Source organism: Sander vitreus, chromosome 13 (genome assembly GCF_031162955.1).
Source record: "Sander vitreus isolate 19-12246 chromosome 13, sanVit1, whole genome shotgun sequence".
NCBI classification, from domain to species: Eukaryota; Metazoa; Chordata; class Actinopteri; order Perciformes; family Percidae; genus Sander; species Sander vitreus.
In genome coordinates, this window is record NC_135867.1 from 15,926,040 (window position 1) to 15,998,128 (window position 72,089).

At 39.8% G+C, this 72,089-nt stretch overlaps 3 protein-coding genes and 2 long non-coding RNA genes across 5 annotated transcripts in view; 2 read left to right on the top strand and 3 right to left on the bottom strand.

Moving 5' to 3' along the window:
• The first annotated feature begins 581 nt into the window (after positions 1 to 581).
• On the top strand, positions 582 to 910 carry LOC144527307 (uncharacterized). Its single transcript, XR_013502811.1, has 3 exons — positions 582 to 598; positions 687 to 746; positions 832 to 910. It is a non-coding gene; the product is annotated as an uncharacterized LOC144527307 (long non-coding RNA).
• A 19,297-nt stretch (positions 911 to 20,207) lies between these two features.
• Positions 20,208 to 22,279, bottom strand: LOC144527320 (uncharacterized). The gene is made up of 2 exons (XR_013502812.1): positions 22,181 to 22,279; positions 20,208 to 20,310 (listed from the first exon to the last, which is right to left on the bottom strand). It is a non-coding gene; the product is annotated as an uncharacterized LOC144527320 (long non-coding RNA).
• Positions 22,280 to 25,287: 3,008 nt separating this feature from the next.
• On the bottom strand, positions 25,288 to 38,668 carry ltn1 (listerin E3 ubiquitin protein ligase 1). The gene is made up of 32 exons (XM_078265630.1): positions 38,532 to 38,668; positions 38,104 to 38,310; positions 37,804 to 37,902; positions 37,265 to 37,495; positions 37,120 to 37,172; positions 36,828 to 37,008; positions 36,143 to 36,316; positions 35,739 to 35,929; positions 35,274 to 35,421; positions 34,927 to 35,184; positions 34,470 to 34,766; positions 33,962 to 34,177; positions 33,330 to 33,371; positions 33,036 to 33,225; positions 32,328 to 32,567; positions 32,095 to 32,248; positions 31,846 to 31,996; positions 31,466 to 31,676; positions 31,169 to 31,313; positions 30,820 to 30,933; positions 30,589 to 30,716; positions 30,362 to 30,497; positions 30,089 to 30,233; positions 29,617 to 29,830; positions 29,179 to 29,416; positions 28,945 to 29,022; positions 28,618 to 28,804; positions 28,255 to 28,420; positions 27,949 to 28,169; positions 27,630 to 27,824; positions 27,228 to 27,395; positions 25,288 to 26,093 (listed from the first exon to the last, which is right to left on the bottom strand). Exons 1-32 carry the CDS (start codon positions 38,571 to 38,573, stop codon positions 26,031 to 26,033), a joined length of 5,283 nt encoding a protein of 1,760 aa, XP_078121756.1. The 5' UTR covers positions 38,574 to 38,668; the 3' UTR covers positions 25,288 to 26,030.
• A 5,544-nt stretch (positions 38,669 to 44,212) lies between these two features.
• tmem135 (transmembrane protein 135) lies at positions 44,213 to 50,211 on the bottom strand. Its single transcript, XM_078266080.1, has 15 exons — positions 50,042 to 50,211; positions 49,519 to 49,646; positions 48,916 to 49,008; positions 48,682 to 48,715; positions 48,514 to 48,579; positions 47,737 to 47,783; positions 47,571 to 47,612; positions 47,300 to 47,476; positions 47,132 to 47,201; positions 46,870 to 47,037; positions 46,503 to 46,566; positions 46,291 to 46,367; positions 45,680 to 45,778; positions 45,519 to 45,586; positions 44,213 to 45,360 (listed from the first exon to the last, which is right to left on the bottom strand). The coding sequence occupies exons 1-15, from the start codon at positions 50,177 to 50,179 to the stop codon at positions 45,225 to 45,227; spliced, it is 1,407 nt and encodes a 468-aa protein (XP_078122206.1). The 5' UTR covers positions 50,180 to 50,211; the 3' UTR covers positions 44,213 to 45,224.
• Positions 50,212 to 60,067: 9,856 nt separating this feature from the next.
• The window catches only part of hephl1b (hephaestin-like 1b), an 18,093-nt gene continuing 6,071 nt past the window's right edge, over positions 60,068 to 72,089 (top strand). The window contains 17 exon segments of the mRNA XM_078265823.1: positions 60,068 to 60,202; positions 60,204 to 60,334; positions 62,823 to 63,067; positions 64,467 to 64,679; positions 65,145 to 65,363; positions 65,637 to 65,891; positions 66,481 to 66,649; positions 68,269 to 68,408; positions 68,547 to 68,678; positions 69,412 to 69,617; positions 70,022 to 70,148; positions 70,321 to 70,439; positions 70,441 to 70,534; positions 71,100 to 71,319; positions 71,437 to 71,576; positions 71,658 to 71,783; positions 71,921 to 72,027. Coding sequence (XP_078121949.1) covers positions 60,158 to 60,202; positions 60,204 to 60,334; positions 62,823 to 63,067; positions 64,467 to 64,679; positions 65,145 to 65,363; positions 65,637 to 65,891; positions 66,481 to 66,649; positions 68,269 to 68,408; positions 68,547 to 68,678; positions 69,412 to 69,617; positions 70,022 to 70,148; positions 70,321 to 70,439; positions 70,441 to 70,534; positions 71,100 to 71,319; positions 71,437 to 71,576; positions 71,658 to 71,783; positions 71,921 to 72,027 — 2,688 coding nt within the window. The 5' untranslated portion in view covers positions 60,068 to 60,157.

Genomic DNA, 72,089 nt, shown 5'->3' on the forward strand with positions numbered 1-72,089 from the left:
CCTAGCTTGATGTCCATCAACAAATAGATTTTCTTTATTGTTTAGCTAGATTGAACAACATATGACGGACAGTATGTGTATATGTGATGACCCCACTTTGTATTTTTTCCTCGTTTGGTTAACCTTGTTCCTGGGGATTTGGCTAATTTCATGTTAGAGCCAATAGCAAAACCTAAACTGTAATATAACTGAAAGAACAAAAGAAACTGGATTGTTTGTGTCAGTTTCTGCATCACTGTTGTGTGTTGTTTATCAGAATTTAGTCTTCATTCCTTCATATAACATTAGTCTGAAAATGAGGAATTCATATCAGTCTGTTAAGTACAATTTAACCACTATAATAAAACAGATCTAGAAATGATATGCTTTATTTGCAACTTAAATATCGGTTATTTTTTTAATTAATACAAAGCAAACTGAGCAGAAAAGAACAAGTATTTTGTTTGTTTGTTTCTCTTCTTCCAGGTGTGACTGAAGTATTCCTGTTGAGCTGCATCACGGCTGCACTATGTGCATGGACCAGTGTTGTTCCAGTCAGTACATTACTCACCTGTGTGCAGAGGACCAAACCAAGAACGTTGGCAAGTCTGATAATAATGTAATTGTAAAAAAAGAAATAATAATAATGTAATAGTAAAATCATGTTACATACACTTATCATTTATGTTTCTTGCTTAAATTCACAGGGTGCACAACCAGGCCTGGGAGAGAAAATTACTGATGTCCACAAAACCAAATCAGAGAAGGTAAGGTAAGATAGTAATGATGTTAAAGAAAGCTATGTACACCTAATATATTATGTCTTGATGTCTATGAATTTGTCTTTAATAGGAGCACACTATACAAAGACAACAGTGGAGAGTTGCTGGATCTGTCTATCCTCAAGGTGCCAGAGATCTACAAGGACTTCACATGTTTCTACACCATCACCTGCATAATCCAAGTGATAAAAGAGAGAACTATTGTGTTCTCTGTTTACATGAATAGGTGCCTGTAATGTCTGCCAATATATTCAATCAATTCAATAAATGTTGATAAGTATCACTGATATGTCTTAAATCATTGTAGTTTTTGAGAGCAATAAGATACAGATTATTAAAAACATGTTCATATTTGCAACAAATTAAAACCCTGATCAAGGCAAATTGGTTTTTCATTTTCTATAACATTTATTAAAAAAAACCCAGTACAATTAAATTGACCAGAGCTGACACTTGGTAAATGGCTTTAATTTACCTTGTCAAAACAATGAGTAATTCATAACAAATTGCACAATATTTGACACAAAACCTTAAAAGTGTATGGTTCATGCTACGGTGAAGCAGTACAATTTGCCTGTAGGATTTACTGTAGCAGGAACATTGATATTGGCGAACAGATGACCCAGGTACAGGTGAGTTTGTGAGCAGGGTTGTGATATGAACTAAAATAAAGATAAGATAAGCCTAGTGTTCACAAGAGGGATGATTCAGGTATTGCAACACAAATTAAAAATAATTGAATTAAATAGGTTTATACAAGTAGTAGAAGATAAATTAACTATACAAGAGCAATTAAGGTAAAGTTATGAGGTAGTGGCAAGCTAAAGTGACGTATAATCAATAGCATGGAGTCATGCCAACAGTGTACACCAGAATAATATATACTGTGATTAAGTAATGATACTTACTGTTGTCTGTACTAATATAACAAAACAAAAAAATAATATAGTGTATGATGCAGTATGGAGAACAACCAAGTCCCATATGAACCCAAGAGACTTTAAGTGCAGCTGTTGATGATGTTCACTACAAACAAAACTTGCAGATGGTTGTAGTCTGTAGCCAGCCATACAGTAGGTAGATCTGGAGCAGCAGGGTGAATTCTAGCTATCATGGGTTGGTGATATGACACACACAGATCAACAGTGGTCGAGCCCCTCAGCCCCACCTGGATGAAAATAAAGTAAAACAGGTGCAGGTGAAAGTGCGTCGACCATTATGTGCACATTGTTGACATATACTTATAATAAAGCAATGGACAGCGCGGGGGTAAATAAACTTGGTTACAGAGCAGCCGCCCTCAACAGAAGTTCTAACGTAAAGTGAACGCACCCTCAACGGGGCAGGGATCATTTCATTGGTCAACACTACAGCTGGCATTCTATTGGTTGTTGAATTTTGATAGGGTTATAACACAAAAAAATCCAAGCGCGCAGGAGAAATCCGAGAGCAGAAAATTTTCAAGCGAGCAGAATCAGCCTGAGTGCGAGGAGAAGGTTCAAAGCTGAGAGCAGGAAATCTGTCCAAACAACAACATATCTGAGTCCAAGCACAAAGTTTGAAGCAGAGCAAATCCAAGCGCGAGCAGTGGCTATTTGAGTGTGAGAGCAAGAAATCTGAACGTAATATCACTGAGAAATGCTCTCAAATTGAAATAATGCGCTCTTGAATAAAGATAGTAATATAACTCCATAGAAATGGACTAGTCCGTAACGTTGCGGGGACGGGGCCCGGCGCGAAAGATAAACACACGGTGACAGGAGAACTGGGAAGCACACAGAGTCGGAGCAAGACTAAGTCTAAACCTTTCTTTTATGGCAATGGTCTAAATACGAAAATCAAACAAATGTACTCAAGCGGCTCAAATAAAAGAAAAAAGAAGACATGTTTTAGTAGCAGTAGCAGGGACCTTCATCAGTTTCCGTGGCTGATGCTAGTCGTGGTGGTGTCGGTGGCAGTGGCATGCACAGTGAGGAGGAGACAGGAGGAGAGAGACAGAGATGAGGGAGTGGTAAGCACAACTCCCCTTAAAACACTTAGCCCCTTGATAAAACTGAGCCCAAAACTGAGTGGTGGACAAACTGTTGATGATAACACTACAACAACAAAAGACGTAGGCATGCTTTACTGTATGATTGCATTAGTAGCCTATATAAACGTTGCACATCATGCAAACTTTCTTAACGAGAATTGTAGCTTTTCTATCTGCTTAGGCAGACAAAAACTCATGATAGACCTCTTCAAATTAAAGCACAGGGCCTCTTGAAATAATAATATATATATACAGTCATGTGTGAAAAAATTAGGACACCCATGCTAAAAGTTGACTAAAAAGAGGAATAAAAAAAATCATCTTTTGCAAATTGATCTTAATGCCTTAATTAAATAAATGAGGAAAAATCCAATCTTTAAGGACACCAATTTTGTTTGTGAATGAATAATGTATCATAAATAAATACATTTTCTTCCTTAAAATACAGGGGGCATAAGTATATACATATATATATATATATATATATATATATATATATATATATATATATATGTATATATATATGTATATATATATATATATATATATATATATATATATATATATATATAGAGAGAGAGAGAGAGAGAGAGAGAGAGAGAGCTTGTTGTATACCGTTTTATAAACTCCCAACCCAAGACTCCCCAACCAGTCTTCTAACAGACTGAGCTATAAAAGAGATCACAGTATTATTTGTCAATAGTATAGTTGGTATAGTATGTCAAGAAAGTCATAAAAAGTTCATTGTATAGTATGTCAAAAAGAGTCATAAAATGTAATAGTACTGTATGCTATAAAACAAGTCATAGTATTGTATGTTGAAAAACGTCGTAGTATAGCATGTCAAAAAAATTATAAAACGGTCATGGTATAGTATGTTGAAAAAGGTAATAGTATAGTATGTCGAAAAAGTTATGAAAAAGTCATAGTGCAGTATGTTGAAAAAAGTCATAGTATAGTACTGTATGTCAAAAATTTTAATAGTTTAGAATGTCGTAAAAAAGTCTGGTATTGTATTGTATGCCAGAGAAAGTCTGGAAGAACATGCAAACTCCACACCAAGAGGCCCAGCCTGGACTGGGAATCGTCCAGCCTACTTGCGAACATAATGAAATAATTTGTGTGGATAAAGTTGAGAAATGTGGGCTCTTAAGACATTTAAAAAAAATGGTACTCTGTCCTTTCGTTCAGAAATGTCAAGAATGTTTAATAAGGGAGGTCAACGAAGGAATGCTTGTGGCTCTTGTCATTTGGAGGCTCACTGAGTCAAATGTATAAGTCATATTGCTTAAATATGCACATTGCAGCACATTGGCTGAAAGTAGACAAGTATATCTATGTTTTGATGTATAAATGGTGTATGAGAATTAAGAATTGTGGCCGTGACAAATGGTGGTGAGAAGTTGAAAACCAGCACAAATGTCCTTAAAGAGCAAAACATTTTGATATTTGAATGTTTTTTGTAGCTGAAAGTATGCAGAAGTAGTAGGCGACCGAAAATCGTAAGGAATAATTGGATAACAATACTGCTGAAGCATTCACACAAATATGTGTTAATATTTTTTGACAGAAAAAGCTTCCCTTTTTTCAGTGTATAGTGTGTTTCTTTCGTGCACTGACACACACACACACACACACACACACACACACACACACACAGACACACAGTCACTATGATATGATTTAGCCCAGCAGTGTGCTGTTCATTGAACAATGGGCAAACTGCTGAGCTCAACACCTCCCCACTGTTTCTGAATAATAAGTATTAACACTGTACTATCTTCTCAATGAAAACTGCTCCAATTGAGCAGTGGTAGCTGCTTTTTGTGCGTGTGTGTGTGTGGGGGGGGCGTATAGTACATGTGTGACTTCTTGCAAACAAATGCAACTGAGTTATGACCTTATTTGGATTAACCGGAAGGCTTTGTTGTATAGATATTTATTAATTCATGAAACTATCATGCTGTCACTGTCCCTCCCGGAGGTGATTAATATGCTTTTGACATAACATAGAAGAGAAGTGAATTCCCTCAGGAAATATATGCACTATGAATCCTCTTTATCATTTATCTATGCTGTATATTTGTCTACCATGATAAATCAATTTCCATTATACTTCTAGTCACACCAAGCTCTACTTGTCATACTATGCATAGCTTTCAACATTAACACACAGGGGACACATACAGGTATACCAACACAGATAATCATTAAGGTTTTAAAACACACTTCCTTTACCAAAGATGTTTGCAAGTGAGACACAGCAGTTTCCTCTGTTAAGCAACATTTGGACACTATATGAAAGTAAAATATTTAGGGCCCGACCACCACCAACGTCAGCGAAGGCCCTATTAAAACTGTATGAATTATAAAATTAGCATTTTCCCCTCCAGTCAAAACAAAAACTTTCTTTGGAGAGTTGGCTGACATCCTTATGGCTCGTATGAGGAATGATGCTGATTTACAGATATGTAATCACAATTTGTTCAATTTCTTCTCATTTTTAGGAAAAGATGAAATGTCACAATTGCTGTCTTTTTTATTTAAATGTGTGCATCTCATCAGAAAGAGTTGAAGCATAACTGAATCTACAAAACTGATGTCACCTTTTGAAATATATGTGTACAGCATCTGTAAAAAAGAATATGATCTTTAAAGTAAGTCATTTGCAAATGAAATATTTTTCAGTTTTAGTTTTTTTTTCAATTGAACAAAATAACAAATCCATTCAATCGAAATGAAAGTGGCACATTTTTCCTCCTTTGAGTCTGTAAAAGAAAGTGTTAATGTCCTTTATGTTCTTCCCAGCGCTGATTTTACTTCATAGCACTAAGACATGCCACCAGACAGCACTTCAAAATAACCCTGTTGAAGAACTAAATAGATGCTCATGCAAAATACACAGAGCAAAGGCAAGATTGAATAAGTGAAGGAGAGATACAGATATGGAGATGAATGAACGAGGTGAAGGACTAAGAAATTTCTTTCCCTGATGGGTTGTCATAATCACTTTTCACTAATGTCCCTCTTAACCCTGAATATGTCACTGCTGACACACACACACACACACACACACACACACACACACACACACACACACACACACACACACACACACACCTATACACACACACTTCCACATACACGTATACAGGCACAGCCATTCGTTTTCTTGAGCCATCTGGTCGGAGCTTTTAAAGCCAGTTTAGTGGGACAGGAGCACAGACAGAAAGAGACAGATAGTGGGAGCAAGGTGAAAATGGGGACACTGCACTAACTCAATAGAGACAAAGAAGGACCATAGTGACTTTCTGGTCACCTTGTCATTAACATCAGCACACCTTATTAAAGGGATAGTTTGACATTTAGGGGAATACGCTTATTCACTTTCCTACCAAGAGTTAGATGAGAAAATCGATACCACTCTCATGTCAAAGAATGGTTTCAATCTTCTCACAATTCCTGGGGAAAAGGTAGTAAGTGTATTTCCCAAAATGTCAAACTGTTCCTTTAACATCACCTCACAGATGTTGGACTAAAGATCTTGTGCTCAATCTCAAGGTAAAAGTAGCCTAATATACCCAGAGGCTCCATAGGCCTGTAAGGGACTGCTGTTCATTTTATAAAGTGCAGCTATAATGGTCAGACTAATATCTATGTCAGCCTAACTACAGATTAGACAAAGAATGAAATGGTGCGTTTTGAATTGATGTCAAAGAATTATCGATTACTGCACTGTGTACCATTCAGGAACACACACACAAATGAGCAGCTTTATCATGAGGCCATTCAGGAGGTGTCCAATTTCCCTTCACTAGTCATTGATAAGCGCTCTCCTTGCCCGTCACTCAGGACTTAGACTGATTCCCTCTCAGCCCACGAGCCCAATTTAGTCTCCACATGAATCTATCACACAGCGATGTTATCTGCAAGTAACCCAATCTCCCTCATACCCCTCCATCTGTCTTTCCTTCAATGTCTCTCTCCCCTCCTCTCCACCTTTCTCTTTCTCTGTTTCTCCCTTCTCACCCGCTTTTATTCCACTAGTTCTTTTCACTGTTTTTCTAACCTCTTTCTTTCATCCATTGCTCTCCTTCCAATCAAGTGGGAAGAACCTGACTTTGCATATAGATCATATTCCCAAGGGATAGAGAAGAAAAATGTCTACATCGCTTACATATGAAGCCTTTCAGTAATGTGATGGATGAGTTGCATTTAGCTTTAGCAAACCTTTGAGACATTTCACTGATATGACTTGATTAATGGCCACACTGAGACGTCCACTACATGAGGGAACCTATTGGGGAGGGAAATTCTCCTCAGAAGATCTCAGATAAAACAATAAATGGCTGGTTCTGTCAATCAGTCCTCTCATACCCGCGTCAAAGACTACTAAGTAGATTTATGTGCAATCTTTTGAATGATGACACGACACGCAGTATATCTCTTAGCGGAAATTACACAATATGTTTTCAGGGATGAAAATCAAGATGCCATCAGCCAAAAGAGGGACAAAATGGGAAGTATCATAAATGGTGATTGGCTGGTGGCCCATAGGCTCAAACTGCTTTGGTAATAGGCTACAGAGATGAAATAATAGAGGAGATAAAAGACAACTCTAGAGGGAGAGCCTACAGACTGAACTTGAACAAGCATGCATCACCTATCAGCATGAAACTGTAGACAGGCTATTCAAATCCTCAATTGTGAAAATTAAGGGGTTTTTTTAAGCCAGGATGTTGTGAAGCAAAGACTTAATTAATCAATCTTGAATGGTCAAATGTCTTCATAGCATCTAGGGAGAGAATATACCTAACATCTTATAATATGAAGCAGATGTTAAACATAATCAGAGCTGCATCTTAATTTTAATGAATCCTGCAGGGTCATAATAAGTGCCATTAAACACCACACAACGCTACAAAGCCTAAAAAACCATGGCAGTAGCTGGTTGAGATTATGCCACAGTATGGAGCGCATAAACCAAATGAGCACCATGAGTGGGGTGTTATACTGCAGGAGACCAGACACTTTATTTCAAGTGACCAGCTGGCCAAAGTCTCTGTCTTACTGGCTCCATTTTGCCCAGTAATCCATACTGTTTCAAATCCAGAGTCCCTGTCCCCATCTCTTAATATGTATCACAACCATTACTAGAGGATTAAATGGACTCTCTCCTGAATACATAAACACACACAAATATACAGGAATACATCCAAGACGGGTTCTGTACACATATTCTGACAATGTACAACACCTGTTTAAGTCTACAATGTGTGAAAGACTATAACATAAAGAGTACAGTGAAATGTATTTCCCTTAAAATATATAAAATAAGCAGTGCCCTGAGTCGAGGCTGCTGATGGAAGACAGGCACACATGGGAAACTCTGAATCATGCACAACATTAAAGTTACACTCTGCCAAGCTCTGCACATTTAGTGTCTCATTAGGTGTGGTTTGACAATAGGTTTGGTGTGTTTCTGCAGTTGTGATTGTGTTTATGGAAAAGCTGCTGTATCAACAAAGTTTTTGTTTGTTTGTAGAAACCTGACACTGAAGTCCATACCAACGTAAGCAGACACTGCATCTGACGGCTACTTTTAAATTAAAGCCCAAACTATTCCTGAAAACTGAAAATTTTTAAAGAGTGTGGAGTTCCCAGTTTTTACCTCACCTCACTCTCTAGAAGTTGTATCGTCTCTCTCACACACACACACACACACACACACACACACACACACACACACACACACACACACACACACACACACACACAGGCAGCCGTTTTTGTCACTTAAGAGGATATTGCATTGACTTACCCCAATGTCCTGGAGACTTAACCATAACATGCTATAACTATTACCCTAAACGTCACCTAAAGCCTAAAGTCTTAACCCTAAAATGTCGGGGTTAACCTTGTGGGGACCAAATGTGAGTTGAGTCCGCATAATGTGGCCTTGAGAACTGACTTTTGTCCCCACAACATCACAGAGAAATAACACATGCAGGCATTACTATCACAGATAACAGATATAATTACTGATAATGCTTAGCCTGGTTGACATCAGACCCTTCTCAGTTGTAACTGAGAGTGGGTCTGGGAAAGGTTCATTGACAGTTCATTTCCAAAGGGGCGTCACCAACAGACGCCGCTCAAATGCCACTGGGCGCATTGGATAGTCCAACCAATCAGACCAATGATCCGGGTGACGCTGCGCTTCGGTAGCCGTCATGTTGAATGTAAACAAAAAGCTGCTTGCCGTCGCTGCGCTATCGTCGGCGCGTAAAGCCCGCCTCAACGGTTGTGATTGGTGCCTCGATTTTGGGGACATTGGAAATGGGTTTGAATGGGCTCTTCGCCAGACTGACTTGCAGAGCTAGATAATGGTGTTTCTTTTCAATCAATATGTAAAATCTATGAATGCAGAAATTATCCTCTCTTTTCGTTTTGTGTTTAATAGAAATAAAGGAAAATTACAAAAATACAGGGCATCTTCCTGAGCTTTAACAGCAGACTATTTGAGCTGAATCCAGCATCTTGGCCTTTCAAACCTGAAAAGTCACCCTTTCCAGTGATATACAAGTATATTACCGCCATGAAATTTAAAATGTTTGGTTGTCTGGTTGAAGATCTTTCAAGATGAATACAAGTGAGTATTTTATAAAAGGGTATTGTGTTCTGATGTCTGATGTAATTTCTTATCAACCGATTCAAAGTACCGTATGTACATATTTGTTTTTTTTTTATTTGACTTTTCAGTTTTGTATCAGAGCACAGAATAAAAAGAACAAGTACAATATGACAAAAATCAGTTACTTTTCAATATAAAATGTAATCTATGATGTTGATTCTAGGGTGATTCGATATTTTTGCTGTCTTTGATATTGAAATACATAAAAAAACGTAAAAATTGCAACTATCGATCTTACTTCTTAGATGTATGTATAAGGCTTTAAAACATTTGGCAGACAACATCCAAAGAGAAGAGCTGTTTAGAATAGTGATTGACCTCAAACCTCCATCCCTGTATGCAAATATAGTATTTCTCTTTGTCAGTTCAACATATTTCAATTCCTTTGAGATACATTTTTGTAGAGGCTGACTGCCCCCTAATGCTGGCCATGTTGTTTGATTCTAATTGTACTTTCAGATGTGAATTTGTCACACGCACAGATTTGTCATAGTTCTCTGCACCAATGATATTTTCATACTTTTGGTACAGGCAATATTATTAGCAGGCATGACGGAATTGTCTTCATGCATTGTTTATTCTTGCAAGATGATTACATATTGTTGCATGTTATATTTCCTAACACACTCTTCACTGCTAATCTTCTCTAGGCTCTTAAACAAAGCGTGCCAACAGAAGTGTATGGGATGCACAAGCTTTTTGCTTATATAACAAACATACCTGCATCCCTGGGCCTCGGGTTATGAACTACTAGTCCACTTGGTTAAGGCAAAACCAAGAGTGGATTAGTTATAAATTAGCTTCATACAACTAGGCTAAATCCATCATGATGGCAAAACTCCTGAACCTTGTCAACAACAATACATGAAGCCATTGTAGATCATAACAGTCACTTATTTAGTAGCATTTTCTACATCTACACTGAATATTATAAGTAGATACACATAAATACATATATATATATATATATATATATATATATATATAGATAGATAGATAGATAGAAGTCTTTATTACAAGTAAACACCCCACACATAAATACATATAGTAGTATATATACTGTATGTATGTATATATATATATATATATATATATATATATATATATATATATATAGATAGATAGAAGTCTTTATTACAAGCAAACACCCTTAGATATATTCTCCAACAATGCTCTACCATAAGAAACAGACCTTGTGGTGCTCTTAATGTTGTTGCATCATTGCTTACATAGACAGACATCTATCAAACATGTCCTTGACAAAGTCATCTGTTGGCCTGCCATCCCCAAACAAATGACTGCATTGCCTTCATTCTCTCACCTATCTGCTTTTTCTAACTTTACATAGATCTCTATCTCCATGGGAATAAAGCCATCTTAGCATGTCATGTTTTTTAATATGCCCCTGTGCCCTCTATAAATATTTATTAAAGATGGGCCATTAAGATGGGCCAAAAAGGACCCAGTGCTAGGCCGCAAGCAAACACCTTTTGTTTGACTTCTGTAATACACTTCTGATTTGGAAGCCAAACTGCAAACTGCTATAAGAGAGCAGACATGCTCTAGCATCGTAAGGCGTGAGGACATTTGTGCCCTTTTACAGCCATAAGCGTAGCCATGACTTTGATTTTAGCTATTTACGTAAACTCAAAGTCAGGTGAGAAGACAAAGTAATGTAAGGTTTAGAGGTAGGAAAAGAAAAACAAAAAGTATATGAATAGTTGGGGGATAGAGGTGCAAACATTTGAATATTAGATACTGAGTTTGGAAATGCAAACAGGATACCTAATATCTAGACAATTTACCTTGTTCTTAATTTTAATTTGTGAAGGGACACTGGTACTCAGAAGGGCACACATCACAGTCTTGGCAGAGATGAGTGACTCATGACTTACTGTAATGCTGAGGTGAAAGGTTTGTGGGAATCAGCTTAACTTTTAACCCTTGTGTTGTCTTCCCTTCAACCTTGAAAAAAACAAGTTTTTTTTCAACGTTTTTGACGCCTTTTTTTCACAGTTTGTTTTTGCTTTTTCCAACGTTTTACATTTTTAAATGTTTCATCTACACATTTTCAGCGCTTATTTCTACGTCCCATATTTTCTGATATAAAACAAAAATTTAAAACGGGTCAATGTGACCCGAAGTCAACACAAAAACAAAATTATCATTGACAATGAGAGTGTATCTAGGCATTTTACGGGAGAATACTGTAAATGCATTTATTTGAAAGGAGTGAGGTGAGAAAGAAAGTTTTAAAGTCAATGTGTTTTTAGGCTAAAGGGACTACATAAACTCTGTCCTCTTTCTCTCCCCTCTCACGTCTCTCTTTCCCATAACTTTTCACCTTATTCCTATTTCTTCCCTTTTCCCTCACACCAGCCCTCTGGCCCCTCCACCTCTTCATTTGGCTGCTGTACTTTCTGTCCTGCTTCATTCTCCCTCTAAGGCCCTGCCTGGCCCAGTTTAGATCAGCTGCCAAAGTGTGTGTGTGTGTGTGTGTGTGTGTGTGTGTGTGTGTGTGTGTGTGTGTGTGTGTGTGTGTGTGCACAGTGTGCTTATCAGTTTTGCTCTGATTAGCTCACATATAGACTATTGTAAAACTCATATTTATATTAGTAAATTAGACTTTCATGTCCATACTGAGGGAACGTGAGGTGGAGTACAAAAAGATACATTTACACCAGTGCAGTGACAGACATCAAGGTTTGCACTTTCAAAGTAAAGTTCAAAAGTGTAAATTGGATGTCAAAGTATCAGGTACATCGTTTTTATGTAATTCACACATAAATGCACATAATGCGCGCGGCAGGGGAGGTATCAAAATGCAAATGTGTCAGTGCAACCAGATTTAAAGTTAGATGTAAATCAGAAAGAATAGAGCATTATTTAAAATCAATCAAATCACAGGGGCAACGCATCAGACACATTTCAGTTCAAGTAAGCAAGTACTGTGTGTATTAAGAACTGCAACATGCCCCATCTTCTGTAAGACTTGAGCTTGTTTAACTGTGTAATTTTGATGCATGGGTTTTGAACTGCCATATGGTTCAATTAGCATGACTTTTGGCACTGTGTTCTTCTTCTGGAGAGCTGGCATTGCATCAACAATTGAGTGAAATGTATCAAAGTGAGCTACATTTTCTGCACAATCTAGTAATTACCTAATCAACACATTTGCTACTTTCATTCTGTCAATTTGGGGGATGGCCCATCATATCATATTTGATAATGCTAATGAATCTTAATATGTGTTGTTAAAACAATTCATAGCATAAAATAATGAAATGGGCACTGTGTCTATGAACAACAGGTTTCCTTGACAAATCTATAAGCCTGCAAGCATATAGACATTAAATGTGGCAACTGCAAGTACTTAACCCTCCTGTTAATGTTAAAGTCTATGGGTGCCTAGGACACAACATGAAAAGGCCCCATCTTCCCCATCTCCCAAGTAGCCACAAACAATTATTTGTTTGAATATCAGAAAAACTTATTTATTTTACATTAAATAGACAATATAGATAACATATAGATATAGGTAAACTATACAAAGGCTTCAGGGTGGCCTGCCACCAAAATAACCAACAAGCAAACAATCCTGTCTAAGATATAAAAAACTAACCTAAAAAACAAAATGGCAAAAAGAATGACAAAAGACTTACCTCCCTAACTAATTAAACAAGAGAAAACAAGATTTAACACACCTGGCAGTCCACCCTTACTATTCAACAGAAACAATGCCTAATCTAAAGCAAGGTTAAACAAAGCAACAATGTGGCCAGTTGGGAGCCGGGGAGGATGAGGAATGCCTGCTGCCCACAGACAGCCACCATCTTGGCTCCTTGTATATCAGGTGGTCCCCAGCTGCAGCCAATCATGAATTCGGGCATGAGAGCTTTCCACCAATGATCTCCTGGCTATGGCACACACTTATTTGCATGTAAAATTGAAAACAAGAAAAACCACAGGGCACACATGCATACTAAAGAAAACAATATGACCACAGTCATAACAGTTCATATTTCATATATGTTTAATATAGCTAAAACAGCATGGGGCAAAATTGACCCCAAAGAACACTGATGCGTACAAAATACGTAAGGGACATTGAAAATACATCATCTTAATGTTATGTTTTCCTGGTTGTCCCTATTAAATGAGTTAAAGTCATTCAATATGAAGCAAATAAAAATGATGACAAGCACTTATTTAGAGACTTTGATCAGGGTCAAATTGACCCCAGGTATAAGAGGAGGGTGCGTGCGTGCATGCGGGAAATGTCATATGCCTTTCCTCACAACAACCTTTAGGTAATATGTTACTTAGTACACAGTTCAACATTTAAGTCACCTCCATCAATCAACTCTCGAGGATGTAAAGCAACTGAATACAAAATGTAAGGTCTTATATTTCTATGAGTTGCTAGCACCCCATCTGGAAAAACACTGACCTTGCATTACATTTTATATTCCTAGTTATCCATACCGTTGAAAGCATTATACAACCAAATCTGAATTTAAATTTGATAGCCACAACGTTCTTTAGGGAACGACTAACTACACCAAAGGAAATTATTATATGTAGCAGAGTTTCTTAAAGGTGCAGTAGAACAAGTAAAAAACTGAAAAATCACTTCAAACATGTTTTAACTAGATTCATGGCAAATGTCATCTTGATATTATGAAACACTGGTAATAATAGCAATACCACTTTGAATATTGCCAAGCAACCTAAACATGGTCTCATGTAAGTAATTACATAAGAGATCAAATAAATAAATAAATGTGTTTATGATGTACTGGTGCAAAAACAAAATAATACTTATGTGAATTTGCTATCAATGTTCTACACTCTGAACAACTCTGAAAAGGGGGTTGTTTCTGTAATAATTCAGTTCCGTGGTCTTCAATATGTTATAGTTAAGATGTGCTGCATCTTTTCTCATAAGACAAAAAAATGCTGCTCTGAGAGGAGCTCACCTGTTCATGGTTACCACAGTGGATCATACTCCAGAACAGGTGTTACTAACTCTTGCCTCTGGGGCACTCTCTGTTATAATAAAAAAAAGTGTCTGAGAAGTAATTTAATTGTCCAGTCCAAACTTCTTCCAATCATTTAGCTAGATGAATATTAATGACAAGACTGCAGGGAAGATGTGTTTTTTTTTTTATCCCTCCTGATGCCTGTAAAAGAAGTTGAAGAGAAAAATGATCACCTCATCTATCCATCTGTCTGAGGGACATGCAAATTAGAGCAGGTCAAGGGAGGGTCACATGGAGGGGGTCAAAAATATTGTACAATAATGAGGTGAAGGAAATTGTGACCTCCTCATGTCTATAAAAACACCAGAAGCTAATTGTTTGAGTAAAGCTTGAAGTCTGGTGCAAGATCACAGCTAAAACAGAGATTCATCTTTAAGTATGTACATAAAGAGCAAACTGTGGGCTCTACAATGTATGTTAAGCATTATGAGTACAATCTACAGGAAATGGCAGTGGGGAAATTATGTTACACCAATGCTGATGTCAGTGGTCAGATATTTTAATAAAGAAACTGACTTTGACTGCTTCAGCAGCTTGGACATAGACACAAGCGAAGGGTTCTATATTTATCTGATCTTTACAATTGTGCTATCAAGTTACTCACACTAACAAGCTGCTGGGCTGCTCATTATTTTTCTTGAAACATATGTCATACCAACTTTTTAATTATAGAGAAAACAGTTACTAAAACCTAACCCTAATAGCACAAAGAAATGTACTATATGTGCACCGTAAACCATCAAGTGCACTGGACAAAAAGCATGAATTGGTACACTTCCCAATGCTGAGTACACACACTTGGAAATAAACTGCACTTGCAAACAGATTTCTTTGACTGTAAACTTCAAGATACTAGAAACACAGTCAGTGGAGTTCCTCTCTTTTTAAAACAGGACACAGTGGAAATAAACAGGTTAAAAGTTAAGAAAAGTAACACTAATGTATTTTGAAAAATGGAAAACTATAAACATATATTAAATAAAATATTAACACTGATTTTGAGGAATAGCACAGATTTAAAAAATAAATAAATCCAAGTGCAGTTCTTCAAAATAAACCACTTCTTCCTGGCAGTTAGTAGGCTCTTAATCTTAGGCGCGTAGTAGAAACATTTTTGACCACTAGCAACGTTTAGGAATACATTTTATAGTGGCACAATCAAGTGATAGACGGTTCAGTTTTTTTCCACTGTTTTTACAACATTAGCAGCACAAAACACACTTCCTTTGAAGGGGTACTTTCTGTAATAGACTTGTTATTGATCAATGGGATGTCTGAAAGCAGAATGGTCCAAATTAACATCTGATCCAGTTCAACTGTGCATTGATCCAGTAGTCCTGCCTTTCATTCAGTTACAATTTGCATCTGGACTATTAAGCTCAGACTAGATGATATCTTTGTATGTATTTATGTATATGTTGTTATTGACATATTTTGTATGTAAATTGTGTTTGGGCAAATATGCTAACTAATCCTTATATGTATTGTGCCATGCATTCAGTGCAACTGATGGTAACATTTACAATAGCCTGTCTTTTGTGAGGACTATCTATGAATGCAATACTGAATGTAGAGCAAAATCCATGTCCTGTTTTTTATTTATTTTTGGAGCTGTTAAAATCATACATTTGAAATTCATTCACAATCAGGCAACATTTTGAATTTCCTGTTGGCTTATTTTTCAGATATTTTGCAGCAGGCCTGGTGTCAAAAGTGTTCACTTACTGACTTAATAGGAAATACATATGTAGGTCAGGCTTGTGCAATGCACACTGAGCAAAGGTTCATGTCAGAAATGCTCTCAGTCATTCTTTGAGACGTAATGTGATTGACATTACTTCGCACACAAGGTCACAGTGGCCTTTTACAATGACATTGCAAACAAAAAAGTAGCTTATATGTCGTATACGGCCCAATGTGTAAAATATCACAAATAACATTTTAAAGGTTTAGTATGTAATCAACAGTATAATTGTATTATTCTAAAATCATAAAACAATGCTGTAAGGGTGTCCTTGACTACCTTTTACCCACACAGATTCACTTTTCCTCCATAAAAATATTTCTTGTAATAAATCAGATGAGAAGGGAGAAGACACAAGAGTATGTGCGAGTGAAAGAGAGAGATAAGGCTGAGCGAGGAGTATCTGATTATGGTTCTGCCGGTGTTCATGTATTCATGCCTGCGTGCAGAGTGTGTCTGTGCGTGCTAACATGTGAATTTGATTATGTACATCTTTGTGTCTTCTGCATGGAAATCAACAATAACTATAACCCAGGGGAGCCTATTAAAGAGTAGGTCTCTTCAGTGTTTCAGTGTGTGTGTGTGTGTGTGTGTGTGTGTGTGTGTGTGTGTGTGTGTGTGTGTGTGTGTGATATCCAGAAAAGGACTGAACAACGTACATACCTGGATATACTGTAAAATGTGTTGATCGTAAGAAAACCATGGTAGCTTTCATCAAAACAACCCTGTAAGTCTCTGTTGGTCAATTTAACTGTAGTTGTCGTCACTGTAGATATCTCTGTACTACGCAAACAGTGTGTTCCTATTCCTGTAAAATAATAGGTGGCTGAAAATAGGCAATCCCACAGTCTTATTTTGAAAATCTTAAAGAAACTTTTATAAAATGACTAAAAAGGAACAATGGTAGAATCCAAATATGACTGGATTCAGCTTACTTTACTAAACACCATCTTCTATGTCTCAGTGGCTGTACTAAGATCCTTTAGCAGAGCTACAGATCTGCTATCACAGTGGGACAGCTGTGCAGACATGTCGCTGAAGCATGCTACTATAATGACACTGTGCTAATTCGACTGTCAGCATGTTCATTATAATACAAGGGAAAATGGAACAGAGGGAAGGGACATATTCTGGTAAAATCAAACCAAGATGTCTGGTGTAGTAGCACGGTGCTCAAACACAGCACATTACAGTAATGACAGGGTCTCTTATCTTCAATAGTGCATGGAGAAACAGCAAAAGATTTCTGGCAGACAAATCTAAATGACTACACATCAATGTGGTGTGTGTGTGTGTGTGTGTGTGTGTGCGTTTTGAATCTCAAATTAAAACACTATGCTATAAGGAAAAATAAATGTCCACATTATACAGTATAAACCATAAAAATGCATGATAAATGTAAAATGTTGAATATGTGATGTCAGCACAAATAATGTGAACAATATGCTCTTCCATCAGAATTCGCAATTTTGTTTTCCTATTTTTTCCCAAAATCCATGTTGTGCTATAAACTTTATATGTGGCTTCATACTGATTTTTTCCACACTTGGTACTTATCCTTAAAAATATATAAATATAAATGGAATATGTGACAATGCCAAAAAAACTGTTAAAGTTGTAGTTAGGCAGTTTGGCAGACAAGGTAACCATGACAATTTCCCAGGATCAGGCTGCAAAAATGTGTACTTGGATGCTGTATCTGATGTGAAACTGGCCCTAAGTGGGGTTTTCTTCCTCTGTTGTTGCTGCATTGCACTGTTTTGAGTATAGATCTTTGACTATCTGAAAATATATTTTCTTACCTGTGAGTGTCAGTATGCTGGTGATATACATAAGGGAGTTCCCCATGTTATCACAGTGTGGCCACTGCCTTTTTAAGTCTGTCTAACAGTTCATACAGAAACTTACAAAATGGGAATGTTATCTGAAATGAACTACATCTCAACACTGACGTTTCTTCTTGCGTCTGTAGAATTTGGAAGGCCTGCTATGTTGTTTCCGTCTGCTGTTTTTCTGTGCACAGTAAGCAAAGTACATGTATATCTAATGTATTCGTCTGTTGGATGCCGGAGCAATTTTGCTTTACTTCCTATTCAGCAAACAAAAGCACACTACTGCAATGATATAATCTTTATTTTTATGAAGATTCTATCAAAAGAGATTTAAGTCTACACTACATTGGCATAAATAAAGTATCTCAATCCATCAGAACTTGTGTCCCTATAAACAACTTCCTGATTTATATTGCTGATGCAGTCGGATACCTTATGCTGTTCATTTTGAAGTACGGGCTTTCAGCAGCCAGTGGAACTCCACTTTGCAGCTCTTACACTTGGGCTTCAGATGGCATTACTAACTCTGTAATCTAATCACTGGCCAGTATAGTAATGCGGTCCACAGCACAAGCCCCAGGAAACTCCTGGGCATACAAGCAATTAATTAACTTAATTGCATGGTTAACTTAATTGATTACCTTGTTATTTTGCTAGCCTTGATATGGCTCCATTGCACAGTGAGATAATGTGAGTATTAGCCCACTGGCAGCATTGGTTTCAGATATCTCTCACCCCCCTCTCTCTACTCTTGACTCAGTAAAATAAATAAGTGTCCTAGTTGTGCAGTGAGTGAGTAATTGATGTTGAATTATCATTACATTATCACAAGCTTAATTAGTTTTATTTATTGGCCATTAGCTGAATACATCCAATCCGGCACAAAATGATAAGCAGGGCATATGAATGTACATGAGTGCTGCTGACTGGTGCGAGCATGGCTGAGTCACGCTAATGTAACAAAGATAAAGGCCGTGTAAGAAGACAGCATGGGAATGAATTATGTTTCAGATCGGCCAATAATGCCCTCCTTTTGTGGGGAATTTTGTGTTGTGAAAGAGTCGTTCTCTCAGATAGAGAAAAAGAGAGAGAAAGTAGTTGTGCATGCATCCCTCAGTGTGAAGGTTGGTAAAGCCAGAGGCATTTATCAGTGGAATGAGTTGGCCTCAGATTTGGCCTCAGACAACTGTCATATCAACACAGCTTTAGGGTAGGGCAGCCAGCTTCACTCTTTTCCTCTTTGCTCTTCATCCCCCACTCCCTGCTCCAGTTCTCCAATCTTGTTGCCTCCTCTCTCTGTCTTCCCCGTCTGACTTGTCCTAATCTCCCCTTCTCCCCTTCTGCTCACTCATATCCATTCTTTTCTTGATCTGACACTGTTTCTCCCTCCTCTCTCTTCTCCAGACCTCCATCTGCTGTGTGTATGAGAGATGACTCTTTCTCCCGGCCCGTGTATATTAGCTCCCCAGCCTCACTCTTTCCTGACAGCTCCGACCTTGTTAGAACTACTGGAGAGTGAGATGTCCACGTTTACAGCAGTAAAAAGCTGCAAGGGCAGCTTTACGCATTTTTTTTTACCTTTAAGTTTTACCCTAGAAGATGGATGTACATAAACACATCATCATCATCAGGGGATGATCATTAAGAGGAGAGCTGCCAGCCCCAAAACATCTCACTTCAAAACTCCATGTGTGTCTATTTTTAACCGAAGGACTACAGTTGGGGTTTCGAGACTCTTTCCTAAACTTCTTTTGTGGAAAATGTTCAAGTAATGTCTCATAATGGCTCGGCGCATACAGTAAGTAGCACCACCGGCCTCACAAGCACACCTCGATTCTTACACTTCTTATTACCATGCTCTATCATGCTCCATGGCACCATTAAATGAGCTCATTAAATACCTTTAGGATTACAAATCAAAGTAATTGGCAATTAGGATTTACCTAATTGTGTAAAAACTTCCAAGGATCTGATGCTTTCTCACTTAGTTTGTTGCATTGCACCAGGCCATATCACGCTGTATACTTGTTTATCAGCTGAGCCATTCTGATGATTGATGCAGACAAGCAGAACCAGCCTGTATCACATTTTGATATACTCACCACAGTAAATACTACAGCCGATGCAGTGAGAAACAGGTAGTCCGGTAACTAAAAAAGGTGTCGCTATCTCTCTGAATGATGTCGGCAAAGATATCAGGGCAACCTTGATGTCGAGGTGAGAAAATAACAAGTTTAACCAAGTTTGAGTCTCATGTCTTGTTCTCAGAGTGATAGTCTGCAGAAAATATTTTGAAAGAGACTACGAGTCTACAGCAGTGGTGGAACGTAACTAAGTACATTTACTCAAGTACTGTACTAAAGTACAGTTTTGAGGTACATGTAGTTTATTTGAGTATTTCCATTTTATACTGCTTTATACTTCTACTCCACTATAAATCAACTAATAAATTATGATAAATTATTATAAATTAAGCTACCCAGGTGTATTTAATTAAAATTACCTTTACCAGCTGCAAAATTGAAGTAATTTATATTTATTACATATTTGTATTATAAAAATATATATTTATTAATGCATCAATAATTATAATCCATAATATATGTAAAAAGTTATATTCAGGATTCAAAAATGGGCTATTCTGCATGCTATGTACTTTTACTTTGGATGTGTATATTTTTTGTATATTTTGATGATAATAGGCTACTTTTAAAATGCAGGACTTTTACTTTTACTAATAGTATTGCTACTTTTACTTAGTAAAAGATCTGAATAAATTTGGCATGCTAAACATGCTCAAAAAGCAGATGATGTCCACCATCTTAGCTTAGCATGCACTAGCATTTAGACTCTGGACCAGAGTGGTAGACTAACCGACATTGCCATTCTTAGAGCCACACTGCTAGCCTGGCTAAATATATAGCTGTAAAAAGTTTGAATTTCTTTCTGAAAAAATTAAATGTGAAAAGTTTTCATGATGGATAAAATGATTAAAACAACAAAATATTGGATATAAATGCAGAGTATGTTTTTGGCAATCTAATTTCAGTGTTTTCCTCTATTCTGTGTGCCTCCTATGTTAATAAATGTCTGTTACTTTACGGGCATGATGTATTTAAACACCCTAAGGCTCAGCTATGGAAACACCAACCTCTCTGAAACTGTGTGGCCATTTAAATAGAACAGTGAATCAGATTTTGCCACAGGGAATAGGAGTCCATTTTCTTAGCCTCTATCACAATATATAGAGCATTTGTACAATATATGGGCATGCCTGTGGGTTTCTCTAAATTTAGGGAATGGGCGTAATAGAACTCTTGGTACCTAATTGCTACCTCTGCACTGGGTTATAAATAGTGCCCCGTAGATCTGCTACTTTATATGACATTGCAGAATGAGCTGTTGCCAGTAGTATGAACTTTCCCTATTCTCTGCCTCTATTTAGCTCATGTGCAAGAGTTAACACTCACACAACCTAAAATATTCAGGAAGTACCACTTATGTGTTTGTCCAAGTTGTCTAAAAGGATTTGGCCATGCTTGAATTACTTTTACAATTCTCATATGCTGTTATTTCCTTGTAGATAGGGCCCCTACTTTGGGGTCGGTTGACTAAAGCTACATGCAGAGAGTTTTCTGGTAGGACAAAAAGTACACAGCCAGTGTTATTTGAAGGCAGACCTATGCTGCTGGTTCTTGACTGTGAACTTGCGAGTGCTTCAGAATACATAAATAGTCCTTCGCTGTGCATTGCCCCTCCGGCTGGTAAGTTTCATCATGGGAAAGAGTTCAATTAGGCCTAAAATGCTCTTTTAAAACTTTGATTCAGATATAGTTTCGTTGCAGATGTTCTGATAGAATGTTCTATAATAAAATTATCAAATGTATATTTTAATTGTCATGCAAATAGAATATGCCTATGGACATCATTTCAAATCAAAATTAGACAAGGCGTTACAACTCTTGTTTTACCCGTTAACACACATTCTGTAACAAAATGATTTTGCATGTTCATTCTTTACTGACTTGCTCTTTTTAACTTTAAAATATAGAATGTTCTCTTTAAATCTACTCACTGTGGTTCTGAATCATAGCCAGTCTTTTGAAAACAGCACAGTCAGCCATCTGGTCTTTGGTGTCCTCCATTGCTGCTATAACATGGCAGCGGTAATAGAAAATCATAAAAGGCCTGAATGTGATGACAGAGTAATAACAGTAGATTTAAACTGTGGCAGATCAGGCGGCCTTTTCCAGCCTAAATGACTAACACAAATGCATGTCTAGGAGCCAATAGATTGAGGTCAATAATCATTGTTTATTACCGTCATTATATGAAAACGGCAAATGTTAATAAAATTGATCATTTTGCTTTTGAGTGCAGTAGAGAGAATAGCCCCGATAGAATTGTAAAGTTCCCTGCTTTGGTTTAAGGATTCCATTCAACAAATTCAGATATTGATTGTATGCTGTGTGGAATTTCCTAGTGTGCTATATGAATAGGGAACATGGGAGAGAGGCAAAGAGAGAGAGAGGTGCAGGAGGTGAGGGAGAATGGATACACACAGAGGTAAATAAAATAACTGTGGGATTAATTTCAATAGAACTAATATCAGCAGAGTCGTACTGATAACACACACACACACACACACACACACACACACACACAAATTCAAAGCCATTTCCAGAGCTGAGCAGTTGCCTGCAATGTTGAGAAGTGGCTCGACTGGGATGGGTTCAGCCTACTACAAACAGCTGGAATGCTAATATGCTTACAAAAGGGTCAGGGGGAGATAAATGAGAGCTAACTAGGCCTGCTAATTATGAAGTAACCAAGCCTCCACCAATCGGGTTCAAAGGCCAGAAGGGCCGGTGAACTGACTGTTTGTAGACAGGTTGGCTGCTAATTAGCTTGTACTAGTACAGCAGTTTGATGCAAGTGGGTCAGTGTAGGAGGATAGCTGATGGATGGCATCTCAAACACTTTCAATGTTAAGGAAGGAGACACGAGTAGAATCTGATCTGCGCTCTATGTCTTTTGATCAACACCAGTTTTGCAAAACACATAAATCCCTTTTGTATGTTTGAGTGTATAAAATGACATGTCAATATTAATGATCTGTTTTCAGCTACTTTCAGTATAATTGAATTCAGCACCCATCTCTGTGTATTAGCAACATTTAACCTGGGTCTCCAACTGTTAGAACTGATAGGCTCCAGTATTGTGACTGAATGTATTCATCAAATTCATTGGGTAATTAAAGATGGCACATTAATAATCCCTGTGGGACCCCTTAGTAATTCTTAAAACTCCCCATTAATTATTTGGATGAACTGAAAAATAATGTGTCTGAAAAGCAACAAGACAGAAAATCTAACAATAAAAATGTGATCTTCGTAGGTAATTTAATCTCCTTCGATAGTCCAGAACAATAATCGCTTTTCTTTCAGGTTAATATGTACACATCTCCTTAAATAGTAGTTTTATTCATCGCAGGCCGTGTCTTGTGCTTATGCTGCCATCTTCTGGAAAGGATTGACCTATATTGTAAAAAGAATAGGCCTCACACAGGAATGTATTGCAGTTCATAACATTTGCACCACGGCTTAATCAAGCAGATAATGAGCAATGAGATTTGAGGGAGTCTCTGTGAGTGTGTCAAAACTCGTGAGAGACGGGGATTTCAGTATAAATATTTATGCCCGGCAAACAGATCAATGGCCATTAAAAAGGTCAAGGGCAGATGATGATGGATGCTGGCTGTATTTATTGATATATTTTGACTGCAATGATGAATTACAAATGCACCACACACTTTTGCACACACACACACACACACACACACACACAGATAGACGGCAGACCAAATGATAGGGATTAATTCATTGATCATGCTTAATCTGTCATAATTAATTCCATAGGAACAACTGTGATGAGAGCAAGCCTCCATTAAACAGATAAATTATTCAACATGAGGAGGAGGTGCACCCAAGATAAATGAGCGTAGCAGACTGGTGCCAGAAGTCACAGGCTGAGGCTAATTACAGTCTTTTCTTGGAAACTAGCACAGGTTAATTTACAGTTATGGTTATATGGAAATGCCATATAACTGTAATTGGAGGCTCAGGTTAACATAACAGTTTATGGAAGCACTTGGGGTTCATTACAGTTGACTTTGAATAAAGTTATGTAAGATAAAGTGAAAGCATATCACATATAACATATATAAATGTCACATTTCTTGACCTATATACCTTTATATAGCCACGTCATTTTTAGCAGAGAGGGAGAGCTGGTCCCAGTTGGAATCAAATCTCTAACCCAGTCCCAAAAGGTTTATCCTTTAAACTGTGTATTTCTTGTTTCTTTATGATCATTACATCTTTAAGACTTAAACTTAAACCCTGGAAACTGCAACATCCTAGATAATGATCACTAACATCATTAACTTATAAAAGAGGCTAGCTTTGGCAAAGGGATTTAATGGATCATGAACATAACAATACACCTGGGGCCAGATATATAAAACATTGTGGATTCAAGAGTAAAAGTCTGTGTATGCACAATGTAAAAATATGCATGAGCAGTCTTTGTGCCAGATTTATATATCCCTCCCTGCATATGCATTGTTCTCGATTATAAAACCCTGAAAATGTACGCATTGTACTTCGTTCTGTTCTCGGTCTACTGTCTGTAACATCCTGTAAGGTTGCCAGATCAGCCTTTAGCGCTGTTATACAAATCTATTACAAAACTAGTATGTATGTAATGAGTCATAAGAGACTATTGATGGTAATGAACACATCTATACAGCTTTGACATTACTCGCTGTAGTCCATCACAATCAGTTCAGAACTGACTGTAACATCCTGTAAGGTTGCCAGATCAGCCTTTAGCGCCGTTATAAAAATCTATTACAAAACTAGTATGTATGTAATGAGTCATAAGAGACTATTGATGGTAATGAACACATCTATACAGCTTTGACATTACTCGCTGTAGTCCATCACAATCAGTTCAGAACTCAAATATGTGTATGCGGTGTAAACCATGCATGGAGGTTCAAGTACACATTCCAATGACTTCACTTTCAGTATATGTGTGTTATGTGGCTTACACTTCTTCTGTGTGCATGTTTTGTTTGACCCTCTAAGTGCTGAATCAAAGACAAATTTCATCCGTTAATAATATCCAGTTGTATTTTATTTATTTTCCAGCTGTATGCAGGCACAGGGGAAAACATTAATATTGGAGAGCATTGGAATTTTAAAATTAAAAACCTCCCCTAAAGAAGTTCCCTTTCCTGCTTTTCATCTCACCTCACAATGTCATAATGGTATAAGGCATGTCACTAATCAGACATAATCTCTTTACAATCCTAAATATTAGGAAATATTTGTGAAACCTGTCCTGGGAATTGCAATATTTAGATCACCTTTTTTTAAGATTGTAAAATAACTTTTTTATATTTTGATAGGTGCTTATATTCAACTAAAGCACCTGGGCAGCTTTGGTTTACCAACTTGATTCAGCCTCTTCTATACACCTGTACGTTTCAACTGATAAAAAAAATTAAGTCCACAAAAAAGTCTCATTAACAGAAAAACAGCAGGGAGCTACTGATGCTGCACAGTAAAATACTGGTATAAACAAACTGTTGACAACTTAATAACCTGCTCTGCTGAATATGGACATAAAGGTCACTGAAATATAATTATCAGTCGATTTTACTGTACTTTAGTTCAGACTTCTACTAGGCACATACAACAAGATTTTCTGAACCAAATAGTGTCAGACATTTCAGTCAGAGAAAGCCTTGGAGAAAGAATTTCAACCCATACTGTGATCTAATAAATTAGACCATAATAACCTACTTTATGAAATCACAACAGATATGTCAACCTTTAAGCCGTGGTCAACAGACTGTGTTAGAAGAAGGTTTCTCTGCACAGTGGACAGGTGGACTTGTTGCTGGATGTGAACCATTTGTACTGTAGAAAGAAAAGAAATAGATTAGTGTAAAACAACAAGAAAACTGTCAGGAAAAAAAGAAGAAAAAAAAAAGATAAACTGTATGTTGTCTTGCAATTGTATATGGTATTTGTGAGATGTAAGATGGAAGGTGTATGACATAATCAGTAGTAGGCTGTGGAATTATGCCTTAAGGACCAGTAAAAGGAAAAATCCTCATTGCTTATACAGACAAACTACAGTTTTTTGCCACTGCTATTGTTCTCCTCCTATTATGTGTTGTTATACACTGCATATGTTATATGTGCTCAAAGTTTATTAATATGCATAGTTCTTTTAAACATCTGCAGAGAAGTAGGGCTGGGTATCGTTTGGGTTTTTGCCGATACCGGTGCTAAAACGATACTTTTAAAACGGTGCCGGTGCCTAAATGGTGCCTGAACCAATACGTTTAAAAAGATTTAAAAAAAAATATGTATCTATTTAAAAAAGAAAAAAAGGAGCACAAAATGACAGTCGGCGACATTTAAGAACGGCTTGTTTATTGCTCAAAATTCATTCATTCACTCAAATTATTTATTAAAAATTTAATAACAATAACTTATAACAATAACTTATTTCACCAGTAAATTGCTGGTAAATGACAAAAACAACCACTAGATGGAAAAAGGGTATTTTACAATAACTTTCAATGCACTGCGAGGCTGGTGAGGAGAGTTTCAAGTGAACGCACCATCTGGGTTGTTTTTCCGACAACGGCAGCTGCAGACTGTTATGTCTCGGTGTTGGAATCCTCTACAGTGAAATACAGTCACAACGTTTAACGTTAGCGGTCAGCATTTTAACCGTGTCTAATCCAGATGCTAGATAACGGTAGGCTAACGTTACCTGCTGCCAAGTGTATTATGTTAACTAGCGTCACATGCAGCGATGCTTCCGTTGCCTCTAACGTCTGTTTCGGAGCATCAGAGGGCAGCGCTGGCATTTCAGTAGCACCGAAATGAGGCGTTACTATTCGATCTGGTAGATACCAGTTGTTAAGGCACTGGTGCCATATAAGCACCAGGTTTCGGTACCCAACCCTACAGAGAAGGCACTCACGATCCTAACAGCCCACCACTGGATGTAATATGATATTGACGCAAATTTCTTACCAAACACGCTGAGTGGAATTTCTTTTTGCAGGTGCGGCAACCCTTCTTAGGCAGGGAGTAGTTGGAACCATGGATAACAGAGAAGCAGATCATACAATCCTCTATTCCCTCGAAACGCTTATCCACGTTGTTCTTCCATAGAGCCAGGCCCTCCATTATGCTGCCATTCTGAACAAACAAACACGCATTTACATTTTTCTGAATTATCTGATCCTCTTTTATTTTTTTTGCTAAGCCTGACAGAGAAAGTATCTTCACAGCCCCCTTGGCCTGTATTGCTCAAGAAAACTTTACTGGTAGAGATATAATCTGGCTTCAGGTTGAAGATCAGACATTAGTAAGTAAGTAAAATGTATTTATAGAGCTTACTGCATTTATATCCATTGTTGTTTGTGTTTCTACCTGATGTGTAAGGTAGGTGCTCAGTTGCAGCATCCAGTTCCTCCACTGCTGTACGGCAACTCCCACTCGCCTCCCACTCTCTACAGTGATAGAGCCTAGAGGGTAGTTCTGTGGTAGCTGAATCACCAACTCAATGAAGATGTCATCCACAGAATAGGTAGCAATCACCTCCCGTGCTGCTGAGCGGGCCTTCACCTGGGGCAATGAGATAAATATATACACTGTTTGCCTTTGCCATTGGGGGTCTTTTAGTCTTAGTAAGTAACATAAAACTAGTAAAAGTTGTAATTGTAGATACACAGAGAGCAATGTAACTTACAGTCATGCTGTCAAAGATTTGAGTGCTTGAGTGGACAGATGAGATCTCCTGGGCTGAGAGAACGGGGCTGACATATTTAATAGTGAACTTCTCCACAGCTGCGCTCACTCTCTTCTCCTGGCCGTTCCACCATAGCCGCACCATGGCAGGCAGGTCCTGCACTGTGCTGTAGTATACACTGCAAGCCAGATGAGGGAGCTCCCACTCAACATTCTCGCTGTCTGTTGGCAACAAACACAGGAGGGGAAATCTAAGCTTGTTTACATTGCCGTGTACAGAAGTTGTGTGTATGTGTGTGCTACTTACTGTCAACAACCAGAGACTGGCTCTCTGTAAAGAAGGTTTTGGCCTCTTTTGTCTCTGGCCCCTGGCCGGGATAGATGGGGTTCTCAGGCATCAGTTTGAAAAGGTCAAGGAGGAGCTTGTTAAGGGAGAAGCTTCTCTTAAGATACTGGGCATAATGGGCTCGCAGCTAGAAAAAAATCAGATGAGCATGCAATACTGTGTCAGTTCTACAAAGCACTTTCTCCGTGGATTATAAATCTGTTTGCGTGTATACACTTTCATACACTAAAAAGTCAAAACCAGTTAAAATATAAATAAATAAATAAATATAATCCAACATATTGGAATGCATATCTGATAATATGAGGATTTATCATGACTCACATGGGAGGGTGAGGATTTGAAAAAGGTGAGGAGAAGCTTCCAGGCCAGCAAGTACCCCAGGATGCAGGAGTACTCCACACTGAGAGGCTGGACCACTGCAAACTCTCCTACTTGAACCCCTGCCAGAATACTATCACACAGTTCCTCACAGGTCGACAGGATGACCATCAGAGATGCGGGAGGAGAACTGAACACAGAAATTAAGCAGAACTGTAAGAATAATTGTTTTGTCCAGTACTGAAGGAACTCAAATGACAATACCTAGGATCAAGTTACTATCACTTATGTGTGAAACCCACAGTAATATGATTTTCTCCATTTACTTACAGACATGGCTCATCTCTATCATCATCAGACTTGTTGGTGTCTCCTTCCCCATCGCACTCGGGCAGCTGAGGCATGACCCTTGTATTGACAATAAGCAACTGTGTTAATTTTTCTTTTATATATCGTGGTAAGCATGAGGTGATCATTCCCAACCTGCTGTGGGGCCCTAAATATCACAGGATAGGTGTAACACTTTGTTCATAACTGATACACACTCTCAAACAAAACCCTTACTTTTCTAACAAGTGATAGACAGTGATCTGCAGAGGCCTGGCCTTAAACAGCAGCAGAGGACAGAAAGTGTTGAGGAGCGTCTGGAGGGGCTCTGGCAGGTTCGTCTTCTGGTCTGCTATGAACCGTGGTGGCAGGGAGTTCTGTTTTAGCAGCTGCACAGGCATATATGTCAGAGCTACGCCAACTGACTGCAGTACCGCCAATGGGAAAACAGGGTCATCCGGTTCAGTGAAGGTATCTGCATTTAGACAACAGACAGAAATGTGCCTGCTTGTATTATTGCAATGACATGCATATATGTCCTTTATTTAAGAACTACCATATTACCTAGGATTATGCTAAATGAAAAGCAACTACAAGAAACCTACATTTTCAAACTAGGCTCATTTCCCAAAGACAAAAGTCATCTCCTCAAATATAAACCACACACACACACACCTGTGATATTGATAGGCAGAGGAAACAGCAGGTTGTAGATTCCTTCTACAAAGAAGTCTTTCCATTCATCGATCAGTTCGGACGGCAGCTTCTCTAGGACATCGGGCGAAGATGACGTGAAGAACTGGTTCAGCTTCACTATCAATGCAGCGTTCTCACACATGAACAGCTGCACCCATGGGTTCCACAGACTGCTCACATTCTCACTGGCAGTCTGAAATTGGAAGCAAGCAAATGAAGTCAAAGATAGTGAGGGGCCACATACTAAATCCATGAATAACGAACAAAACATATTCATTTTTAGTTAAAAACAACCGAGTAGCATAGTGAGTATTCTAACAAATTCAATACCTGAGGTCAAGAGTTCACCCCATGACAGGAAGCATCCAGCCTGCAGCACTACTCTGTAGCTGACAATGGTCTCTGGCCTTAAAGTCAAAAAACAATACAATATGTAGGATCTATGGCTCACCTCCAACCAGGCTAACATAGAGCAGAGCAAGAAGTCCCACTGGCTGCTCCCGAGAACTGTCGGAAAATGAGTCACTAGCCAGGACAAGAAACGCATCATCTCCACAGCAATGTTCAACTGTTCTGCAGTTGCTTTAGACAGGTCACTGAAATACCAAGATGTGACAAATGTAGATATATCAGTAGAAAACATCTAAACTTGGACAGTGTTTCAAGAGATATTATAAACAAAAACTGTGTGTAAATGTTTGTGTGGTGTATGTGTCTATGTTACCTGCTAAAGAGAAACCAGTCCTCCTTGCTGTTCCTCCACTCCATCACTGTGGCCACGATAGCCTGCACAACCTCCTCCTTTACTTGTGTGTTGGCTTTTAGACAGCACAGCAGCACCGCCAGACACCCATACACATCTGTGACACACAGCCCACAATTATTATTTGCTTGGTTCAAGTCCAAAATGTCCACGTATGCATATGTGTGTGTTTATGTGTGTATTCTCACCGTCATTCTCTTGCCAGTTGATTATTCCAGCAGTTGCCAGAGCAACGAGAGTCTGTCTGTCTTTTTGGGTCATGGTGGGGCAGAGCACCTGGAGCGTGCTCAGTTTGCTTTGAGACACTGGGAACAAACTGACCAAACACAGATCATTTTCAACATACAACAGTGGTGGTGAGAGTGGTCATATAACAGATTTGAGTGTGAAATTAAAAGCATTTAAAAGAAATTATTAACCTGTCTGAACTGCCGTAAAGCTCCCTCAGGGTTGCACTGTGAGTGTCTGCCAAGTTGTTGGTGTGGATATAGTTCTCTAGAGTCAGAGACCATAGACCTCCATCTTCCACGGACCTACATTGTAACAATACAACACACATATATTCAGTGGATATAGTTTCAAATAATTGCCTGGGAAAATAAACATATGCATATAAATCAGTGATTCTTCCGAAGCTGATAAATGTATTATATATATAGGGTTTTTTTTTGTAATCAGCTATTTTTATTGATTGCATGAACATGTGTGAGGCTCCATAAAAGCTCTGTTTATGTAGAAAATCATGTGTTGATCTTGTGTGTAGCTCACCTTGAGTAGAGTGTCCCCAGCAGATCTTTCATTTGAACCTGGCTCTGGAGTCCTTCTAACAGCCCCGAGTCAGTCAGCAGACTGAGATAGGCAGGGATGTACTCTACCTCCCTACACCACTGCACTGCATACAACAGTTCTGAAACTGCCAAAGAAAAGCATACATATACAAACATATTAAACAGCATCATAGATTGACATGGACATAAAAAACACATATTACAGAAACTTTGTGTGCGTGTTCGTTCGTTTTGAATCTAAAATTAAAACACTGTGCTAGAAGGAAAGTGTGTGTACCTGTGTGGTTAAGGTTTGGCAAGAGTGAAGAACATTCTGCGTCCTGTTTGTCATGAGGTATGAATGCAGCAGTCCGGGCCACCCTCCCCAACAGGGCACAGGCACATAGGTGGGCTGGGGGCCTAGTTGACACCCTAAACTTCCAGGTGTCCATGGAGGGTTTTTCGCAAACTCCTCGGTGACGGCTAGACAGTAAGGGGGTTTTGATCCACTGCGGAGGACAGAAAAAAAGGGAACAACAATGCATGAATGTCAAGTGTTTTATGTGGAGAATCTAATTAAAGCAGGATCCTTCCAAAGCAAAATGTTTGTAACCATTGTATGGTAGTGCCTGAATAAGTTGTTTTCCTTAAGTAAGGATGATGGATTGGCTGGCTCACCTGAGGAGGTAAAGCTTGTCTGATTCTTGTCCATTCTGTCTGGCTGGGTGTCAGGTGTGTAAAGAACTGGATGAGGAGGGGGGAATCTTGATCGCAGACAGAGATGATTGTCTCCACTAGATTCTGTACAGCCAAAATAAGAAGCTGCAAACTAGAACACAACACCAAGAAGAGTTAGCAAGAACCAAAAAAAAGCCCTGGGATAGAATCTTTTTATTTTATTTTTTTTAACAGAAGGAGTTAAGTTACCTTTTAATATCCAGAGAGACGGTGAGTAGTTGGTTTGTCACCCAAAGGGCTGCACTGTGCAGGAAACCATCTTCATTGACCTCATATTCAGAGTGTTGGACCAATGACTGGACCCCAGCCACACACACTTTCCTCAGCTTATCTAAAAGTGAGTCTTTGAAAGCAATATCAACAACAATTAGTCATTTAGCTTACCTGAAAAGTATATATGTGTGCACTATGCAAGTGCCTACCAGACAGGTGAGTGTGTGTTTGATCTTGGGCAGTGAGCTGGAAGACCGTGAGCAAGAGTTCCTCAGCAGAGAGAAGTAGAAGACAGTCTTGTATAGAAGAGAAGAATGTGGAGGCCACATCACAGATGAAGCAGATGAGTGGCTCCATGTTGCCTGCATCTGACAGACTCTTGGTCTCAGACAGAGTGGCATGGAGCTTCTCTAAGATCTTCTCCATGTACACCTCCCCTATCAGAGACTCTGGGCAAGTAAAAACAGATCAAAAAGATGATTATATACAGGGTTCATACACATTTCAACCAATACTTTTGGCAAATTTCTATGACTATGTATTCCTGAAAATGTCAGTCGATATTATACAATAAGAAGAGGTTTAACAATGAAATTAATGACAATTTATGTGGTTCATAGTGGGAGTCGTAATATCGCGCCCCGAATAGAACGGTGAGGTTACGACGACGTGAAATACATTTATTAATCACGTTATTATACTGTGTTAAAAAAAAATTCCATGACTTTTCCAAAACTTTCTGGGTCTTTTTATGTTTCCAAAACCTTTCCAGGCCTGGAATTTGCATTTTTCAAATTCCATAACTTTTCCAGGTTTTTTCAAAACGTATGAACTCTTTATATAGTTTGGTGACTGATGGGAAAATCCACTCTAAAAAAAAAACACTTGCTGATTTGCTGCTGTGTGTCCATGTTTACCGTTGTTGTGGTGCTGAGAGAGGACCAGGCTGATAAGTGTCCAACTGTGGTTGCTGGTAGAAGAGGTAGAGCTGGGTGAGCTGCATCCCACTTTGCACAGCTCTTCAGTCAATCCCAGGAGTTGCTCGCCCAGAACTGAACCTTTCAGCCAGTCACGACAGCTCTTAAGAGTCTCAGGATCTGTACATACCTGACAGATAGATAGACAGACAGTAGCACAGATGTTTATAACAATGTACATTTTATGTATAGGTAGATAACACACTTTGATCTATGTAAAAACAAGACACATACCCTCTGTATAATTTGCAGGATAATTCCCCACTGTAAATCCATCTAGAAACCAGAGGGAAGAGCATAAATGTCAGCAAAGAAACTACAGCACCATAATGGCGCTTTTCCATTACATGGTACCTGCTCGACTCGCCTCCTCGCCTTTTTTGGTTTTCCATTACGAAAAAAAGTCCCTGGTACCTGCTAACAGGTACCTTTTTTAGTACCACCTCAGTCGAGGTTCCAAGCGAGCTGAGCCGATACCAAAAGGTGACGTGAAAGCGACAGAGGGGGGTGTCCTGAACAAACCCGCCATTTTTAAATAGTTTAGCCAGCTGTGTTTATTTTTGCTGCCTCCAGCATCATTTGAAACAAAATGTGTCTTCTGGCTGTGGCAACAACAACACATCTTCTACGTTCTGTGTGTGTGTGTCGCGTTAGGTCACGGCAGTTTACTGCGGCGCCGCTATGACGACCAGCCACACTGAGGCAGTACTAAAATCTGCAATGGAAAACGGACGCACAGTGAGGCGAATAGAGTCGAGGCGAGTAGAGCAGGTACCATGTAATGGAAAAACGCCATTAGAGTGTAATCTACGACACAAGAGGGATCATCACGCTGCACATATGTCATGACATGTGCATCCTGTTACCGTGGTGATGTGGTTGAGGATGCGGGTGGTCTCTTGCTGGCTGCAGCAGTAGAGTGAGCTGAAGACCATCTCCACCAGGTGTTCAGTGTCTCTGCGCCCTTTCTCAGCCAGCCACACCACCACCCGCTCCAGCAGGAACTGCATTGCTGGATTCTTCATAGTCACCTCGTCCCTCTGCTCACTGTCCATTTTTTTGTCATCCAATTCGACCAATGTCTAAGACGAGCACAGTTTGGGGAAAAAAGTCAATTGCATCATGGAATTGTTAGAAAAATACTTTCCATATTTAATCCTATGGGCCATACTAGTGTTTATGCATGTTCAAGCCCATAAATTAAAAAACAGAAAAAAAATTAACATTACTGCCGAAAAATTTTCATGAGTGTGCCACAATTTTTTTTATACTGAATTAATCCATTTCAATTGTAGATATTTTTCACAGACTTGGCCATTTCAAACGACTGACATTGAAATACACTCTTATCTTTAATCGTCAAATATGACTTACACTGAAGACCCTGGGTGTGTGGAAAGACTGCAGGAGAAGAGAGAGGAAAACAAGATGTCTCTCCGAGTTTTTCTCTGTCACATGCACCAGGCACAGTTGTGCCAGCTGACACACTACATTCTCAAAATGCTGGGTGCGTAGGGAACCAAATGCCTTCTCGTTCACCAGCTCCGACACTGTCTGAACAGGCTTTTCAAGTCCAGTTTTGTCATTGTCCTCTGGCTCAGAGAAACAGATCTTGACGGATTTCTTCTTCTGGATGAGCTTTCCTTTTACTCTCTCAGGGTAGCGCATTACCTGAAGACATACGAGTAAGTGAGAATAGATTTATTTACTGTGGCATTGTGTTTTCTGTTACACTTTGGCTACTTCTAAAGACATGAATGGCTCTGACAGCCATATTGATCTGCTGTATCCTTGTATGTCTAAACCAGAGATTCCCCAAAACCAAACTCACCTGCAGCAAGGTGGCTACCCCTTCCAAAGCTTGTGGATCTGCATCCTCATTGTCGGCATAACGCACAAATAAAAGACCAAGCCCCTCCCAGAAGTCTGCCAGAAGTTCTTGAAAGACATGGCTGCTGCCATTAGCTTCATCTTCACTATGTAGGCCTGCCCTTCTTTCCCAGGATACAAGCATTTCAGTGACCAGAAGGAAAAGAGGACCATTTTGAAGAGAGGGATTGCCAAGAGCTTTTTCTAGTAGTGGCAGGAGCTACAAAAGCAAACAAACAATATAAGACAGATAGAGACTTAAGTAGATCTGGCATGATGGGAAAAGTATGTGCAACTGTGTGATCCCACCTGCTGTGAAATAAGCATGGTTCGTATTTTTTTCTGTTCCTCCTCTACTTCTGTACTGTGCAGTATACAGTACCTCAAGCACTCAACAACAGAAGTCACTATAACTGCACTTTCCGATGGGCTTGTTGCTGCACGCTCACTAGACAGGCTAAGACAAACACACAGACACAAAAGGTTATAGAGTGTGATACAGGAATTATGGTTTATAACTTATATGAAGCGCAAGTGTATTGTTATCAATATATCTCAAGATATAAAAAGTCTACAAAAGTGTTAAGTAAAAATTCTAATTATTCATTTTCTTAGATCATAATTACAATTTGCATAGAAATACTGATTTGACAGACAGAGTTCTCTAAAATGACAACACAATATGAGCATATTGTCACAATAAGGTTAACATTAATATTCGGTAAATAATAACAATATTCAATTATCACCCAGGCCAAGCGTACAACAAATTACCCTTGTATGAATGAAGAGAAGAAGGTGGTGTAGAAGTCCAAGGTTGGCTCAGTGACCTGTTGGGGCAGTTTGCTGATGAGCGGCATTAGATTAGGATGGAGTGCTTTAGCCATGCCTTTGCCACCCTCTTTTAGTAGAACCCAAAGTTTAGGTAAGAAGCCCTTCTTGGCATTCACATGTGTCCAGCAATCCTGAAATAGGAGCAGGAAAATCTAAGATTAGATGCCACTCAAATATAAATCTCCTTCGGTATCACACATATGGTAATACAACTCCTCCTTACACTACCTATCAAGTCTACTGTAATAATAACATAGAGGGTAAACAACATTACAGAAGACCTGACAATATAATGGCAGTAGCATTACAGTACATGTGAGGTCACCCTTCAAACTCAAGCTTACATGGATTGTAGACACGACGTGAAGAACAGCCTCCCACACGGGAGGCAGCACTACAGGATCTGCGTCGTCAATGCTGAGGAGAACAGTGGCGCAGAGTCGTGCTGCTTCAGCCTGGACCAGTCCTGGTGTGAACTCGCACAGGGCACACACCATCTCGAAAAATGCCCCTCGCACCTGTGGAGCAACACAAAGTAGTAATCATTCTTCACAACCAACTTATTATTGCACGTATATTAGGTGGCATTTGGCAGCACAAACAGATAGAATTTAACTTCTCACACAGTCGTTTTATGGTTAACAAAATATAAACTACAAAGAATGAGTTAACTTTGCAGGATAAAACATTTTTACATAATCTGTGTGTGCAAACTAGCAGGACATTTTCTCCTTAACATGTTGCCTTTACATGTAAATGTAGCCACAGTAACAAGAGCACCTAAGATAAATTCCATGAAACCAAAGATAAATTGGATAGTCAAAAAGTCACTCAGGGCATTTGGAAGTATAGGGAACCTGATGGCTTATGCGATATGCATAGATATTGGGGTATCACATATTATCCCTTACAACCTTTGCAAAAAACAACCTTTAATTCAAAGTGGAAGAGACCTTATTTTAGTTTAATGAAACTACATTATGCATATACCAGGTGAACTAGTTTATTAGTCCTATTCAATGCCAGTACCTGTGGTGTCTTGTGTTTGCTGTACTTCCAGAACTTCCCAGAGTTAAGAAGGTGTGCTAGTCTTTCCTCCATGGCCGTCCTGTCACTTTGGAGCAGCAGGGAGAGCAGTCTCTTCACCCCCAACAGAGAACTGGTCAGCATGCGTACATATTTGCCTTCTCTCTCGTCCTCGGTTACACTTCTAGAGAACAGGGGAAACCAGAGCATCAGCAAAGACTATGACGGACTGTACTATTGTTGTGCCGACACAGTGAGAGGAATGGACACAGAGACTATAATGAGCTAAACTTACTGTGGATCGCTCAGTGTGTCTGCCGTTTCCTTTAACAAAATATCTTGAAGTACCTGCAATATATGAATAACAACAATGTAATGTTAAATTTAGTTCAGTAGATTACAAACCCCCTTGTCTGCAAAAAGCCGCCACTACTACTCACGTTAAGGATCTCATCCTTGCAGAAGCTGAGCGCCTCAGGCTGTTTGGTGGGTGAGAAAGCAGCCTGGAAGGCCTGGCACGCAGCAGAGGCTGCAGGTGTGTAAGTATCACACTGGGACAGAATCCAGTGGCCCATCAAGCTCTTCAGAAAGGGGGCCAAGCTGCGACGTACTTTCAGCACCAGCTGCTCAAGGGCCTGCTGGGTGGCCTCCCTGATCCGGCGATCATGGTCCTGATAGACATAATGATGAAGACAAAAATATCCTAATATAGACACACCTCAAACACTTGCACAAATTAAAGTCCCATTGAAATGTCATCCTTAATTTTTAGCGTTTCCAGGCAACCTGTTATTCAGAGATATTCCCCATTATTTGAAATGGGATATTATACTTCATTTGCTAGGCAGGATGAGACCATATGGATGGGACTGATCAAAATGTATGATGGTAGTTGGAGTGTTTATTTACATGTTTAAGATGCACTGTGACATTGATACAAAAAGGCATTTCATGAATGTGTTGTGAATGACCAGCTCACCACTGATATCTTGCAGTAAATTCTTGGCCAGTATGGCAGGACTCCTTTAACCTCTTCAGAATCCCGTTCCTGACACATGGACCCAAAGTCCTGAACAGCCTGAGAAGAGTACACATCTTCAAGACACTTGGACCAAAAAACAGCCTGGGGTGACTTCAACATACCCAGAAAAAGATTGCTTTTCACGTACACTGTATTTTCAATGGCAGCTTGCAGCATATGTAGCTACATGGTAGTTGTATGTTACATGTGGTTGACTCCACATAGAAGACCATCAAGTAAGTTTAAGTTTAAACTCACTTTCAGTCTGGTAACAGCATCCCTCTTCGAGAGTTTCCTGAGCACCAGTCGGAAGTCAGCATCTACCAGGTTGTCTATCTCCTCCGCGCCGTGGACTGCGGGGACATAACTCAGCTCCGAAGTGACCGTTGTGTCGAAGCCTACAAACCCCGGGATGATACCACCCTCCCGGGTCAGTACTTCAGCAGCTCGGCCGCTACTGGACGGCTAGAATCGAGAGAGAAACGTGTGGTTATTAACATCCCATAAAGGTAGAAACGTTAAGGTTATGAAAAAGTTGGGACAACACAGCCACACGTAGCCTTAACTAACGTTAGCTGTTAACGTGAAGTTTACATTAGCTTGTGCTCGTGTTTGTTGCTAGCAATCTTAACGTTACTTCAACACAGTAACGTTAGCTACCTTAACTTACAAACATTGGTACTTACCCGAACATTTCCTTTAGTTCGCTGTTTATTCTTACCCCCCATGGATAACGTTACGCATTAATCTTAACCTTAAAGTATCAGTTACTTGTGTTCGGTGATACAGAGCAAAAGCCACTGATCGTGGTTATATGATGGAATTGAAGACTTCCTGTCTATATCTTTCAAAATAAAGCGTCATCCTCACGACCATGTCTACTATGGTCTATCCATAGACCATGGTCTGTACCATCATGCATATAAAACGGTCAGTACTAAGAAAAGAAAAAAGCTTCTTTCCCTCAAAGTCAACCATAGCCTACTGTACAATGATGGCATTTATTGACAATCTGTTACAAGTTTTCACAATTTTTTCTTTGGATAAAAAACTGTTTCCAATGAAAACGTATTCATTAAATGATCAAGTGTGAACAGGATCAGTTGAAAGGACGAGTATTCAACAAAAATAATGGAAACACAATAAATCAGGGTAACAGACTGATTTGTCTGAATCTATTAAAGGCGAGAAGAAACTGAATCCAGTTCTCAAGAGTAGGCTATTGGACTTTGGAAGATTTTGTAGTGCCATGTGAATTAAAATACCTGTAGGTCAAATGGCTTGGTGTTAACAACTTTCTTAAAGTGAGTCCAATTTCTCCAAAATAGTTGAGGAGGAGGCAACTCCATAAATGAATCAAGTATTTGCCTTTTTTTACAGACTTTAGTCAAAAAAATATATGTACAATAATGTCATATTTGTTATCTGTTCTAAACTAGTATCAGTATTTATGCATACAATAGCTTCCCTTGGTATTCTGATTATTCCGTTATTTCTTTTCTTTTTTTCTACGCTTTTACTTTGAATGGGAAGCCACAAAACAGAAGTGCTTACATCTGTTTAATGGATTTTACCAAAGAATTTCTAATATGGGAAGAAGTTCCACTCCCTCGTTACTTCCGGCTTCTGAACTGGTTGCAGTTCCACAAGAGTTCCATATAGGGGGCGCTCACAGGCCAGTGCAGAATGAATGGGACTCTATGGAGCTATACCCCTCAAAATCCACTTTTCTCAGGATATAATTTTTTGTCTAGTAATTTCAATGTTGCATTCGAAAGGGGAGGCTAAGAAAATACACACTGCTGGGTGTTAGATTTTTTTAAAGTGGCTTTTTTGTTCTAAAAAGCCTTTTAAAATGTCAATGACGTCATACACATACGGCCAGAGATATTGCTTTACAGCAAGCTCTTTTTTCTCTCGAGGCATCGACAACACAGCTGACTGTCAGTACTGACAGGTTAGGCTCTCCCTGTTAATACACGTGCTAGAAAGAGGTTTGCTAATGTTTTAAAGACCACGCTGAAATATTCACTCTGACATTCTGGTTCTGCTTTGGATGCCGTCAAGCGGGATCTCCGATCGTCATCAGTCCTTCACTGACCAATCAGCATTCATTAGCAGAATGCTAGCGTGTTATGGGCAACAACGACTCAACCTGTAACAAATCGAAAGGGCATAAGTACTCGTTCATTCAACTTTTGACCTATAATCCATGTTGAACTTGCAAAAACTACAATCAAATCTGAGATTTCTCAACGACAATCAGGCCAAAAAATTTAGCCGTCTAGCTCCATAGGGTCCCATTCATTTAGCACTGGACCGCGCTCACCCCCAGTGGAACTCTGGTGGAACTGCAACCAAAGTAGGTACAATGGGGCTGAATAGGGAGTGGAACGGCTTTCCGTAGACGGGCTTTGGTTTTTACCATAGACAGTATATAAGAATGGACCAAAAGATCCCGTTGCTCCGGACGGAAGCACTTTCCCGGTGAGCGCTGAGCGTTACTGCGCAGCCTCCAACTGAGAGAGACGACGTAAATGTGACGTGAGCAACCTGTCTGGAAGTTGTAAGTCTTCTGGTACCTGTGCCAAGAGAAATCTCAATCATTCCCAATCTTGCAGAGACGGAGAGCGTAGGTATATGTAAGGAGATAACATGGACACAGGCTAATTACTGCTAACTAAAATGCTAGTTAACATTAGTAATTAAACTTAAACAGTTAATGTAAGTCGAAACTGCCTGCGAGCTTCTCCTGTACTATACCGTAATTCCTCTACTATGCGACAGTAAGTTGCGTGGTTATGACACAATCGTTAGCCTATGCGACAGTAAGTTGCGTGGTTATGACACAATCGTTAGCCTATTTTTACAAAAACGTCTGCTACGGAGCCATAACGTGAGGTACAAGGTAATGGAGCCTTTTATACATTGTCGTGTTTCTTTAGAAATAAACAATGGACAAATAGAGTCTTTAAACGCTTCAGATGTAAAATTATTTGCTGTCAAAGTGACGTCAAAATGAATGGCAGTCAATGGAATGCTAATGTTGGGTGATCGCTTTGTAGCATCAAAATGGCGCCATAGAAGGTTTGAGCTCTGAAGCGAAGCTTACCCCCTTGGTTTTTACCATAGACAGTATATAAGAATGGACCAACAGATCCCGTTGCTCTGGACGGAGACGAGTGAAGGCCATTAGAAGCACTTTTCCGGTGATGGCTGAGCGTTACTGCGCAGCCTCAAACTGAGAGAGACGACGTAAATGTGCCGTGAGCAACGTGTCTGAAAGTTGTAAGTCTTCTGGTAGCTGTGCCAAGAGAAATCTCAGTCATTCCCAATCTTGCAGAGACGGAGAGCGTAGGTATATGTAAGGAGATAACATGGACACAGGCTAATTATTGCTAACTAAAATGCTAGTTAACATTAGTAATTAAACTTAAACAGCTAATGTGAGATGAAGCTGCCTGAGAGCTTCTCCTGTACTATACAGTAATTCCTCTACTATGCGACAGTAAGTCGCGTGGTTATGACACAATCGTTAGCCTATTTTTACAAAAACGTCTGCTACGGAGCCATAACGTGAGGTACAAGGTAATGGAGCCTTTTATACATTGTCGTGTTTCTTTAGAAATAAACAATGGACAAATAGAGTCTTTAAACGCTTCAGATGTAAAGTTATTCGCTGTCAAAGTGGCGTCAAAATGAATGGCAGTCAATGGAATGCTAATGGGAGGTGATGGCTTATTAGCATCAAAATGGTGCCATAGGAGGTTTGCGGTCCGAGGAGAAGCTTACCCCCTTGGTTTTTACCTAGACGATACTTACTTCCGTTATGGATTTCTTTTTCTTGTCCATTTGGAGTAAACTAAAAGCCTTGTGAACTCATCGCCGCCCTCCATAAACATATTCGAGACACTACAGCCATGTAAATAATAAACACGATTCTTTGTCAAAGAACATTTTAGCCTGAGGGTGATGTAAGAGCGAAGCTCTCGGAGTATCCTCTGGAGAGCATACATTGTATACATACATACATACATACATACATATATACACATACATACATATACATGTACATTAGTCAGAAAATTATATAGCCATTGCTGGCCATTATATTTCTTGTGTATCAGTGGAAATATTGGCCTGAATGTGGCACTAGAGGAAAGGATTTTACCACAGCAAATGTCATGGAAATCAGGCCACTAATTCTGGATGTGTAATAGTACAACATTTTACATTTGACTACTACAAACAGAATAACATTCTAAAGTTTTGGCAAGGGGAACATTTGTGATAGTATGGTGGTTATGTGAAAGGTTTAGGTTTCAAAAACCATTAAGGAATCATACTGTAGGACCCATGAATATATTATAAAATTACAGTTAGTAGTTGACATCTTGTTCTGTTCTGGAAATGCTGGATTTTATGATAAGATACAATTATCTTCTAGCATGAACCCTGAAAACAAATGTATTCTCAACATCAGTGGGTCTTCTTTCTTCTTTGGGGTGGCAGTAGCTCAGTCTGTAGGAACCGGAGGGTCACCTGTTCAAGTCCCCATATGGACCAAGTACGCAGTGTGGACTGGTAGCTAGAGAGGTGCTAGTACACCTCCTGGGCACTGCCAAGGTGCCCTTGAGCAAGGTATCGAACCCCCCAACTGCTCGGGCGCCTTTAATGGGCAGCCCCTTCACTCTGACATCTCTCCATTTGTACATGTTTAAGGTCCTGTTGTGTGTGTGTGTGTGTGTGTGTGTGTGTGTGTGTGTGTGTGTGTGTTGGGCCTTCTCAAAGTGAAGAAAAACTGTAACCAACTGCATATAGGGTAGGCCTGTTATTTAATTTCATGATTAGATGATGCCTGACAACTTTGACATTTCATACCAAGCAAAAACAGAGAAAAGTTTGCTCTTTGGTTATTATCGAATCATTTTAAAAGTATACAAGATGAAACTCAGCTCAGAAAACAAACAAGTCACACACTTGGATGGAAAAAATACTTTAATATACACACTTTTTGCATAAATAGAACAGTGAGTTGCATTATAATTCTGTAGGATAGATTTTTAGTATATAACTATTTTTTAAACACCTCTACTTTAGTCTAAACATGAATTTTGCACTGTAGCCTGTACGTTTACAATCATGGCTTGTGTTATGGAGGTCAGGTTTGTCTAAAGCTGGGTTGGGTTGAAGAACTGAATGCAAAACAAACTGGCATTTCAAGTAATTAGCAGAAATATGAGATGTGTACAAAAAGATTTCACATCTGGAATGAAATTATGATGAATGGTGTGCAATGTGTAAAATGTGTTGAACAGAAAGCAGATATCCTCATCGCTATGCAACGAAAATCAAAAACAAAAGATTGAGCGGTGTGCTTTTTATTGACATAAACAGATTCTTTGTCGCCTTCAGGCAAATGCTTTGATGTGGCACCAAATTCCTCAGCAAGCAATGTTTCAATCAATAGGGTTCACCTTGGAACTGACAGTGAGTATTAATTAAAATGCAAACAACCAACCTAGTTTTTTTATTTTATTTTATGAGCTCATGTGAAACCAAATAATTAATTTGAACTGGGTTTGGCCTGTATTAGTAAATATTACTTATTTACTCATATAGATCAGTCTTTTCTAACCCAAACACCTCCAGAGAATTAAATAAAAAAAGATGGATCAGGTTGACTGTGGAAATGACTTTTTGAGCAATATATTTTGTGGTTCAGAACTTTGAATAATTTGCAAATGGTTATTAAAAGCAGACTTGGAATTATATGGATCTGCAAATTTCTCCCTTGCATCGCAATTCATCATATTACAAAGTCTTGGCTCATGTAAATACATTTGTAAACTAAAGGCAGTTTCTAAACTTAGAAGCCCATTCTCTGATCAAACCCTTTATGACATTTAAACAGTTTCTGCATTAAATAAAGGGGCACACATGTATTTTGCTAAAACCAGAGGTGGAAGATACACATATCTGATTGCAACCATGTGCCAGACTGTAAGGACTAGTCAAGTATCACTGTGACAGCAGGGTGGTGGAAGTAATGAATCATTACTTGTAGCTGTACATCAACATAACCAAAATATTTAAAGTCATACTCCTAAACTCAAATAATTAAGTCTAAATGAGTTTATTACACCCAATAACCTGATTTCTTGTGTAAGTAAACATAGTCTCAGTGTGATTTACTAGTAAACAAATGTTTCCTTAGCCATTTACTCATGATTTATGTCTTCAATGTAACATTATTGGTATTTTTTACCACTTAATAAACAGTAAATTATCTTGTATACTGATATACTAAACCATTTTTTCATGTTTCATCATCTTCTCCACAAAAGTAATTTCCAAATTCGCCATGGTCCTTGCTGCTTCCTTTAATGCATTACCTATATGAGGGCTCACTCCATTGCAATCATTATTGTCAAGTGTAGTTTTAAAAACAAAAAAAACTAGTATGAGATTTGGAATTGCATAAAAAAAATCAACTAAAATAAATGTAACTGGTTCAAAATGGTGACTTTCCACCTCTGTGTTTTACATAATAGACCACAAACTAAATACATCTCCCATTGTCAATACAACATTTAATAAGGCTACATAATTACATATATCATCAGTTGTACCCAATTAAAAAGAACACGTTCAGAAATGATCAGGGAGTAATGATCAAAAATTTGTCCTTTTAAATCAGATTCAAAAAAAGGTATCACTGTGCCTATTTCAAAAAGTTAGTGAGTTTCACCCTCTGTCATGAAAGCAACCAAATAACCAAACTGAGTTCAGTCAGTACAAACCTACAGGTAACTTGCAGAATTAAGAAACTGTACAATTAAAGGATAAAATGAATGTTGTTGCAGCCAAAGTGAAATCATTTTTATTTTCCAATAAACCAATTTTTGGGTCTATTCGTGATTTGAGTGAACTAACCTTATAAGGTGATCTACTTTACTACTCCCACCCATACCTTACAGAACAGGTAAATGTCACCCAGCCAAATGCAAATGGTCAATTTGACAAAATATATATAAATCATTTAGATGGCTTTCTTCTCATTAGTCTTATAGTGTGCTGTTAAAGGTTTCATTAAAACTTCTATTAATATATGTAAAATGTGTTTCATTTATTTTACAAGTTACCTGTTTTCATACAATCCCAGTCAGTGAATGTGCTTGTGCAGCACCAAACTTGACACTCATGATGCCCTGCTTTGGACAGATGTCGGGCTTTATCCCATCTCATAACACGACATCAACACTTCTGAGCTGTTATAACATCTCTAACAAATCCTTAAGTTATTCGGAAATAACAGCCAAACTGTCCATTTCTTGTTGAGGTAACCCTAAAAGCCCCTCCCACAGCCTGGTCCCAAGTCAACCGAGTTGGATGTCGACTCCTGGTGGTAGCACCGTGGTGTAACGAGGGTCTAGTTTGGGCACAAAGCCTTTAAAGTCCCTGGAGGCTTGAGTCCCAAAAACATCGAGCAACTGTCGGTTCATCAGAGCAAACCTAGGAGCGGAGAGAGAAAAATAATCTCATTACTGTAATAAAAAAAATACAACTCTCACTAACAGATTATCTTAACATGGACAGAAACAGTCTGACTACTGACAATCTAAAAAGACAGAATTTGATTCAACAGCTGACAGTTTCCACACCATACACACCTGCCCTTAGTTAAACGCAGAAGGAACTTCCAGTAAGTAGGCCTGAGGTTCTGCACTTCCATTACAGCCTGTGTAACAGGAAGGAGTCATACATTATATCCTTACTCAGCAAAGAAAAATGTGTGTGAAGCATATTTATGTATACATTTTTTGTCACTTACAGCTTGGAAACAGATAGCAGTGGAGATGGCATATATGACCGTGTCTGCATGAGGAAAGTAAGGGAACCGTCCGGCCTCAATGCCTTTGAAGTATATGGTCTAAAGACAGAGATTATTACATGTGCTGTTAATTATAAATTGCCCAGTACAAAAGGTTTCAGATAAGGAGATATGTTACTAACATGCAAGTCTATTTCCTGTTGTAGCTGTTCTGGCAATCTGAGAATTTAGGAACTACTGTCATGGCATGTCCATAACATTTCTACAAGGCTCTAGTGTGAATAAAAGCAACCACATTGCCAGATGACTAACGTTTATTACTGACCTGCTGCATGTATACACAGATTTACAGTAGCCAGGTTACTAAAGTGTATGTAAATGCCTTAGTAACTTAATTTATTGTATGCACGTAAACATACTTGTATACACCGGGAGATGTGTCTGGATTATGATGAAAATGCGGTATTTCTCAGTAGACCCTATTTATATATAATATTCAGTAAATACTGTTCGTCTATCCTTGAGATGAAAAATGAATGTTAGTGTGTATATTTTCTTGACAACATAATTTTCTGTGATTAATATCACTTGTTTCTGAGATTTTCTTTTACCTCCACCAGCTTAGAGAAGAGATACATGGATATTGTCGTGCTTTTGTAGAAGAACATCGAAATACCAGCCAGGAAGCCTTGAAAGCGAAAAAGATTAAAATAATTAAAAAAGATTAAATCAGCCGAGACATGGCATGATATTAGCTGACACAATCAGGAGGAGGATTGCTCTACAAGGACATTGTTTGACAGTTTACACAATCCTGTCTCACCAGCTATCAGTGCATGGAGTTCATCATCGATGTTGCGCAGCCAGCGCAGCAAACAGCTTGTTCCCTTAGTGAAAAAGAAAAACATTTAAAAAAAAATAGAAAAGAAATATAATATCCACCTGACAACACAAGAGATACTAACATAGGGAAAATATAGGAAATGTTAGCAAACACAATACAAAATATTTGAGGACAACAACTCAGAGACAGAAATCAGATTACAAATTAAAATGTGCCTTTAAGGAGTTGGGGGACACAACTGTTTGTAAATGTTTTTGCCAACCTAAAAGCAAGAATGGAAGCAAGGAAGAAAAAAAATAACAGAGATGTCATAGAAAAAAGAAAACCTGTTAAGTATGAAATGTACCTTGTAGATACTGACAAAAGATCCAAGAAAGGCCCCGAGTTGGAAGTTCTCCTTGTTGTAGAAGAGGGAGGGGAGCTGTGAGGGTTTTGTAAACATGTGCCTGAATGCTGAAGGCACTTTAAGACAACACTGAATCAGGTAGCCAACACTGAACATCCTGACAAAACCCTGGACAATGAAAGAAAATTTAAAAAAATTATTATTAGTTAATAATATAGTATTTGAGTATTATAAAGCCATCATCATAACACAAGTGTCTTACTTTCACACAGTAGGAAATGCAGTTGTCTTGGTAATGTTTACAACATCTGTGCCTTGGACCCTTCTTGCATCTGGATTATTTATAAAAAAAAAAAAAATTAAAAAAAAAAAAAATTCTGGGCATTCTGTACACATCTTTGTGTCAGTGTAAAGGTGTGTATTCTCTCACATTGACTCTAGCAGTTCCCTTGTGTGGGCTACCAAAGTTTTCCTACTGGAGCTGGGCCCTTCTGCTGACACCTGTGAATCCTCTGTCTCTGTAGCAGCTGTCCTCTCAAGGGGTCTCGCGCAGATCTGTTCTGCCACGACAAAGTGAGTTGGAATCTCTTCTTTTCCGATGATGAACCTGTCACAAAAAATGCACACCGCCTCAGTGAGCTTTACCAAAACACTATCAGTCAATTTAAATCAAGGCATCAGTGGGAACAGGGACAACTTACTTTAATGCAGAGAATGCAAAGCCTTTGAGACCATCTTTACTCCTGCAACATAAAACACAACTTAAGTTAACTCAAACTCTAAACATTCACTCTTGTTTTTAATATTTGAAGGCTATTCATAATAACCAATTGACCAATGTTTCACATTTCACTGTAAAAATTTGACCTGAAGAAGAACGTGAAGAGCGATGCGGTTACGCAGAACAAGAGCACCTAATGGAAAACAGAGACAGAGGGGCATCAGGACAAAGGGTGCAAAGGAATCAGGCCATGGGACTTATTTCACCACCATGATACAATCTGGCCTAAAGGATATACATTAAATCATTAGGGGACACAAACTACTATCAAGGTTATTCATAGACATCCGACAACTCATGCTGAGCTACTTCATATTGTTTACTGACACATGCACAAGCCCTGAATGGCAAGCCAGCTAGAGCCTAACCCCTTAAACATACACATTTTTTAAAAATCAGGATTGTATGTATGTATGTGTGTGTGTATATATATATATATATATATATATATTATATACACTATTATGACGGCCATTATGAAGTGATGTACAACGGGCAGTGAGCAATTTTGCTGTCTGGTGGCAGTCTGTGCATGCACATGATGACAGTCTGTCTGTGTACTGTACTGTACGAATGTATGCACTATGTTGTGTTGAATCCTCTAAACAGCAGATACTGTTTGTGTGTGAGACAAATTTCCTTCGGGACAATACAAATCTATCACATTTAGGCCTGTCGCGATAGTCAATAAATCAATTAATCGCATGATAAATAAAAATGGAGTGCGATAATTTTTCCGGCAGCGATAATTTTTCTGGCCGCGATCATTTCTATTTGCATGCTTGTTTGTTTGTTTTCCTCCCCCCCCCCCAAGCTCCCTTCACTTTCAGTTCACTCGAACTCAAACCGCCATGTAATCTTACCTCGCCGTGTGTGATGGGTTTGATGATGCCTCGTGTCACTGCCATACGGAACAAAGTCTCAGTGGCCTGACAACAAGATTACAATGTCACATATACGTTGTGTGGCAAAAGCAGATATATCTCTTTATGTATAACACATCATGTTTAAATGAACAGAGTAGCTCTTACAAGATTTGCCATGTATATTGTCAGCAGCCCTCTCCTGGCAAGGAAAGGGAGAGACATATATATTGTCAGTAAACACAGAATCAATATTCACAAGGCCACGCCTGATACTTGAGATGTATACAACAACTGCAATTTATGTGTAGTGTTGTACTTGGCAAATGTGTTTTAATCAAAACTGGGAGAGTAAGAGAACCAAGAAAAATGTGTTGAAAAAAGAACAGAAAGGAATCTCACCTGCTCTTGCGCTCCAGGAGGATGGCAATATAGGAGGCAGGCAGAGCTGAGCCAAACCCAGCAGACCAGGAGTAGAACCCTCCAAACAGTTTCCTAAAGTCAGAAATATACAGCTTTATTTCAATGTTATTTTTTTTTTTTTTCCACCTGGAAAGTGGACTCAATCACACTGTCAGCACAGATTTTCTTTAAAGAAGCAATGTTTTGGTCAAATATATATTTTCCTTTTGTAATCAAAGGAACAATATTATCTAAATATTTAGATGTTTCAGTTACTAAATGTAAATTTAACTTGTGTTTGTTTTGTGCTATTGCAATTCCCGGCTTTCCCCTCTGGGGATTAATAAATGCTTATCTTATCTGATATTTACAAGAAAACTCCACAGGGAACATTTGAGCAACTCTGAAAACGTTTGGAAAAACAAAAACAACAGAGTCTGAGATAATAATGACTATACCATTTCTTCTTCATCAAACATTTACTCGGATCCTCAGGTGCATCACTTTAGATTCTGAAACCCTTTGAATCTCTTGCATCTTAACTTCAACTGAGTTGTGTGATTGACAGTGTTTATCTGTGTGACATTTCTTGGACCTACTAACCTGAGAATGCAGAAGAAAACAATGTAGAGACTTCCATTGGTAGCGAGGAAAGAAGTAGACCACAGGATCTCTGGGAGAAGCTTTTTTAAATAGTAATCCTTCTTCCTTCTCCTTAGAACAGCTGCTATCTGCAATATAGTTGAGCTGCAGTCAAGGCTGTAGGTGTTTACATTTCATCATTGCACAAGAGTTGAGAAAAACATGTTGTGCAATTGTGTTAATACATTCCCGTTGGATCTGATAACGGTCTGTACAGTTAGAAACTGCACCAAAACTGGTCAACGACTTTACTCTGGAATCAATCAGACGGCATTTACTTATCAAATGTTTTTCAAAACTGTACATTCACATTGTTTGTGCACGTGCAAGAACTTGAACTTAGTCCCCGAATGTCAGACGGCGACATGTCAGTTAATCTTTAGGACGTTTTCTCAGAACCAGTTAGCCTTACTTGGTTAGCTAGCTTACTTTAGCTTCAGAGACTCCCAAGTCCAAATATTGCAGGTCAAACAGCAAAACTTACCAGGTAAAGAGGGGCGTATATTTTGAAGGAGACCTCCAGAGCACCCTTGGCTACATCCACAGCCGACTGCACACACGAAGGGTTCCAAGTATGACCGATCTCGTAGCAGCTATGCGGTATTTTACTGAGAGCGGCCATGTCTGTCTGTACACAACCAATAGGTAACGCGCTGTCGTGCGGGTTCACTGTGAGGGGAGCGCGGCCACGCAAAAGAGCTGTGCACGTGCACGGTGCTGTCGGGACTGGACCGATACTGATCAAAAGGCATGCATTGTGAATCAATGTTTTTTTGAAGATCAGTGAATTGTTGCCCGTATCCAGTACAATGAGGCCCTCGTAAAACCCTTAAGATTTACTTTGTGATTTTGTGTGAATCAACATTGTTTTAAATATTTCATCAGTTTCATATGTCCCCCAAATCAGGGACTGAAACAGACAACCGGACACAGCTACAGTATAATTTAAGGTAATTTGACATTATGAATGTATTGATTATTTTGGAAACTAAATTATGAATAAATGTAGAATGGCAGTAACGTTACATCTCACTCATCCTTAGCTAATAAATTAATGACATTTAATCCATAAACGTTTACTTGGAAACTGCATTGCCTTGAAAATGCTTTTGCTCTTTCAATATCAGTTCTCTAAATTTAAGATTAAGAGACATGGAGAGGCCCATTAATCATTAAAACCAGAATTAGCTAAATCAGTATAGAGATGGGCTGTGTGACAAGATGTGAAGAGGTTTGTTCTTTGCTTCAATGCCAACATCACAGGTTCAATTCCCCCACCTGCTCACTGTGGACAGCACTTCAACTAAATAACCTATGTAAATCTGCCTAAATCTTCAACTAAATGCCTAAATCGCTAATCAGATTAGGTTTATTCTGACACAAGATGTTAACCATTGCTGTAATAACATATTGTGCTCTGTTGGTGTTCATGTGGAGGCATGACAATGTACACACTAGCATGATTTGCCAGTGTTTGGTGGTTTAGTGGTAGCTGAGATACTAAATTTGGCATATTTTGTTAGACTGTAACATAAAGTACAGCACAGACATGTAGAGCCACAACTTCAGAATGGTATGGTAATCTGACAGTTTAGATTCAGTTGAACTGCAAATTATTAGACTATACTGTAATGACATGTAAAATAGTATAGAAATCAGCCAGCAGGCATCACAATTAATTTCCAGTGGTTTCCATCCCACATTAAAGCGCTGGACTGGAGCCCGACTGAGCATAAAGCACAGGTGATCTTGTTGAATAATGTGTTCTTTCTGTGGGTTTGGATTTCAGGGGGCTACAAGACAAAAATCAACTCCTAAATCCACTTGAGCATGGTGATCTACAATAATAACAATGCAAGACTACAGAACACTTTTTTCAGACTTTCTGCTTTAAGGACCTAATTTTCCTGTAGAACCAATACCCAACGCATTTGTTTTCCATACTGTGCTTGGGGTGCAGATTGTACTCAGAGATTTATGGGGATTATCAGACATAGGAAGCTCAATGATCACACTCATCTAAGCTAATGAGGGGAGCAAGACCAGAATGACCAGAATATGGTTGTCTTTTGTGTATTATCAATGTTTCTTGCATTTACTTTGTAGAGGCAGGTCCATCAGTTCACCCCTCCTTGGTCTCTGTAGTTGTACTGCTCAGAGTTGGTCAGCATGTGTCAGCCTCACCCCTTTGATGTTCAGTATGACACAAAGCTTCAGGTTAAAAGATGTAGGGGTGTAGGTGCTGGGTTGAGGGGAAATGTGCATTATCAGGATGAGCTGGCTCAAATTTGGCTCATGTAGGTTTATAGTCAAACAAGATTACCACTTGTAAAGTAACTTGTTACTTTATTCATGGTTAATAGTAGTGATGGCCAAATGAAGCTTCGTGAAGCATTTTCTTTATTTTCTGAGCCTACTAGATGGCGCTCTCTGTTCAACAAAGGGTTGAGAATACACTGAATTGCAATGCCTTAGGCCTTTCTCTTAAAACCAAGAGCGCCATCTTGTGGGCTCAGAAAATAAAGAAAATGCTTCGCGAAGCTTCATTTGGCCATCACTAGTTAATAGCCTACATCTTTTTTATACTGCTTTATAGATCAGTTGTAAGTAGGCTTAATAAGAACAACATTGTCCTCTGGCAGCTGTTTTATCCTCCATCAGGACACTGCCAAAAACGGGGATTATGAAATCATGCAAGCCCCGCATATTTTGTGCGGAAATCGGCAATTTATGCGGCAAAAGTGCGGCGTATTTGAAAAAATGCGGCCCCCGCATAAATATGCGGACTTTGGCTGATTATGCATTGAATTATGCGATTGCATAATCGCGTTTTTCTGGAGGGACTGTATAATCCATTAAGAAATTGCTTGTTAACCACTAGGCTAATAAAGCCATAGCTATACAACTTTAGGATGACTTCTCAGAAAATGTTGATGTTGACGCCTTTTCATGATGCTTGAGTCTGCATATTATCAAAAGTGGATCAATTACCTTAATTTCCCAGTAGGCAATTTCAGTAACATTTTATAATTAAAGCTGCAATCAGCGATGAACGGGCCCTCTGCACTACGCTCACACAAAATTTAGACTTAATTCCCTCCATATGGTGCATAGTGTTGTGAACACACTATTTTGTGTAAGTGCAAAAGCTTCGCAATTTAGCTTTGGCAAGGTCTTTTGATGTACGGACCAATTTGGAAGTCAATCGGGTTAAATTTGTAGGAAGAGGAAGTTACAGTAGCCTGCAAATGGTCAACATCATCAATAATTTGCACATTAATATTAATGTAGCTGACATCCTGTTGGGTTTAGGGTATGGCTCCAAGAAGCTTTTTTGTAAATTTGGACATGATACATATGCATTCCAAATCTCATAGGTCTAGGTCTAGTGACACACAGCATTCCTGGATGAGAGAAAAACGTACTCTGGTTTATTGGCATTTCTTTAAACCAATCACAATCGTCTTGGGCGGTGCTAGGCACCGCGAAAAGCCGCAATGCCGCTGCAAAATAGCCTCGAGAAGGAACTTGTTTTGGTGGAACGTGTACATCTCAGAAAAACTCAGATTGGACAAATAGTCTAACTAGCTGTCTGGATTTACCCTGCAGAAATCTGCAGAGAAAAGATTAACCATAGTCCTCATAAATCCACTGGAGTTTAAAATGCCAAGAAAGGAATCCCAAGGCAACGGATATCCGGCCTAAATAAGTGAACTTGGCGGTATTTCCATCTGCAATGGAGCAATCCCGGAAGTGGAACGTCAAGGATACACAACTAGTCTAGGTGAAACGCACTGCAGGGGCTACTTTTTTAAAATGTTGTAGGGGGCACTATTGAGCCAATTTACCATAATCAAGTCTGAGACCCATGTGGATCACTTTAGGCCTGGACTAACATAATGTATTAAAGATTTGGGTTAGATCAGACAATGTATGTTCAAGTTACAGCAACTTTTTGTTTCATGATGTAACATCGAAGTTTGCCGTGCAGCCAGGGCGACGCCCTTTGTCAAAAAAATCACAATCTTGAAGTTGAAGCATCATCAAAGGTCTTAAGGCTTTCCTGAACACTTTTGAGGTGGATCTGGTCAACCAGCTAGGAAGAGGACATCAAAGCATAAGGATTGTAACTTCATGTTTTTTAGGAAACAAAATCGCCGCTGTGCTCTTCCCACACGTATGATGAAAACGAATAAGCTTCACAATTATGCTCCGCCAAGGTCTTTCAATTACACTGACAAATTTTGAGGTCAGTCAGGTCACATCTGTAGGAGGGGTTTGTTCAAGTATAAACCCTAAGCAAGGTCAAAATCTTACATAATTTGCACATTGAGACTACTATAGCTGACATTCTGTTAGGTTTAGGATATGGCTCCAAGAGGCTTTTTTGTAAGTTTGCACATGATATGCATACACTGTAAGAAATGTCATGGTAGTTTAACTTGGAAATGCAAGTTCACCTGCTGCCTTGAAAATCGAAGTTCACTCAACTTGAAGACTGCCTTTGTTTCAACTTAGAAAATAATATATCTTAGAATAGATTTCCCCCCAAGTTCTATTGTATTTTTTTACATGCCCATATCAATCTATACAGAATCTATACATGTTTTGGGGAGGAGACCAGGGCAGGGTCTTTTTACTTTTTTGTCTTAACGTTTTATTTCCGCCTTCCCCTTTGAATTGTATCTATTTCGTTTTACTTTTGGGCCCTGGTAAGATGTATATGACCTCTATAAACATTTACAAGTGTGTGTCTAGGTCAGCTCACCATCTGCTGTATAACTCTTTAAAGTTAATGAGGTTGATGTAACTACAGTGTTCTAGTTTTGTTAAAGTTGTTCTTTTAGTTGATTTAACTTTTTATAACTTGGTTTAACTTCATACTTTAAGTTAAAACAAATAACTTATTTTCTTTAATAATGCAAGAAACCTTTCTTGCCTAGTATAACAGACATACTTTACTGCTTTATTACAACTCACAGTTTCAAGTTGAAACAACATATCCACATTTAATGGGTTTATTGGGTGTGGCCGCCCCAAGGTCTCATGCAAACAAGAGCCACTCGAAAGCCGCTGATCTTCCGTCACTTGACATAAAAGGGCCGCTAGTGAAGTAACACACAACAGAGAAACTGCTGAAAGAAGGCTATTACTGCTCAAAGTCCAACACTGCACCACTCCAGCTATTCTTATTAAACGTAACAGTCACTTAACTCATGGTTACAAATGTAAACCAGCACAACAATGACAATTACCAGGTAACAAAACACTACATTCTAAGCAGACATGTTTAATAAACGGAATTCATAAAGTTACATTTGTATTTCGAACAAACTGCAAACTTTTCAGCAAATTTTAACACAACTCTATTTACCGCCTTGCATCATGGGAATTGACCAGCCAATGAACCAATTGCACCTGACTGCAGTACGCAGATCGGGGTTGGGCTAAATGTGGGCGGAGCTAAACGTTTGACTTTTGAAAAGTACTTTCCATTTCAATTTGAGAAGAGTGAAATGCCAAATTCACAATTCACAAGCCTTTGACAGGTACTCCCTCCGCCGGGGGCACCAGTGCTTTCTTGTTTGCCACAACACGTGTTATATTTTAGTTGAAATTTGAATAGGCTACATCACTTATCTGCAGTGTATAATTTATTTATTGTGTCCATGCTTTAACTTTGCCGTGAAAGAAGACAGGTTATTTTAAACTTGAAAGGCAACTTCTCCGGGAACCATCACCTTATCGTGGTGGAGAGGTTTGTGTGTCCCTATGAACCTGAGGGCTGTGTTGTCTGGAGCTTTGTGCTCCTGGTAGGGTCTCCCAAGGCAAAGTGGTCTCAGGTGAGGGGCCAGACAAAGAATGGTTCAAAAATCCTATGAAAAATCGAGGAAGGGATGAAGTGACCCTGCCCGGAGGAAGCCCGGGGCCCCCGTCTGGAGCCAGGCCCAGATGGAGGGCTCGTCAGCGAGCGTCTGGTGGCCGGGTTTGCCACGGAGCCCGGTCGGGCACAGCCCGAAAAAGCTACGTGGCGGACATCCCTCCATCCCATGGGCCCACCACCTGTGGGAGGAACTGCTGGGGTCGGGTGCGCTGCCACATGGGTGGCAGTGAAGGTCAGGGGCCTCGACGGACCAGACCCGGGCAGCAGAGGCTGGCTCTGGGGACGTGGAATGTCACCTCTCTGTGGGGGAAGGAGCCGGAACTTGTGCGGGAGGTGGAGCGCTACCGGTTAGATCTGGTGGGGCTTACCTCTACGCACAGTCTTGGTTCTGGAACCATACTCCTGGATAGGGGTTGGACTCTTTTCTTCTCCGGAGTTGCCCAGGGTGTGAGGCGCCGGGCGGGTGTGGGGATACTCACAAGCCCCCGGCTGAGCGCCGCTACGTTGGAGTTTAACCCGGTGGACGAGAGGGTCGCCTCCCTACGCCTGCGGGTTGTGGGGGGGGAAAACTCTGACTGTTGTTTGTGCATATGCACCAAACAAGAGTTCAGAGTATTCGGCCTTCTTGGAGACCTTGAGTGGAGTCCTGCATGGGGCTCCAGTTGGGGACTCCATAGTTCTGCTGGGGGACTTCAACGCGCACGTGGGTAATGATGGAGACACATGGAGAGGCGTGATTGGGAGGAACGGCCTCCCTGATCTAAACCAGAGTGGTTGTTTGTTGTTGGACTTCTGTGCTAGTCATGGATTGTCTATAACGAACACCATGTTCGAACATAGGGATGCTCATAAGTGTACTTGGTACCAGAGCACCCTAGGCCAAAGGTCAATGATCGATTTTATAATCGTTTCATCTGATCTGAGGCCATATGTTTTGGACACTCGGGTGAAGAGAGGGGCGGAGCTGTCAACCGATCACCATCTGGTGGTGAGTTGGGTCAGGGGGTGGGGGAAGACTCTGGACAGACCTGGTAAGCCCAAACGGGTAGTGCGGGTAAATTGGGAACGTCTGGAGGAGGCCCCTGTCCGACAGACTTTCAACTCACACCTCCGGCGGAGCTTTTCGTGCATCCCTGTGGAGGCTGGGGGCATTGAACCCGAGTGGACAATGTTCAAAGTTTCCATTGCTGAAGCTGCGGTGAGGAGCTGTGGTCTTAGGGTCTTAGGTGCCTCAAGGGGCGGTAACCCACGAACACCGTGGTGGACACCGGTGGTCAGGGAAGCCGTCTGACTGAAGAAGGAGTCTTTCCGGGAAATGTTATCCCAGACGACTCCGGAGGCAGTTGCAAGGTACCGAAGGGCCCGAAGGGCTGCAGCCTCTGCCGTGAAAGAGGCAAAGCAGCGTGTGTGGGAGAAGTTCGGAGAAGACATGGAGAAGGACTTTCGGTCGGCACCAAGGTGCTTCTGGAAAACCGTTCGCCACCTCAGGAGGGGGGAAGCGGGGAACCATCCAAGCTGTGTACAGTAAGGATGGGACGCTGTTGACCTCAACTGAGGAGGTAATAGGGCGGTGGAAGGAGCACTTTGAGGAACTCCTAACCGACTAATACGCCCTCTATGGTAGAGGCAGAGCTGGAGGATGAGGGGGGGATTGGCATCAATTTCCTGGTGGAGGTTGCTGAGGTAGTTAAACAACTCCACAGTGGCAAAGCCCCAGGAATTGATGAGATCCGTCCAGAAATGCTTAAAGCTCTGGGTGTGGAGGGGTTGTCTTGGTTGACACGCCTCTTCAACATTGCGTGGAAGTCTGGGACGGTGCCTAAGGAGTGGCAGACCGGGGTGGTGGTTCCCTTTTAAAAAAGGGGGACCAGAGGGTGTGTGCCAATTACAGGGGTATCACACTTCTCAGCCTCCCGGTAAACTCTACTCGAAGGTGCTGGAAAGGAGGGTTCGGTCGATAGTCGAATCTCAGGTTGAAGAGGAACAATGCGGATTCCGTCCCTGGTCGTGGAACAACGGACCAGATCTTTACTCTAGCAAGGATCCTGGAGGGAGCCTAGGAGTATGCCCAACCAGTCTACATGTGTTTTGTGGATCTGGAGAAGGCGTATGACCGGGTGCCCCGGGAGATACTGTGGGAGGTGCTGCGGGAGTACGGGGTGAGGGGGTCCCTTCTCAGGGCCATCCAATCTCTGTACGACCAAAGCGAGAGCTGTGTCCGGGTTCTCGGCAGTAAGTCGGACTCGTTTCAGGTGAGAGTTGGCCTCCGCCAGGGCTGCGCTTTGTCACCAATCCTGTTTGTAGTATTTATGGACAGGATATCGAGGCGTAGTCGGGTGGAGAGGGGTTGCAGTTCGGTGGGCTGGGGATCTCATTGCTGCTTTTTTGCAGATGATGTGGTCCTGATGGCATCATCGGCCTGTGACCTTCAGCACTCACTGGATCGGTTCGCAGCCGAGTGTGAAGCGGCTGGGATGAGGATCAGCACCTCTAAATCGGAGGCCATGGTTCTCAGCAGGAAACCGATGGAGTGCCTTCTCCAGGTAGGGAATGAGTCCTTACCCCAAGTGAAGGAGTTCAAGTACCTTGGGGTCTTGTTCGCAAGTGAGGGGACAATGGAGCGGGAGATTGGTCGGAGAATCGGCACAGCAGGTGCGGTATTACATTCAATTTATCGCACCGTTAGACGTAAAAGAGAGCTGAGCCAGAAGGCAAAGCTCTCAATCTACCGGTCAGTTTTTGTTCCTACCCTCACCTATGGTCATGAAGGCTGGGTCATGACCGAAAGAACAAGATCCAGGGTACAAGCGGCCGAAATGGGTTTCCTCAGGAGGGTAGCTGGCGTCTCCCTTAGAGATAGGGTGAGAAGCTCAGTTATCCGTGAGGAGCTCGGAGTAGAGCCGCTGCTCCTTTGCGTCGAAAGGAGCCAGTTGAGGTGGTTCGGGCATCTGGTAAGGATGCCCCCTGGGCACCTCCCTAGGGAGGTGTTCCAGGCACGTCCAGCTGGGAGGAGGCCTCGGGGGAGACCCAGGACTAGGTGGAGGGATTATATCTCTAACCTGGCCTGGGAATGCCTCGGGATCCCCCAGTCGGAGCTGGTTAATGTGGCCCGGGAAAGGGAAGTTTGGGGTCCCCTGCTGGAGCTGCTACCCCCGCGACCCGACCCCGGATAAGCGGATGAAGATGGATGGATGGATGGCAACTTTTTAACTGATAACTTAACTTACATACACAAGTTCAATCAACATACATATCTGACAAAAAATTAAAATAGTCGACCCAATGAATAAATGCAAGTTTAACTTTCAAAAACTCATAAAGTTGAGTTCAAAATCCACAACTTATATAAGCTCGTTCAGTTAAAAATAAGAAATAAGTGGACATAACTAAATGGGTCTGTAATGTTTTACAGTGTACCAATTCTCATATGTCTAGGTGAAACGCAGTGCAGGGGCTACTTCTTTGACATTTTGTAGGGGTCGCTATATTGAGCCAATTTACCATAATAAGGCCTGAGACCCATGTGGATCACTTCAGGACTGGACTACCGTCATGTATGAAAGATTTGGAGCAGATCGGACAATTTACATTCAAGTTAGTTTCTGTTTCGTGATATAACATCGAAGTTCGATCCCTTCAACAAAAGGTCACAATCTTCAAATGAAGCATCATCAAGGTCTTCTTAAGGCTTTCTTGAACACGTTTGAGGTAGATCTGGTAAACCCATTAGGTCAAAGTGTAACGACTTTAACTTCCTGTTGCTAGTAGGGGGCGCTATGATAATATCTCAATATTGACATGTAGATGTCTTCAGACCATGACCCTTATACAGCCTGAGCAGTTTAGAGCAGATTGGACAATGTAAAGTCTATATACTAACCTCTTCCTGTTTAATGGCCATGCCCCGCCCACACTGTTTGTCGTGCACTAAAAAGATTCGTAATTTAGCTTCGCCGAGATCAATCGTCAATCGGATTAAATCTGTAGGAGGAGTTTGTGAAAGTACGATGGATGATATATTTATAATATAATTCAAATTAAAAGTCAAAGTACAACCCCTAATAAATTGTCAAAATCGTCCATATTTTGAAATTGTATTTCAATACAGCGGGCCTCCCGTTGGGTTTAGGGGGTGGGTCCAAGAGGCTTTTTTGTATGTCTGGATAAGATACATATGCCTACCAAATGTCATGCCTCTATGTGATAGGTAAAGGAGGGGGCTTTAATTTTGAATACTGATTTGCCAAACCCAAGTCTAAGACCCATATATGTCAGATCGCAATTTTCACCAATTCTGATATGCGTACCAATTGTCGTGCGTTTTTGAGTAGCCCAAGTAAGCCTACCTCAAAACTGCGCTCAAAATGCATAGAATAAAAATAAGAAGAAATAAGAAAGAAGAAAAAAAAATTTGAAGAGCAATAGGGCCTCCGCCAACCGACGATCGGTGCTCAGGCCCTAATAATCAACGCGAGAACACTGAGTGGTTGTAATCCCTGTAGCCTACTCTGATACCACAGGAGGCGCCGTGGTCGCTCTTCGGCTGAATAGACCAACTGTTTTCCTTTGCAGAGTTTCACAAGTGCTGCCTGCAGCCCCAACGCACACTGTTAGTACGCGATTGCATGGAAGAGTCAACGGAGGTCTTCACTTGTTCCTGTTTAACCAAAACCCGCTAACTCTCAGCCCTACATCTGACGGAGCGATCAGCTCAACATGGCAAGGGCTTTGGGGCTGTTTACGAGTTGTTTGTTTGTTATCAAACTTCTCATCCGGTGTGGAAGGGAAGCGCAGCACTGAGAGAGTTTACTACGTGGGGATCGTCGAGGACTTTTGGGATTATGCACCAAGTGGGAAAAACCTGCTTACCGGGCAAGACGTCGAAAATGATGAGTGAGTTGTGATACAGTCAAGTTATTTGGAAATGATGCTACTGTAAATGGTGAAGGGAAGCCATCACCTTTTTGATTAATCGCGTTAAAATTCAGACATGGCATGGGGTGTTGAGATTACTAATAACCTAAATCTATAACTGATTATAATAATGTTTTTGTTTTAAGTTTTAGGTCAAACGTTATAGGTTACAGTAGTTTAGATGTGATCTCGTCAGGGTGTGAAAGTGTCTAGACCTCTGAACGCAGTGTTGTGTGATTTACCGGCAGTCTGGCAGATTCACAGGGAAGATGACAGTACTTGAGTGTAACATCACTGTTTTCTTTCCAGACACCGACCAAAAAATATAGTCAGTAAACACAGACAGCTCTCGATGTCTGTGTCATATAATACATGACACATGTATATTGAGAGAATCGTTAGCATCACACCACCAATACTGTTAAACGTCGTTGTGCTTTAAGAATAAACAGAAAGAACCCTCAGAAGTTCTTCAGCACATGGAACCCAGTGCTGCAGCACATCAAGGACCATTGTGACCCCCCATATGTATTCTGCAGTTAAATTGTAGATGGATAGTCAAACCATAAATAATGGACAGGTACCTGATTTTTCATGTAAGACAGCTTAATAACTGATGTATTGTCACACACTTGCACAATTCTGGAATCTCCTGACATCAGCGGTCAACTTACCCAACAGTCAGTAACCATGGCAAAATACAAGTGCAGCAAAATCATTGTTTGTACTCAACCAAGCTATTTTAGCATACATTGAACAATAATAATACTACTACTCATAATAATAATAATATAATTCTTATCTTCTCCAGATGTCATTGTCATTTAAAAAAAAATATTTTACTGAATATTGAGTCTATAGTCCATAGATAACTTCTATTAATAAAACTGCTTCCAGTTAGTGTATTAATTTCATACAGTTGTATAGTTGGCTACTGTCATACAGTCTTTATCTTGGCAATAATAAGGCTGTCATGGTGTTTGAAAAAGAAAAAGTAATAATAATAATAACTTTATTTATTTATTATTTATATATATATTTTTTTTACAAAGTTTACTTTGTTTACTAGGAATCTTCAACAAGGGGTCCGGGACCCCTAGGGGGGGTCCTCAGAGTCAAGGCAGGGGGGCCTCCAAATTATTGTTCATTTTTGAAAGTTTTTTTCTAAAATTAAAAAGTCTTAGAATGTGAATCCAACATATTATTAGCAAATATAAATCCCCACTGCTTACTGGCCTATAGGTAAGGTAGTCACTAAGGTAGCCATCCACAGATATCCTAAGGATTCACTGTGCCACATATGTTTAACATTAAAACATGATTTATAAAACCATGCAACAATTATTATTATTGGCTATTTTTAATAGCTTAGTATTCTATGCAAAAAAGGTTAGTCTTAGGCTGCCCTACACGTTATTGTATATGCAACTTCATTTTATACAATATATGTAGTAGGGGGTCCCTGTTCCGTCTCTCTTTCAGTTAAGGGGTCATTGGTTTAAAAAACGTAGAAGACCCCTGGGCTAGACCACAAGTATCTTTATTCTACTGCTCTGATTTGTTAAACTGTTTATATTTAATTACACTTATTCATGCTTCTTCTTTTTTTCAAAATACCTACAGTGCTGCTCATAAGTATTCATACCCATGCTAAAGTTGACTAAAAAGAGGAATAAAAAAATCATCTTTTGGAAATTGATCTTAATGCCTTAATTAAAAAAATGAGGAAAAATCCAATCTTTTAAGGCCACCAATTGGAATTAAAATAGCCCCACATCATCACATACCCTTCAACATACCTAGAGATTGGCATGGTTTTATTTCAGTTAGCCTAATAGCTAACTGAGATACGATCCATATCAATGCAAATCAAACCAGCTATTAGACTAACTGAAATAAAACCTTGCCAGTCTCTAGGTATGGTGAAGGGTATGTGATGATGTGGGGCTATTTTAATTCCAAAGACCAAGGGAACTTTATCAGGATGCATAGTATCCTGGATCCATGAAATAACTGGCCTTTAAAAATAAAAATCTGCCTGCCTCTATGGGAATTTAACATAGGGGTATGTATAATTATGGCCCCTGTATTTTAAGGAAGAACATTTATTTATTAACAATACATTATTCATTCACAAAAAAAAGTGTCCTTAAAAGGTTGCATTTTTCTTCATTTTTTTAATTATGCATTAAGATCAATTTCCAAAAGATCATTTTTTTATTCCTCTTTTTAGTCAACTTTAGCATGGGTATGAATATTTATGAGCAGCACTGTATGTAACATAATAAGGGTATAAAATTGCAAGTCACTGTGCAATCCTGTACAGTATAATACGACAATAACCTGACCGTGACCTTAAGAAATGGCAAACAGATCATGTTTTCCTGGCTGTCTCTTTCTCTTCTGCCTCCTACACACTCTCTCTTTCTTCTGTTTCACCACTTCTCTGTCTTCACTCCTATCTCAGGCATGCATCTGTGTTCCTGGAAAGAGGACCCCACCGTATTGGCCGTGTTTATAAGAAGGCCATGTTCCGACAGTACACGGATGCTACGTTCAGCCGCCTGGCCTCCCGACCCGTCTGGTTGGGCTTCCTGGGGCCCATACTGCGAGCTGAGGTTGATGAAACTATTGTGGTCCACCTGAAGAACTTTGCGACCAGAAACTACTCTATGCATCCTCATGGAGTTTTCTATGAGAAGAATACAGAGGGTATAGTGCTACATAATACATATATGTGTATGTAGAGACACACAGACTGTATATTCACGCACAGAAAGACATGCAAAATCAATTATGATATCCCTCAGACAGAAAGGAACACTTGTTCATACAAAATGATACCTAGTTGCTGTAATAATAAGTAGACTGCTAATATTTTTTTAAATATAATGAATGCCTACATGGATTTTCTTCCACAATGAATAGCAGTTTGTGCAATAATGTGTTACAAAAAACAACGTATCAGGGTTCAAGAATGAAATTAATGAGATATCCAAGGAGTAAGCCTGCATGATCACAAAGTTGCTGTTTTTTTTCAGGCCATGGGTTATTTCTCCTCCAAAAAATATAATATTGTTTTTTTTAAGAATGCAATGCTGCACGGGAGACATTATCAAGAGATCAGAGGCTCATTGATGGAACATTGACATTGTCTGCATATTCAGTCAAATAGATATAATCTGTGGCTTAGTGTAATACTACTCTGAAAGTATAGCATCTTGGCATGTTGTGCCCCTCTGCTTCAGTGCCAGACTGTCTCAGACAACAAGATACTGATAGGCTGAAAAGTTCACTAGCAAATGTGGTACGGTCTAAATTAGTCCAATTTGGCCTGTGTGAGAGGAAAATGGACGCAGCACAATTTTAATAACTGAGTTACTATTATGGAAAATATGTCTCCTAAAGTATTCTGACCTTTGCAGCTCTTTGTTATGCAACATGCCCCCCATCCCCCACAAGAGGCGAGATGTACAGGAAGCGAAACTGAAACTAAAACTTAGTTTTCCCTCTTAAAACATATTATGGCTGATGTCCTGCTTAATTTATTTAAGGGATTTACATCAATCTGTCAATTGGTAAGATAGAACATTTCTGTTAAGTAACCAACTTTTTTTTTATAAATGGCAGATTATGAACAGTAAGTGAGGGATATGTGGGGAGGAAGACAACGTAGAGGGGAGTGGTGTCAACACATCAAGACATAAAACTGATAAAGTCAGCGAATTCTTTGTTACACCATGACATGTGACAAGTGTAGAGTGGTACAGAGGTCAGTGTACCCATGATAACTATTACTAAGACTGAGATCATTTGTGTGTTTATAGATCACTTACACACATGCAGGTTAAAATCTTAACAGACATAAGACCCATAGAGGAAAAGCTATAACCTTGAGTTGGGAAACCTCCATTGAAGAATGTGCTTATTAAACCTATTGATGAATCATTGATTTCATCCATTTTGATTTCTACATCATTCTACTGCACTTATAAGTTCAAGACCATAGCATTGTTTTTTTTACTGACATAATGTGAAAGGCTCAACTGCTCTCGGAACTTAAGAAGAAACAGAATGATCTCAACATAAACATCTTGTATTTGTCTAACAGGGGCACTCTATCCAGATGGGACATCAAACAAGCTGAAGAGGGATGACTCTGTTCCTCCGGGAGGCAACTACACCTACCGCTGGGAGGTCAGACCAGAATATGCCCCCACGGATGACGATGCCAACTGCCTGACCTGGATCTACCACTCTCATCGGGAAGCCCCCAGGGACATCGCCTCAGGACTTATCGGGGCTCTGCTCACCTGCAAAAAAGGTATGAAGATATGTGACTACAAGCTATTTAATCTTACTGATTTTACATTAGAAGACATTTCTCACAATGTGTATTTATATGGTATGTTGGGTTACATCTCAGTATGCATTATTTGGATGCCAAATCAAATGTTTATGTCCCCTAATCATAGTTACAGTCACCAAGGGCTTCTTCACACCCATGCTTAAAAAGTCAATTACACCAACACTCCTTAGCATAAGCCCTTAATGACTACAATGAAAAACTGCCATGAAAGGAAGCTTCATAGTTAGAACAAATATGGTGGGAAACCACGGGGAGAATTACTCCACACTCCGACCTACCATGCATCCAACGAATGCTGACATGGTGGGAAAACAAAGATTAAATTATCCTTTATCTGTGCTTGACTACATATATATACATAACATATTTCACCTCCATCCTGCATGTTTCTCTATGTCTCATCTTTCTCTGTGAGCGCAGGAATCTTAAAGAAGACAAACGATCCAGTCCAGGGTCAGACAGAGCCAGAGTCTGTTGTAGAGTCAGTTCGAAATGATGTGGACCAGGATGTCTTCCTGATGTTCAACGTGGTGGATGAAAACGAGAGTTGGTACGTGGAGGACAACATTCAGAACTGCACTGATCCAGCTGGAGTCGACCAGGAAGACCCGGACTTTAAGGAGTCAAACCTAATGCATGGTGAGAGAGATTGTTTGGTGCTAAAATGACTGCACATGCATTAAGTTGGTTGAATTTTTGTTTTTTTACAACATCTAAAAATGCTCATCTCTGTTTTCTCCCCTGCATCCTGTTGCTCCTACATTCTTTAATTTACTTTGTTATGTGAGTTACTCGTCACTACAAATGACTTATTTCTTAAACAAATTATATAAAAGAAGGTTTAAAAGCTAAGATTTTTTTTCTCTTTGTCCTTTCCTCTAACCCCTGTCTGTGTTTTTCTATGTGTGACAGCTATTAATGGCTACATGTTTGGTAACCTGCCCGGAATCAAGTTATGCCAGCACCGTGCAGTATCCTGGCATTTGTTTGGCATTGGTAACGAGGTGGACATTCATACTGCCTTTTTCCATGGGAATACACTGCTGGACCGTGGCCACCGCACCGACATCCTCAGCCTGTTCCCAGCCACGTTTGCTACAGCTAAGATGGTCCCGAAAGCATCAGGAAAGTGGTTGCTGACCTGCCAGGTTAATGACCACTTACAGGGTAGGCCACCTGATCTTTACACCTCTGTGTGGCCTCTGACCTCTCTGCTCTGGTTGTGCAGAGTTGCTGACAGGGGGAATGCATTTTTGTGAGGTACACCTCTGTTATTTTGTCAAAGCATGATGTTACAAGTCTTCGCACAGCAGAGCACACCAGGACTTTTATGTTAAGGCTGTCCAAAGTCCTTTGAACATAGAACTGAATGAGCAATACTTGCTCAAAATATACAGTTGTGAAATACATTTCCTCTGTATCTTATTAGGCTTTCCATGATAGCTTATTTGTATCTCTGTGGCTTTCAAAGAAACATCCACAAATGTTTACTGTACAAATCACACCGCTGTGTCTCTCAGGGTCTGGTGTGCAAAAGAAAAAGATAAGGAAGTTGAAAGTGTTAACTGGAACCTGAAATATCTTTTTTTTTATAGGCTGAGATTAAATCTGACCCTTCGACTTGTCATGTTGATTTTTAGCCATTGAGATTTCCAGATGCTCTGAAGGTCCAGTTTCACCACAAGCTTTTACATTGTACATGTTAATCTTTGTGGGCCACATAATAATTGTATGTGTCTCTATTTATCTTTTTCAGCTGGAATGCAGGCCTTTTATGAAGTGAAGTCATGCGGCAGTGAGGCTGGCTCTACAGTGATGACCGGCGTTGTGAGGAATTACTACCTGGCAGCAAAGAAAGTCCTGTGGGGCTATGGTCCCTCAGGAAGGGATCTGATTAATAATGTATCCCTCACTGAGCCTGACAGGTGGGCATACACCTTATCAAATTAGGAGTGACATACTGTTGCATCCAACCTAATAATGGTAACAGCGATGGTAGCCCAATGTAATTTAAAACTCTACTGACGTTTGTACCAAACACACAGCAAACTGGACCTACCTGGCTTAATGCCAGCTTTCTCCCAGCTATTTAGGTTATCAGGGGTCATGTCCATTTAGCTTGTTTTATTGCTCAGAGTTGTTGAAACTTTTACTGCTTTTGTCCAAATGTAGCCAAAGAGGACATAATTTGTACTTAATATAGTTGTTACCAAACCTGTACAGTTATTTTTTGTAAGGACAGAGGCTAATTACACTGTATGACACAACTAGAAAAAATATCTGTAATAAAATCTTAAAGCGTAACTCCCGCCTAAATGCACCCTAGGGTCTTTTTGTGAATGTACCCGATTCAAACTTTCGTTAAAAGCATATTTAGGACAGAAGCGCCACTTTTAAGATGTACCATATTTTCGTTTTTTCGGTCAAATGGCCTTTTGAATGGTAGTAATAGGGGCACTTTTATGCTAGCTTCAAAATAGCTATTTTTAAAACACTAAGAAGGCTCGACACAACATGAAACTTTGCTCCAAGTATCACCAGGGGCTCTACACATGAACTCGAGCATTGAGAACTTTGTTTGTGTACCCAGAGTTTACTAAAAAGAGAGGTTTTGAACAACTCACCGTAGCTCTTGTTGTTTCTGGCCGCTACCACCTCGGCAGTCAAAACGAGTCGATATCAAAACAAGTAGCCACATATTTAGTATATCCCTTGTGCACCGGTGTAGTTAAGGTGTAGAGCCCCTGGTGATACTTGGAGCAAAGTTTCATGTTGTGTCGAGCCTTCTTAGTGTTTTAAAAACAGCTATTTTAAAGCTAGCATAAAAGTGCCCCTATTACTCCCATTCAAAATGCCATTTGAACGAAAAAACGAAAATACGGTACATCTTAAAAGTGGCGCTTCCGTCCTAAATACGAAAGTTTGACTCGGGTACATTCACAAAAAGACCCTAGGTTGCATTTTGGCGAGAGTTACGCTTTAAGATATCAATCAAATGTATCCAAACAAGGAATACAGAATGATCCCTGTGTTTTATAGTCAGGCAAAAATATATTAGATGGATTTTGGATATTATGGTTGGATATTTGCATTTAAAAAGTACAACCTCAGTAGTTTTGGAGAAGGAAGTATGGCAGCTAACTGACTCTGTAGATAATCACTATTTTATCAAGGGGTAAATTATTCTTGAAGTCTTGCAAAACCTCTGGACAAAGTTGCCTGTCTGTGTGTATGGGCCCTGGACAGGGCTGATTATTTCTGAGCTGGTCCGGCCTGTGGTGAGGAAGTTTTGTGGTGTCTAGACTAGACGGTGTGGATAGAGATGCAGTGATTCAGTTGCTATTGTTGTGTCTTTGTTATTGTTCCCTGACCTGACACATTAAACCCCTCTGACTGGCCAGCTTTTTGCTCTGTTCCCTTTTATTGTTAGTAAAAAAATCCACACTGCTGCTTTATCCAGGCCACATTTCATTCATTGCAACCCCTTCCCTCACTTACAGTATCTTGCTTTTCCTATTCTTTCTTCCACCCCTTCCTCCCATAGTGCATCAGAGGTTTATTTTGGGAGAGATGGTGGAAGGATCGGAGGTGACTACGTGAAAGTGATATACGAAGAGTACACAGATAATACCTTCACCACCACAAAGCCACGAACACCTGATACTCAACACTTAGGAATATTAGGTCAGGACTACCTTTTTTGCAAAGTTCCAGATTTGGCAGATTTTGTATCTTATTTACTGGTACACTTGTGTCTTGTCTTATGCCTATGTTCTCTCAACACCTCTTGTCTGGTTACAATGTTCTCCTGTATTTGTCCAGGTCCAGTCCTGAGGGCAGAGGAGGGAGACACTCTCAGAGTGACATTCATGAATAAAGCTGATAGAAGCTACAGCATCCAGCCTCATGGCCTGAACTATGATAAACACTTTCAAGGAAGCAGCTATGAAGATGGTGAGGAAGTAGACAGTTGCATTGCCACAGATACTAGCTGCACAGCCAAGAAAAACTTCAGTAGTTATGACATCTTTAAAATTGATTGACTTGAGTGGTAATAAAGGGAGATAATTCATTAAACTGTGTTATATAAACAGGAGCTATAGCTGATGGTGATGAATTCAGATTGACCGAGGCATACATTTGCATGAATATTGCTTCAAGACTGAAAACAATATCCCTCTCTGAGCCTCTGGGGTTGACTAATGAATTAGATAATTTGAAAAAAAGAACCAAAGCACAAACGCTAATTGGCCACTGAAATACATTTTAGATAGATAGATAGGTATAGGTATTTATCGTCCCGTGGGGGAAATTGGTTTTCACAGTCTGTTACATACACATGGCAATATGCACGGAAAAATATATCAACAGATAACATAAAGACAAGTTTGTGAACACAGAAACAAGCACATTTACAATAATGACAACAGATTTATACAAGGTCAACGAGATGGTTTGTTTAGCAGTATTATGGCATAAGGGACAAAACTTCTGCCAAAGCGAGTCCTTCAGCATTGTAAAGTGTGGATAATATTTTCTTTTCTGTATGAATTCATACAATACAAAAATAAATCTAAGTAATTCATGGACTGTGTTGCAATGAAATTGTGTTTGATGTGTCATAGGCATAGAGTTTGACTGCAAAAGCCTATTTCAAACAAAAAGTTTTATGTGTGCAAAACTGTAGGTGTTGACAAGCCAGGCTCTCACGTTGGTCCAGGAGAGACGTTCACCTACACCTGGCAGGTGACAGAAGGTCCATCTTCATCTGATACTGCCTGTATCCCCTACTTATACTACTCTGCCACTGATCCCGCCAAGGACACTAACTCTGGGTTAGTGGGACCTCTGCTCGTGTGCAAGAAGGGAACGCTGGGAGAGAACGGAACCCAGGTGCTGCTTTATTATCCATTCACACACACTTTCTCTCACAGATAAATGCAGGAAATTCTCTCATTTAGGACACTTTAACCAGTAAATGTTTGTTTTACCCTTGCTAAATTACTTTATTAAATCATTGATACATTTTTTTTCTGGTCGGTTAATCGAACAATGGTCTCAGCATTATTGGATTTGATAAAATGAAATTATAGTTGTCAGGAAAATGGGCCATTGCAGGAAAGATGAGAACAAAACACACTGTGCTGAATACAATATAGCAAGTTAATTGTAACAACAAAACAGTTACATATTTGATAGGCAGGCTTTTGCATTTGCATTTAAAACAGTGTTATACATTTTTAGTTTTTATCCTGTTAACTGCAACTGCAAGGTACTGTGTGTGCATTGTTTTACAGAAGGGTCTGGATAAGGAGTTCTTCCTTCTGTTTTCTGTCATGGATGAAAACATGAGCTGGTATTTGAAGGAGAATATTGAGAAGTTCAGCAGCAACGAGACAGATCCAGAGAGCAATTTGATGCACGGTATCAATCATCATTGTGTAGTTCTACCTTACTGAGTGTGTTTAAATATGATTTGATAGATACTGATATATGATATAAGCCCACATACCATCAGTATCATATTTTGAGGGCCATTTGTGGTATTTCTTTAGTATTTTCTTCTTCTCTGTTTAAATCTTCCCTTTCATTTCAGCTGTAAACGGACGCATGTATGGGAACCTTCAGGGAGTGGAGATGTGTGCCGGGGACAAAGTTATGTGGTACACCTTTGGGCTAGGTACAGAGGTGGACATCCATGGTATTTATTTCGAGGGGTAACACCTTCAAGAAGCAGAGCACAACACGTGACACTCTTAGCCTGTTCCCTCACACCACTGCTACTGTCTTCATGGAGCCAAACACTCCTGGTTAGTCATAACACACACTCACAAACACACACTGTGCTGCCACTCGAAAACCACATCCCTTTCCTTGCACACATTGTCAGCATTCATCCATCTTCAGATTTTGTTTGAAAGACAGGTTTGTTCTTTACAAGCATGCTTAGATAACCTTGTGTGAATGCTTTCCTGTGACGTGTACACTGATGCCAACACTTGACAACAGGAAACATCAATAACTATAATACAAACAGGAAATGTCAAAATGATCTATAGTAGTGTGGGATTCAAGTCATTCAAATGTAGATCAGAAACTGTCAGATGTATCCTCTATACCACATCCTGTTATGTTAAACTGTATTTGCATTATTTCTCTCAAACATGACAGACTTTAAAGTATGATGTCAGTGATTTTGTTAAACTGACATTTTAGAAATGTATAAACCATACCTACGTGCATCTAATTAAAAACTTGGGTGGGAGGAACCCCTTGGACATATCTAATGTCAGGATACTGTCTGCACCTCGGGTAAAGTCACAAACATATCAAGTCGTGTCCAAATCCGTAACCTTTTTTCATTTCCCTTGTCAGGTGTGTATGAGATAAGCTGCAGAGTAACAGACCACTACTCAGCTGGCATGAGGCAGCAGTACAGAGTGAACCTGTGCCCACAACACAAATTTAAGATCACTAACACAGAACGGCCAACCAAGATTGTGCAGTATTTTATTAGTGCTGAAGAAATAGAGTGGGACTTCTCACCTGAGAGAGACTGGGAGCTGGAGAAACACCACACCACATTAGAGGACAGGTGTGTGAGCAAGATAATTGTAGGATGATGTATTTCAGTGTTGGAGCCGGAGCCTGTGATTAGTGGCATAACTTATTACTGTTTGTTAATGGAAGCAAATTGGTACATGTCTCCCAGTCCAGGCAATATATTTGTTGGGAAAGGAAAAAACAGAATTGGCTCGCGCTATAAGAAAGTGGTGTATAGAGAATACACCAATGACACCTTCAGAGTTCAGAAGAAACGACAGCCCAACCAACAACACTTGGAAATTATAGGTAAGCTTAGCTGCTCTTTATGCCGTTCATTTTTTACCAAGAAGCGACCGAAGAAGACACAGGTTTTCTTTTCTCCTGCAGGTCCAATAATCAAAGCAGAGGTAGGAGAGCAGATTGTGATCACATTCAAGAACAAAGCCAGCCGGCCATACTCGATTAGCGCACATGGAGTGAGGGCCAGCGGCGCACACATTCCTGTCAAACCTGGTGAGAAGCAAATTTGAAAAAAAATCCTAAATTGTATGCTGTTGCATTCTAACAAAAGGATCGAGCTACAAAATACTGGCCTTTTCTCCGAAGCAGTGGGATTGATGTGCATTTGTTTTCTGTTCTCTTGCCTCAAGGCCACATTATGGAGATGACGTGGGATGTTCTTGAAAGCTCTGGTCCAGGGGTCTCAGATCCTAACTGCATCTCTTACGCCTACTATTCCAATGTTGACTTCATTAAGGTGCATATTCCCTGTATACATAACGAAGCACATAAATCACAGTGTTAAGGATGAGTTGATGT

What these genes read in the sequence shown, in the direction of transcription:
- ltn1 (XM_078265630.1), bottom strand. Translation starts at nt 38,573, where the DNA reads ATGGGGGGTAAGAATAAACAGCGAACTAAAGGAAATGTTCGG. An exon ending in CTGGGGACACTCTACTCAAG is followed by an intron (nt 30,934 to 31,168) that starts GTGAGCTACACA and finishes GTTACAATGTAG; the next exon opens with GTCCGTGGAAGATGGAGGTC. An exon ending in TCAAATCCTCACCCTCCCAT is followed by an intron (nt 28,421 to 28,617) that starts GTGAGTCATGAT and finishes ATTTTTTTCTAG; the next exon opens with CTGCGAGCCCATTATGCCCA.
- tmem135 (XM_078266080.1), bottom strand. Translation starts at nt 50,179, where the DNA reads ATGGCCGCTCTCAGTAAAATACCGCATAGCTGCTACGAGATCGGTCAT. An exon ending in TTTGCATTCTCTGCATTAAA is followed by an intron (nt 47,477 to 47,570) that starts GTAAGTTGTCCC and finishes TTTTTGTGACAG; the next exon opens with GTTCATCATCGGAAAAGAAG. An exon ending in CTGCTATCTGTTTCCAAGCT is followed by an intron (nt 45,587 to 45,679) that starts GTAAGTGACAAA and finishes CCTGTTACACAG; the next exon opens with GCTGTAATGGAAGTGCAGAA.